At 41.1% G+C, this 71,137-nt stretch overlaps 4 protein-coding genes, 1 long non-coding RNA gene and 1 other non-coding gene across 7 annotated transcripts in view; 2 read left to right on the forward strand and 4 right to left on the reverse strand.

The window, feature by feature from the left end:
• Nucleotides 1-763: 763 nt before the first annotated feature.
• LOC126386117 (proto-oncogene tyrosine-protein kinase Src-like) lies at nt 764-30,679 on the reverse strand. Of its 2 annotated transcripts, XM_050038258.1 has the most exons (13): nt 29,969-30,679; nt 20,019-20,300; nt 17,611-17,710; nt 15,127-15,144; nt 12,467-12,565; nt 12,107-12,210; nt 8,269-8,418; nt 8,039-8,194; nt 7,140-7,319; nt 6,720-6,796; nt 6,474-6,627; nt 6,245-6,376; nt 764-4,915 (listed from the first exon to the last, which is right to left on the reverse strand). In XM_050038258.1, the coding sequence occupies exons 2-13, from the start codon at nt 20,290-20,292 to the stop codon at nt 4,707-4,709; spliced, it is 1,653 nt and encodes a 550-aa protein (XP_049894215.1). In that variant the 5' UTR covers nt 20,293-20,300; nt 29,969-30,679; the 3' UTR covers nt 764-4,706. The 2 variants fall into 2 exon arrangements, with proteins under 2 accessions (XP_049894215.1, XP_049894217.1); XM_050038260.1 differs by lacking the exon at nt 15,127-15,144.
• A 1,531-nt stretch (nt 30,680-32,210) lies between these two features.
• On the reverse strand, nt 32,211-36,464 carry manbal (mannosidase beta like). Its single transcript, XM_050038271.1, has 3 exons — nt 36,286-36,464; nt 35,713-35,901; nt 32,211-32,733 (listed from the first exon to the last, which is right to left on the reverse strand). Exons 2-3 carry the CDS (start codon nt 35,860-35,862, stop codon nt 32,623-32,625), a joined length of 261 nt encoding a protein of 86 aa, XP_049894228.1. The 5' UTR covers nt 35,863-35,901; nt 36,286-36,464; the 3' UTR covers nt 32,211-32,622.
• A 4,927-nt stretch (nt 36,465-41,391) lies between these two features.
• On the reverse strand, nt 41,392-55,198 carry LOC126386116 (nuclear factor of activated T-cells, cytoplasmic 2-like). The gene is made up of 10 exons (XM_050038257.1): nt 54,869-55,198; nt 52,501-53,479; nt 52,199-52,370; nt 51,469-51,671; nt 50,738-50,910; nt 49,982-50,122; nt 47,172-47,227; nt 46,721-46,853; nt 43,177-43,794; nt 41,392-41,757 (listed from the first exon to the last, which is right to left on the reverse strand). The coding sequence occupies exons 1-10, from the start codon at nt 54,993-54,995 to the stop codon at nt 41,711-41,713; spliced, it is 2,649 nt and encodes an 882-aa protein (XP_049894214.1). The 5' UTR covers nt 54,996-55,198; the 3' UTR covers nt 41,392-41,710.
• A 1,570-nt stretch (nt 55,199-56,768) lies between these two features.
• trnat-ugu (transfer RNA threonine (anticodon UGU)) lies at nt 56,769-56,841 on the forward strand. Its single transcript has one exon. It is a non-coding gene; the product is annotated as a tRNA-Thr (tRNA).
• Nucleotides 56,842-60,065: 3,224 nt separating this feature from the next.
• Nucleotides 60,066-68,886, reverse strand: LOC126386119 (1,25-dihydroxyvitamin D(3) 24-hydroxylase, mitochondrial). Its single transcript, XM_050038262.1, has 12 exons — nt 68,502-68,886; nt 68,166-68,356; nt 67,964-68,057; nt 67,786-67,879; nt 66,407-66,498; nt 65,913-66,024; nt 65,073-65,218; nt 64,370-64,536; nt 62,519-62,597; nt 62,024-62,221; nt 61,747-61,858; nt 60,066-60,479 (listed from the first exon to the last, which is right to left on the reverse strand). Exons 1-11 carry the CDS (start codon nt 68,754-68,756, stop codon nt 61,748-61,750), a joined length of 1,539 nt encoding a protein of 512 aa, XP_049894219.1. The 5' UTR covers nt 68,757-68,886; the 3' UTR covers nt 60,066-60,479; nt 61,747.
• A 148-nt stretch (nt 68,887-69,034) lies between these two features.
• LOC126386128 (uncharacterized) overlaps nt 69,035-71,137 on the forward strand; it is a 6,515-nt gene continuing 4,412 nt past the window's right edge. The window contains exons 1-2 of the long non-coding RNA XR_007569466.1: nt 69,035-69,818; nt 71,013-71,121. This is a non-coding gene — a long non-coding RNA (uncharacterized LOC126386128). The remainder of the gene's footprint in view (nt 69,819-71,012; nt 71,122-71,137) is intronic.

The raw sequence follows: 71,137 nt of genomic DNA on the forward strand, positions 1-71,137 counted from the left end.
GACGACATACTACACTATGACTTTTTTATCACATTTTGGACGACATACTATACTATGACTATTTTATCATATTTTTGACATCATACTATACTTTGACTTTTCTGGTGAAATTTTGACCGTATACTATACTATGGCTCTTTTTGTGTCAAATTGTTATGACATATTATACTATGACATTTTTGGGAAAGTTTTGATGACATGCTATGCTATGATTTTGTTCATGAAGTTTAGACGACAAACTATACTATGTCTTTTTGTAGGGGTCAAATTGTCATACTATCTTAGGACATTTTTGTTAATAATTTTAATAATAATAATAATAATAATTTTAAAGAAATTTTCATGACATACTATGAGTTTTCTGGTGAAATGTCATAGTATAGTGTGTCGTCCAAAGCTCACCCAAAAAGTCATAGTAGTCAAAAGTTCACCAAAAAAGTCAAGAGTAGTCAAAATTTCCCCAAAAAAGTCATAGTATAGTATGTCCTCCATATTTCACCAAAAATATCAAAGGAAAATTCTGTTTTTTTTGTTCCACTTCATTGAATTCATTGAAGTATATTTACTCCTCCTACGTGTACCACAAATTCTGACAATGTGACCTGATGCCCCCCACATCACATGCTCACTTCCCTAAACACTTGGCTTGTGGTGCAGCATGCTCATCACTTTGTGGAGAAGTCAGTGAGTCACGCCCAAACAGCATGATATTTATTTATCGGTCAAAGGACAGCACACACACCAGCACACACTCTTATCAAAACACATTTGAAATATAATTTATTGCACATTTAAAGATCAACATAAAGTGGCACGATACCCATTTCAATCCTGTTACATCAGAAACAAAAAAAAGAGAAGTCCTTACAAAATGCTCACACCTTCTGTTTATGATTTTTGACTTTAGAACAAAATGGCCGTGAAGTTGCAGGAATGCCAGACCAAAACTGCATAGATTTATAAAAAAGTAAAACATAAAAAAAAGAGAGACAGAGACACTTCTTCTTTAATATGGCACAGAAAATCCAATCAGACCTTGGCATTACTCATACGTGTCATGAGCCCATCAACTTCCACATTGTCCCAGTGACTTAGAGGCGGCTCAGTGCGTCAGAACAACCTGGGGATTTCCAATTCTTAAAGAGGAAAGCACTGATAGCATGTTCTCGGAAATATATATATCGAGCCCAATTTTAAATTGTCTTATGCAGATGCGATAAATCCAAAATTAAAAACATTCCTCAAGCCCCATTTACAGTAGCATCTTATTATTAAAACATTTTGGGAGCAGGCGTGCGTCACTGTAAAAACCTCGACATGGAGGTGCAATTAAAGAAAAACTATACAAAAACAAATTACATGATAGTCACAGTCATTTGTTTAAGATACTATTTACATCTTTGACCTCATTTTTCATATCACAACCCAAACTCCGTTTTCATCATGGTTTCAGAATCGTCCATATTATTGATTCAATTAGCCGTCAGGATTCATCATCTCTGGATATTTATTATTTCATGGTTTTTAGAAGGAATCTTATTGCTGCATGGCTCATATTTTGAGAACTGATTTCATAGTATTTGTTGGCAACAATCTATAACTTTATATCTACTGTTGCTGCATCGACTACATCATAAACTAAACCACTGTGAAATGTGTGACACCCAACATAAATATCTGCCATTTAAAAGTGGCTTACATGATACAAAACCGACCCTAAGGAGCTACAGTATGTACAGTATGACAGTGAGAGCTGGCAGCAGTGGGTAAGATATAATCAAAGAAATAATTATAGGTTGATGGCACAAATGTTCAGAAGTCTGTTTTCATGATCCCCTCGCCTCCCCCTGAACCTTGAGCAAAGTAAACATACACATGTTGATGTACAGTACAGCATAAATACAAACCCAGCCAATGGTCAAGAGAAGAACAGCACAAAAGCATGCTAACTGGTTTCAAAATCAACTCCTATATTAAGTCATAAACACAGTTTCATTAGGGTTACCTGATTAGAGTTTTACAGTTTCATTAGGGCCGCCTGGTTGCATATTTTTATGGACACAACAGCTGTGAAGTGAATGAAGCCTTAAAGATATACTATGCAGGGTTTTTCTAAAAAACATATAAGACTCACACAGAAGTAATCCCTCTTAAACATCACTTATGAACCACTGGAAGTGTGTGGCGGTGTGTTTTTCTGCAGAGACTCTGCCTTCTGCCTCTATTGTCTTTATTCTTTCTGTGTTCGGGACTTTTACGGGTGTGTACCCCATGGATGTCTAAAGAGAACTGGATACAGCGTTGGCAGCGTACAGGCAGGAGCCCACGCATTCCTATGAAAGTTGCTCAGTGGCACATGTAGCCACAAAAGTTTTATTTCCTCAGTATGAAATTACCTGGAACTTCTGCATCATGGGGCCCATACATGGGCGGATTATAAGACAATGGGCCTCTGGGCACAAATATGCAGAGAGCCCCACCACCTCTCCTACAGAGGAGCAAGACACACAGACTTATGGGTGGTTTTGCGTCTCTTTATGGTCGTTATGCATCTTTTCGTAGGTTTGTGTCTCTCTGTGGCCATGCTGAGTTTCCTCCTGGTCGGTACGTGTTAATTTGACATTTTGCACAAAAAGGCCAAGGTGCCCCTGACACTTTGGACCCCTAGGCCTCTGCCTGGTAGGTCAGTAATCCGTCCATGGGGTCATAGAGCAAGTGCACAAGACTTTCTGTGGCAGAGTGGCTAACTTCTGGTTTAGCAATAAGGTAACTTGATTGGGGATGAAATGATTTGTGTGACTCTTCTTGACTTTTGAAATATTACTGGACCAAATGAATCAAATCCTGATAGTTAGTCATTTCAAAATGGTTGTGACGCTCAAAAAGATGTATCCAGTGATTTAAAAGCGTCCCTTTTACAATGTAAGTCCATGGAAAAGGTCTTTTTGGGGCCCAGTGGCATCACGTGACAGAACAAGACGTTGTAATTCCACATTTGGCCACTATGTAAAATTGGCTTCAAAGCCTGGTGCTGTTCCTGGGGGCTTGGTGTACCCCAACAGCATTCAGGTGAGGTTGGGGATTTCTAAAAAGGTGGCGACCAGATGCAAGACCATAAGCAGCAGGCATCCAAGAGAAAAAATGTTGAAAAACCACAAATATAACGAGGTGAAATTCCGAACAAGAGTAATTCTGGGGTTGGCTTTTAACTTTCTCAAACAGTAGCCGACAATCCTGCATAGTATACCTTCAACAGGTGTATCTGTCCAGTTTACTCACTGACATGGCGTTTACTGGGGAAATGGTGCAGTTTTATTTAAAGTTTAAGAACTAAACCCCCCACGTTAGCCCCTTGATAATAAAACATTATATACATGGACAGCAGTAAAGAAATGTGATTAGTTTGGCACACAACAACGTAGGCTTTTATACTCTGGGTTTTCCCCGTCTTGAGCTGAGTTGAATATTAAACAGTAATATGATTGGTTTGGTAGCCTCTTAGTAGGTCACATAAATGTTTGATGAAAGATAGCCCATTTATGCCTCTGAGGAAATGAGCTGATAACTATTGAAACTGCTCTTTAGTGCCACCGTAACAGTGCTGATTATTTTCAAATCTGACTTTCCAGTTAAATCAAGGTCAATCAGAAAAACAAGCATTCAAACGCTACCTGCATCAAAATCATTTTTAATTGTCGAGGTTGGATCCAGCTGGCCGCTGCGGCCGTTCAGGAGAAACACAGCTTGAACAGAAAAGGAGAGTTTAAACGAGAGAGAGAAAGGCCTCAAATTTGAATTCAACTGACCTAATTTTTAATGTTACAGAACCTGCCTGTTGAGTACATTTACCCTGGCACTACCATGACAGTGGTTCTAACAACCTTGCCTATTGATAATCACAAAAAAAAAAAAAAAAAAAAAAAAATCAAGAGAAATTTTTTTTGTCTGCCACTGAACGAAAACCTTAAACCACAGGACGCATATTGTCCAAGTAAACATAAATAAAGATGCAAAGTAGAGTTCCAGAGCTGAGTTATTTGGAGACACTTTGAAGAAGCAGCACTTGAGAAAAACTGGAGGGAGATACTGAAAGTCTGACAGAAATAGAGAAAAGAGAGGAGAGAGGCAGAAGGGAGATAAAGGACGTTAAGAGAGACAGACTTTCCTTTGGCACCTGAGCCACAGTGGCAGTGCTCTTCTGTGGGCGGAAAAGGTACCAGGTGAGGGTAAAGAGACAAGACAGAAGAGGGAAAGAGGGAGGTTTCGCTAAACAGCTCATGCCCGAAATATCCTCCCTTGACCTTCTCTCTTCGACAGGAGCTTTATTCTTTTCCCGCTCGCTCCGTCTGTAGATCCTGATTCGGTTCCTCCCACATTAGTCGCACCACTCAAAAATCATCAGATCAGAGCCAGAGTCTGTCCACCAGTTCTCCTTCACAGTCTTGCACCTCACTCCTGCAGGAAAACCTTCAGTAAACAGTGAGTGCTCACGGAGAGGAGGTTCTTCAGGTTCTTCTGTAGCAGTTTCTTTATGGCACATGATGGGACTTCTGCAGGTTTCGGTTTCACTTCCACAGAAGAATCTCAAGTTCCTCCCAGATTACTTTCACAGGCTCAGATCCTCCCACAGGTGCTCCTCTGAGGTCGGTTAGTGCAGATCGCTCTGTGTTGAGGTTCTCCCCCAGGTTTCGGTTCAGTGTGTGGTTCTATAGGTTTTCCCCAGGCTGATACTGGGGTTCTGTGGAGGTGAAGTAGTCCTCTAGGAAGCCCTGCAGGTACTCGAACGTAGGCCTCTCTTCGGGGTCCTTCCTCCAGCAGGAGAGCATGAGCTCGTGCAAGGAACTGGGGCACTCTGCGGGGCAGGGCATCCTGTAGCCGCGCTCCACCTGGTCCAGCACCTCGCGGTTTACCATACCTGCCGAGAGGAGACAGGAAGTTAGATTTAGGGAACAGATATGAACAAGTCATTAACACAATCCTTTATTACTTAAATTCCTAAAATATTAAATAATACATCAGATCGTCAATACAGTGTTCCACTTAAACGGAAACAACCCAGCCAACAGTACACGCAGGGGAGGTTAAAACACGTCTCAAAATTTCAGTTTAAATTAATTATGCTGTGTAGTTCGCTCCATCAACAATAAATCCACGTTATGTTGTGAAAAGGATAAAAGGTAGCAGCTCAGGCTTTAGCTCCAAGCTTTAGACCAGACCTATATTGCATCATCGCCAACTCTATATCCCCTTTTTGGGAATGTAAGATGAGGGGTTGTCATCTGTCATCTAGCAGGTGAACCAGGGCTTTCCCAGAGATTTTAGGCACATGATGTACGTGAATATTCACTGTCAGTGTGGTAAATCTCTTAATGACACTGGTGACAGTTACTACTGATGGATATCTAATGTTGGCTTGAGTGGGAGGCTGCTGCAGTACAGTCATACAGCATAGCAGCATCTGACTGTCGTCTCAGCCTAGTTGGCTATTGATAGGTTGCTTATTTACAGACAACTCTCAGCCTAATGATAGCTGGTGATTGAATCAAATATAAATGACCAGATAATCAATATCCGGCCACTGTGTTTGGTCACTGATCCACTTGGACAGATGAAGACTGACAGGACATGATGGATCTCTCTTAATTTAATTAAGGGATCCCAAATGCTCAGGTTCAGGCGAGGTCACAAACAGTTTAATAAAACAAACGTTTGTTTAACAAGAAATAAAAGCATACAGAGATATTAAAATTGTAATCCAAACACATATCAGACTGCGCTGACATCAATATGATCATCGGCTTTTTATCCTCCAAAAGGGGGCGCAGCCTCAACGTTTTGCAAAGCACCTGTATGTGTTGGTGTCATGGAACCACTCTATAGTTTCAGCATTTTTAGGAGGTACAACAAATGATATTCTTCATAACTGATTAATGGGATGATCATTTTTGTGTAGTCTGTATTGTTAAAAGGGGTCAGAAACCCAAAGATTTTCCGTTTACAGTCACATACAACAAGAAAAAGCACCAAATCGTCACATTTGAGAAGATGGATTGAGATATTTTTGCCTAAAAATGGCTTAACCAATTATTCAAGTATCAAAATAGTTCGATTAAATTTCAGTCACTTGATCGTCTAATTGTTTCAGCTCTTATCATCTAGAATGATTATTGCTTGAGGACATATTGTTAAAGAAACACTTGTTTAAAGGGGGAATTGTTCAGGTGATAATTATGCGAGTCTTTACCTGGATAGGGGACTCTGCCTTTAGTTGCCAGCTCTGTGAGCAGCACACCAAAGGACCAGACATCTGACTTGATGGTGAAACGACCGTACAGAGCTGCCTCTGGTGCCGTCCACTTGATTGGGAACTTTGCTCCTGAGGAAACATGACAATTAAAAAAAATAAAAAAGAGTTACGAGTGTGTTAAAAAATCTATACTAACATGTAGTGTAAAAAGTAAGTGTGGACTCACCCTGTCTCGCAGTGTACTCGTTGTCTTCAATGAGTCTTGCCAGGCCAAAGTCGGCCACTTTACACACCAGGTTGTCTCCCACCAGGATGTTGGCAGCGCGCAGGTCTCTGTGGACGTAGTTCATCCTCTCCACATACGCCATGCCTGCTGCAATCTGGAGGAAATGACAGAGAGAGGACGGGGATTTTAAAATAAATACAGCATGTTGTGCAGTTTTTAATGTGGCGGATCTGTAAGTGATTTTACCTGAGCGGCCATGTCTACTAGCTGAGGCAGACGAAGCATCTTTCCTGCGTCCCCTTTAAGGAAGTCCAGTAAGCTACCTGTGAGTGAAAGATAAAACATAATGCATCAAATGAAAGATAACCACCAAATACATAACCAGTTTTCCGTTTTACTGTATGTGTAAACCTTAAAGAGCAAGCTACGATCTAGGTGTCTTTGTAAGCACACCAATATGTGTATTGTTAGAGATGTTACGATACTAATGGCGATACAACACCTGTATTTCAGTGCCAAAACAATCATTTAATCATATCTTATTTTGAGAAATATCAACCAGTATTTGATGGTTAACAGTACTCTACAGAGGCATTTCAGTCAGTGCCAAAAAAAAAGACTGAAGTTTGATACCCAGCACTTGTTACAGTCTGCATCCTGTTTTACCTTGGCTCATGTATTCTGTCACAATGTAGATCGGCTCCTCAGACACAACGGCGTACAGCTGGACCAGCTTCTCGTGCCTCAGCTTCTTCATGACCTGTGCTTCCTGAAGAAAGGCCTCTGGAGACATAGTGCCAGGCTTTAGGGTCTTAATGGCTACCCGTGTTGTACCGTTCCATGTGCCTGTCGGAAAACACAGAAGAATAACATCACTGTAAAACTTTTTGTAGAAAGAACTAAATCTCCTCTTAACATGCAGTAATGTTGACTTTAGGGCTTATCGTCTGTCTTGCTGAGGGCTAGATGAGTAGATCAATGTCACTCTTGTATCCGTCCATTCATAAAATCAGTAGCCTGTTAGCTTAGCTTAGCATAAAGACTGAAAACAGGGAGAGACAGCGAGCCTGGCTTTGTCCAAAGGTAACAGATCCATCTACCAGCACCTGTAAGCTCAGTAATAAGACATTATATCTTGTTAGTTTAATCTGTACAGAAACAGAAGGTTGTTTAATAGAAGGTTATGTGCTGGGTTATGAGCTAAAAGGGTGCTGGTACTATTGGAGCCAGGCTAGCCGTTTCTCCTTTCCAGCATTTGTGCTAAACTAAGCTAACTAGCTGCTAATTGTAGCCTGATATTTCAAAGCAGGACATCGGACTGATATCAGTCTCCTCATCCAACACTGGGAAGCAAATAAGCATATTCCCCAAACGTCAAAATATTCCTTTCAGAATAAATTAATTAGCTATAATAGCTTTTTGAAGGATGCATCCGGTCAGTGCACTTCAAGAAAAGAGAGACTGATCGTCATATTTTGAATATTCAGTGTATAACCTGTCCATCAAGCACAGTGTGAGAGGAATTCAATCAGTTCCACTAAAAAGAAGTGGTGCATATCACTTACCCATCCAGACCTCTCCAAAGCAGCCCTGTCCCAGTTTAAGGTCGAGGCGGAGGGACTCTCTGGGGATCTCCCAGGCATCCCTGGCCAGTCCCTGGGTCTGAGGTTTGGCCACAGGACACACATCTGACAGAGCGTGGCACAGCCCATCAGAGTGCTCTGAAAGAGGGAACGGGCAGGTAAGAGGAGGCAACAGTGTTGTAAAAGGTTAACAGATGTGTGTGAGCACTCACTGCGGTAGTGGAAGACTAGCTGCTGCAGGCTTGTGAACTGGGTGCGGGAGGTGATGTAGAAACCTCCGCTGTCCAGCTTCCTGATCTTGTAATGTTTAACATTCAGCCCTTTGGTGTTATCGTAATCCAGCACTGACAGGCAATATGCCCCTGTGAACAAGACAAAACAGCAGACGCAGACAGGTTAGAACAATACAACCAGTATGTGGAACTGGGTGACAGCTGCTCTGTGGAGTTTCCAAGCAGCTGTGCTGGGCAAGTCCCTCATGGCCCTTTTAAAAGGCCCTGGAAATTCAACTAAGCCTGTCTGTCGTTGTCCACGGCCCACTAGTGAGTAAAGTTTGATCTTGATTAAAACAGTGATTTGATTTGTGCAGACACTTTTCAGTTCAGGCTGGAAGTGTGCAAATATTTAATCTGACCATGTTAATGTCACTTAATATGTGCTTTATGTTAATTGTTGAAACTCTGTGTTGCAGCTATTCTTGGCCAGGTCTCTTTGTAAGGAGATCTTTGAACTCAGTGGGACAAACCTGGTTAATAAAGGTTTACAAATAATAATAATAATAATAATAATAATAATAATGATTAGGTAAAAAAGAAAAAAGAAAATTACAAACCATTACAACAATAGATTATTAGGAGAAAAACAGTCTGGCTGACAGGATGTAGACTGTGGGTATAAACCTGTCATTGGCCGCCTATTTCAGACAGTAAATAGAAAATGGCCCTGCACTTGTAGAGTGCTTTTCTGGTCTTCCAACACCTCAAAGTGCTTCAACATTACATGTCACTTTCATCCATTCATACACAGAGTCACACACTAGTGGTTGAGGCCACGATACATGGCGCCACCTGCTACTCAGTAACCATTCACACCCACTCTCACACCGACGGAACGGCCATCAGGAGCAATTCGGGGTTCAGTATCTTGCCCAAGGATACTTCGAGCTAGGGATTAAACTGTCGATCTTCTGACTAGTGGATGACCTCCCCACGTGCAAATGTTCCACCAAAAACAAAAAGATTGTGAGGGCGTATGTTTTCCCTTAGTGTGGAATTATGATGGGGTCAGTCAGACCTTTTTCCAGTGCTGTCACGGTGCTGGAGAAAACTAGTCTGGCTATGCAAGTATAGCTCAAAAATAATAGAAATGTTTAAAAATAAAGACCTTACAATTGAGACAGGAATCCAGATTGTAAACATGGATTTCAAGAAGTGATTCAAACAGCTCAAGAGACCTAACGACAACCTTTATGGAGAGGTTAGAAATGAAAAATCAATCCTCTTTCATCTGGAGTTTTTCTGACTGATGTTCACTCCTCTTCCCTCAGTCAGAAAGAAAATCTAGTGCAGCAAAGACAAGCTTCCCACAGATTTTGTCTACTCAGTAATGGGACTGACAGTCTATTGACCTGAAGTTCCCTAAAGTTTAACCACTGACCTATCTTAACTTCACTGAAGATCAACCCTGGGTCACACATTACTGGATGTACTGAACAAAGATACAAATACCGGAGCCTGAACTCAATTATTTCCTGTGGTTATATTAATTTTACAGAATATACAGCCTCCATGCAACAACTACTAAATTTAACCTGTTGTATATGAATGTCTCCTCTCATATGTATCAGATCAGAGGCACAAACTCTGCTAACAGAAGCTGAGATGATGATTTTCACCTGCCATGTTTCAGGCTTTGAAGTGCCTTTACGATCAGATGTGTCACGATCACTCTGACATGATTTACATTTGATTCAACATACGAGCGGCATGCTTCTGCTCCTCCGTGTCACACTATGAGCCTCACATGTGACATCTAATACAGAACACACCCAGAGGCCAACACACCTCCTGCCAGAGCTCCTCCTACTCTCCCTGATCCTCCCCCTTTCCTACAAGTCTCCCCCCTTCTTCATGCCTCTCCTCCTCTCTCTCAGTGCGTGTGTGTTGGGAGAACAGAGACTTATAGCCAGGGGGAAATCCAGCACCCTCCTAGGTTGACCTACTTCTGGCAGAGTGATTCACCCCTATCCATTCACAAGGCCCACTCCACTCCACTGTGCTCTTTTTCCTTTTTCCCCCCACTTCCTCCAAATCAACCCCCTGAAGAGCCCGCTGACGTCACAGGGACTCAACCTGACTACAGAGTTTCAGAGGAAGATGCAAAACTCCAGAGAACAAAGAAATAGCAACACAGGCCTGTGTGAAAGTTAATAAATGGCTTAATTACGAGGTCTCTTTTAAATTAAGTCCCTAAAGATCTACTTATTTCAAAGTAAGATCGAGTCTGAGTAAACTCCAGGGACGCAGAGAGAATGTCATCACGTCCTTTTTTCACACATCTTAAAAATAAACAGCTCAGGTTTTATGAGATGTGTTTTATAATCAGTATCTCTGATGATAAGGCATATGTTTTCGATAACGATGGTGCGCTGCCAGGAAACACAACTCAAAGGCGGTAAGAATACAATCTCTAGTCGTATTAAAACGTGTTTGTCTTTCAAAATGACTGTTAAAAGATTTTGATGTAATGCTGTGATCCGCAGTTTTTTCTCATAATATCTGACACTAGACCTCAAACACAAATTTGTAGCTGTATTTTTTTTTTTTTGTCAAGGCATTTGCATTCATCTTGATAAATAGGTAATAAGCAAATAAAAGGACTGCAACTAACGATTATTTTCATTCTTAATTAATTTCACTATTATTTTCACAATCAACTGATGAATTGTTTTGTGTATAAAATGCTTTAAAATGGGTTAAACATGTCCGTCAAATATTCCTGTTTGTTTCGTCAATTAAGAAAGAGCAGCAGAAATTGACAAGAGAATTTGTGATGAACTAACTGATTAGTTAAGGTACTTTCACACCTGCCCTGTTAGGTCTGGTTCAATCTGGAAATCCATCGGTAAAAATTCTGCAATCTACAATGTAGATTAGGTCTGGTTCAACCGAACTCAAGTTCGTTTGCCCCCTAAGTGCGGTTCGTTTGGGCAGGTGTGAACACAGTAAAATCACACTCAGGTGCACACCAGAATAACCAGACCAAGACCTTCTTGAAGAGGTGGTCTCGGTCTGGTGACAAACGAACTCTGGTGCGGTTCGTTTGTGGTGAAAACGTGTTCTGACCTCGATCTGAACCAACTGCAGTCACATGACACATTGTTTGGGTTAAACATGAGCATGTTACAGTCCTGGAGGATTATTAATGTGCACCTCCTCCTGTACTGCCTTAATATGCACATTCAGCACATCCAATGCATCAAAACATTGTTTTCTAGTTGGAGCCGCGCCTCGTTTTCAAACTGTATGGTTTGACTAAAATGAACAATGACAGCAATATAGTCCACGATGAGCAGCGCTAAAATCAACCTGCGTAGTTGTCCCTCCATTGTGACATTAGAAAGTGTCACATTTATCTTGCAAGTGTACTCTTCTTCAACGTTTTGTTTACTTCCTGGATTTTTCCCACATGGAAATTCTGACCAATCAAGAGCAGCTTTCTCGCAAAGGCATTTAACTGGTCTGCCAACTCTAGGAAATTATGCAACTTTATAGCAAAATAAGTCCCTGATTCAGACCGAAGAAAGCAAACTCTCAGTCTGAAAGCACCCTATCATGCTAGCTGTACATTGAGGCCTAAAGGCTTATTCCAGGCTATACAGCCTAAAACAGGTAATGCTTGTACTCATGGTTAAGTTCAGTTGATCTACATTTAAATTTAAAGTTATATCTCTCAAAGTTGCCTTAGAAAGACAGATTTCAGACACTGAGAAAAGAGCTAATTGGACCACCTTGATAACGACTGTAGTCTCTGGAGTGTCTGCTCGCTCACCTTTAGTGGTCTCACTCTCCCTCACCAGGAAGGTTCCTCGTCTGTTCTGTAAGTTCAGAAGGTGCCTCTCGGAGTCGCGCCGAGTGATCTTCCCAAAATACCACCTGCCAAAGTGGGCCACGGAGAATAAGATCAGAAGGAAGCTACAACTGACGGTCTGGAGCAGACAGCAGGCAGACATACTTTCTGACTGGAAATACAGAGGACTGTACTGGATGGTACATTGGAAAGAGATACTCTCTCTATACTCTTTGCATTAGTTTGTAGAAGTAGATACAGCACAGAAAATAAATACAGCTACATTCAGGCTTTGCACTACTAAAATAACTGCAAGAGTGAAACAAGGAGAGGATAATGTACTCTTCTGCTTGGATGGAGTCGGACGGAGCCACATAGTTGCTGGGGATATATCCACTCTCTCCTGTCGTCAGGGAGCGAGCGAGCCACCAGTCCCCTTCTCTGTGACAGAGAGATAAAGACAGAGAAAGAGAGCAAGAGAGTCAGCCATAAACAGAAAACTGACTGAGGCAACCACAACGTTTCTTGGTTTAATGATCTTTTATTTGATGGAGGAAGAAGTCTGCATTTCTCTTATCGTCAACAAACGCTGCTATCAGTGACTCTCAGCCCAAAGCCCACTGGTTCCTACTGAAGACGTACATGTTTAAAAATGGGTCAAAGATATATAGGTTCAATTTAAATGATTTCCTAAAACAGCTGGGCAAACATGAGTACATTATGTAAAGGGACTATTTTCAGCTGTGGATGAATACATTTTATACACCAAAGGGTATTCATGGAAGGAAGGTGAATGTGGGACTGACTCAAAATAAACTACAGTGCCCACTTTCATCTTAATGAAGGAATATATCAACCAGTGCAACAGTGTGACTCATGTGTTTTTATAGTTTTTAGACAACAGTGGAGGTCCGTCACACAGAGGAATACGCTAAATTAGGCGTTGGCTCTGCAGATAATACTTGTTAGCTGGATAGATTTCTCTTTGGTTTTGGAATATTTTGCCAATTAGAAAAATATGGATCACCATCAGACTTATCCATTCAATACAGAGTCTGCAGCACAGGATGCTTCAGATGGTGTCTTATGCCTCATTTCCACTGCATGGTTCGACTCAACTCACTTTGGTACCAGGTCCTTTTCTCTGTAGCCCCTTTCACACATGCACTGCAAACCTCAAATGATGTAGACATCAACTGGAGGAGCTGTATTTGAGGATTCAAGTGTCCGAATCAGCTGGATCGGCCACTGAATGAATTTTACTCTACCAGCTCCCAAGTACGAAGTCTTTGTCCGATTGAGCCCATGTGTGAATAGAGTGAGTAATTGTCTGCAGAATACACAACGAGCAAGTGTGCAGGATGATGATGTTTCTATGATGCGGCTCGTGCAAAACTGGAAGAAAACAAACATCTGACGGTGAAGACAAAAGCCCCTTTTACACTGCCAAATTTTCCGCGAATGTTGGGCCGTTTTGCTGGCAAGCTGCAAGCGTTTAGACACACAGAGCCGGATTGGCGAGTTGATCTGAGATGCCCAAGTTTCCGCCTCGTAGGGTAGACATATTGGCAGACATATATTGGTAGACGTATTTGGTTTAAAAAGACCGAGACGCCCTTCCGCCACGGGAGGGGCTTTTGAAGACTTGTGGGAGGAGCTGTTGATGACGCCGCACGTGCGACCCACTGGCGGTGGATAAACAGGAAACAGCTGAGAGCAGGAATTAGCGAGAAGCTAGTAGCAAGAGGGAAACACAAACCTGACAGACACTGTAAAGATGAGCAACTGGGGAGACAAGGAATTGCGCACCCTCCTTGTCCTCGCAAACGAAGAGGCCATTAACCGTCAAGTGACGGGAATGGTGAAGGACGGGCCGACTTACGAGAGAATCGCAGAAGGACTGACCAGCTGCGGCTTCCCTCCCACGTCACTGTTTACGTCACATGCTGAGCTACATGTTTTGTTACTTGCTCACGCCCCCCCATTCCCCCAAAAAAGGCACATTCTGTATTCCTGCAAATTTGCACAATTCTTATTTAAAAAGGGCTGAATGGTCATTTTCACGAAGACGGCAGTAAAAAATGTCCAACTGGAGAGATGACGAGATTCTGGAACTTTTGTCGGTAAAAGCTGAAGCCAAAATCATTACACTAATTTAAAAAATGAAAAGTATCAGGTGCTATCTGCTACTTTCGCAAATGAAAAACCAAAAACAGCGAGACCTGTTGGGTAGAGCCATGCGGTACCATGCAGTGGAAATGCAGTATTAGTAAAACGGTCTACTTGTGATACATGTTGAAACTTCTACTGTTTGACTGATGCCCCTTGATGTTCTTTGGAAGGCAAAGAGGAAGCTGAGGTTTTAATAAAAAATACACATCTCATCCCACACTTGAGTGCACAGAGTGAAGAAAAGCACATTGTTAAAAGAAGAAATAGACAAATGCAACCTTTTGTTCCAGTTGTAGTCCCTTTGTTTAAATTTAATACTTTAAAGGTCCAGTGTGTAGGATTTAGTGGCATCTAGTGGTGAGGTTGCAGAACTGAGCGTGTAGAACTATGGTGGCTGACACGACAATGCAAGTGGCCCTATCTCGAGCCAGTGATTTGTCTGTTGTGGGCTACTGTAGAACAACATGGCGGACTCAGGGAAAGAGGATCTGTTACACATGCGGATACAAACGGCTCATTCTAAGGTAATAAAAACACAATGATTCTTATTTTCAGGTGATTACACACTAATGAAAACATAGTGATGAATTTTAAAAATAATATCTGCCTGAATCCTTCACACTGGACCTTGAACTGCTGCTCTATATAGAGCAACATACAATATGCTACTTCACAAACAAGTAAGAGCACCAAATAAATCTGCATCTCTAATGCTTACTAATTCACTGATGTTACACTACCGGCTTGATCAGACGAGCCTGTGGAGCAGCAAAGGGACGGTGAACAAAAGGCTGCATGAGACTTTTTTTATTGCATTAAGTATTACTGACCTGAAGCTGTACTTTTTCCTAGGAGAAACCATGAAGCATGAGAGAGAGAAAGAGAGAGGGAGAGATAACAGACACAGCAGACACATCAAAACACAGCGAGGAGACACAGCAAGGCAAGCAGCACAGCACAGACAGATAGCAGAGGAGCTGGATATGCTGTGGGACTACACAGTGGGGTTACACAAGCTGCGCTGCCTTTTAAAGTCTTGGGTTCAACTTTACATTTCAGTGCAGTTCGTAGCATGTTTAATAATTCTACAAGAGAGGAATGCAGAGATAAATCCCATTTACTATCCATAAATGATCACATCCTCGTATCATATTGGATTTCTGGATTCACTTTATACTCTTTTTATTCCGTGTTTGCATTTAAAATGTGAATAAAAAACTCCCGTGCACCGAATGCAGGAACAGTTCCATGGTGCAATATTAATGTTAAGGGGACCTATTATGCTTTTCCTTATTTTCTGTCATATATATGATGTTACACAGTTGGATGTTCACATTAGTCGTGGCCAAAGTTTCAAATAATGAGGTAATCGTGTGTAAGTAATCCCTGTGAGCAAAAACCTCAGGCTTCTGAATACTTGTTTCCTGTTTCGGCTATAAGCTGATGTCAGCTCGTCACAGATATCTCTTGGTCATCTGCTCCAGGGATGCTTTTAGCTGTTTGTATTACATAGCCTACACTGCGACATGTAGCTACCAGAGTTCTCAATAGGCCAAAGAAGTTACAACCCGAACTGAACCGACCCATGTGAGCTGAAGCCTGAACCCGGCCCGTTCTAGATCATCACATAAAATACTGATCCCGAGCACGTCCAAGCATAACAAAAAGCACTAGTCTGCTTCTAATGCCTGCAATACACTGGTTGTGTGGCGGCGCGGGCCAGGCCTGTCTCCAGCGGAAAATGGATCAGCTTGGTGGATCATCAAGTCTCCACACTGCGTTTTCCCACCAGAGAAGCTCCCTGCTGTGGTCGGGAGGAAGGCCAGGGAGCCCAACACGTAGCCTGGCTGCTCCCTCCCATCACAAGAGACTGCCTTATATTCACCTTTGGCTAACTTCGACGTAGTTATTACCACCTCCATCGTCTCTCTGACCTTGATAGTGACGGTGACACTAACAGCAATCTAACCCCACCCCCTCTGTTATTTCAATAGGCCATTCACTGGTCAAAAGCCACCAGAAAAGAAACCAGCCAATAGAAACAGGAGATGATTTCTATGAATCAATTAATAAATCAATCTATAATATCTATAATACATGTTGGATTTACATTTCAAATAAACAATTTAAAAAAAGAAAAGAAGTATATACATTTTTTTGTCCTCACAGCCTGAGCCCTACCCGACCTGGCTAACCAGCACACATTTTTGGCCCAATAATGGGGCTTTCTGGGAACTGTCGGGCTCGGGTTGAAATTGAGAACTCTAGTAGCTACATGCTAACATCAGAAAAGCCTGTCATTTTTTTGTTGCTGATGTTAATTTCTCCTTGATTTTCAGATCAGATTCTTGCTGGAACATGTCCACTTGTGATAAGAAGCTTTTACTGGTGATTTTTCATGGTAGAAAATGCCACCTTTACAGTCATTCTCGGCTACAGTGACGCAAGCGCAAAGACGCCAAGATACAGAAGACCTGGAAACGCTAAACAATCAGAGCAGACTGGGCTTTTTCGGGAGGGGGGCTTAGAGAGACAGGTGTTAAAATGGAGCGTTTCAGACAGAGGGTGAATACAGTATGAGGAAAATAAAGTGGTTTTTGACCTTTAAAGCATGTAAACATGTTCTAGTTGAAACCCAAAACACAAGTATAACCCTGAAAATAAGCATAATAGGTCCTCTTTAATATGTGTTTATCATATATTTCAGCCCTACTATGTAGTGCCAGACTATAGATAAAGAACAGCAGACCAGACTTGTGACAGGAAGTTATGGAAAGAGCTCATAGGAAAAGAAAAACAAAAAAAACATTGTTCTGATTTTAAACACCTGCGTAGGAATTATTCTCTGGGAAACAGCGGCTCTAAAATTCACATATCTTCCTTCACTTCCTGTGACTGAAATCTACATTCCATCTAAATCGCACCTCGATGCAGACGAACTTCAACATGTGTTGGTGTCCGACAGGAAAACACATTTTTTAGGTGTTATGTGTGTGAAGAAAAGGGATGAGTGTCACGATCTCGCTATGTCACACTCTCTATAAAGTGTTTTTAAGACGAGGATGAAGACAGTCGCCCAAAAGGAACAGAATGCATTAGTAAAGTGCCGTTCTGCTGTGTTTCAGTCAACAGATGGAGAGGACCAGACTCGGCTGTCTGCGTCGCTCCACAGTTACCAGCTCGGACTGTGTTCATTCATTTTCACATTTGTGCGCACTCGCGCTCACGCGTGCGTCTACAAATCTGTTCATTTAGATTTTTTTGTGAAGTTGTGGCATCAGAGACAGAGAGAGGGAGAGGCTGTTGATTCTTACGTGTTGTTGACAATCTGCAGCCTGTCGCCTTTTCTAAAGGTCAGATCAGATGCTGTCCGTGACTCATAGTCATACAGCGCCACAAATGTAGTGACACCTCCTGCAAAAAATAACACACACAGAAATACACATTTAGGGAACAGTGTAATTAAAGATAACGGTACTTCCCATTAAGATCTATTCACATTCACTTCCATAATCTAACTTCAATAGTACAGGTCAGGCCCTGGATGTTAATTTGCTCTATGTACTTCAAGGCCATACATCTTCAGTATATTTTCCTCTGCTCCATATCTGTATGAAACAATTTACCAAGGCTTAATGAGAAATATCGACATTCAGACTGCTTGTGGACGATCACCCGTGAAGGACAAAGCCATCATACCAAAAGCTTTCTATATTCTGTGCAGCTTTCTGCCGCTTCCTTTTAATGAACCAGTGATCTAAACCTGGGGACTCTCCAGCCAATCATTGATCGGCTCATTAGATGCACAGGAGGAGGCGGCCAGCACATACACCAGCAGCCCTTCACTCTCTGGATGGAGCAACATTAACCTAACCATCTGGCCAGTCTAGACACATTGCAGCTTAATGTCAAGTAAAAATCTGGACAGCGAGGCACGGCGGGCTTCAAAGTCAAAGAGAGGGTTTTAAGTGTGTTTGACAGCTGATGGTGGGAAAACGGAAATATTTTTCTGAGGACATATGACTCACTGTGAGTCAGTTTTTAGATTTTTTTTTTTTTCAGGACTTTTGTGATTTCAAACTGAAAGCAAGTCAGGGCTGACTGGGCTGACTCATGGAGAAGCCAAAGTTCTCATCAGATCTCATTAAATCTGTTTCTATTCTGCAGTTCCGCTCGGCTTCATAACTTTATTTACACTAATCTCTTTATAGACTGTTTTGTGTGTTCTCTGGTCATTGGGCATGCAAGATTACTTTGGCTTCACTGTGTCACTCACATTTAAAGGGGCTCTGTGCCATATTCAGAGCATATGCGTTGTCAGTTCTCAACATGGAGGTGAATGAGCTGGCAGCTAGCAGCTAACAGTGCCAACTGTATAAACAACGGCAACAGTGCTGACAGAGCTAACAGCTTTAACCAGGGGGGAATCGGAGGGTGGGCACTTCATGTCTATGACATGGATAACAGCAGTAACCTCTGTATGAATGCGCTGCAAAGTGGCGGCCATGAGCTAACCAGTGGGATACACACATGCACTAATGTACGGCCAAACAGAGAAGCTCAGACTACAGCACACTCAGAGGTAGTGTGACTTCACTTTCTGCTCAGGACGCTGTTACCCCACCATATCTTTACATAAGAAACAGTGGTTTACTGCTATATTAGTGCATACAGAACCTTTAAAGCAATAGTTCAATATTTTGGGAAATACAATCATTACACTTCTTTCTGAGAGTCAGATGAGAAGATCGATACCACTCACATATCTGTCTGTTAGATATGATGCTGGAGCCAGGATATCGTTAGCTTAGCATAAAGAGCAGGGCTGGGTATCGCCACTGATTTCCTGAATTGATTCGATTTCGATTCACAAGGTCCCGATTGTTGTCGTCAGCTCAAATTAACTTCACTTCTCTGGCTCCACAGCAGCATCCCTACTTTGTGTTTGTGTGTTTGGGTGCGTAAAAGTGGCGCAGCAGCCCCAACGCACAGACAGCAGGAGGAGCAGCTGCTGCAGCATGCTAATCAATGACACCAAAACATAAAAAAGCTCAATTCTATGGTCATTAAAAATTCAGCGGCACCCGTTAACTACCGACGAGTTTAACAGGGTCAAGGCTTCACGCATCCATGAAAAAAGTGTACATTAAAGCATCGATCTCGGATTTTATAAATCTATATCCGGCCATTCAAATGAAGATCCATCTGAAGTGGATGAATCGATTATTTTAACCCAGCCCTAATAAAGAGAAAATGGGTTAACAACAAAATCTGCCTACCAGCACCTCTAAAAGTCACTATTCATACAGGGGGGTCATGTGCAGGACTAGTTCTTGGCACTTGTCTCAGTGCGGTTGCAAAACGACCAGCAAAAGGGTCCTGGAAGTCGCTTCACCCGGCCAAAAAATAATATGCACTTCAGTTTCGTATAAACTTTAAAAATGAGATATTGTGCTGGTAGGGGGAAACAGCTAGCCTTGTTCTGTCCAAAGGTAACAAATCTGCCTGTTTCCAGTCTTTATTCTAAGCTAAGCTAATCATCTGCTAGCTGTAGCATGTCATGGTGAACATACAAACATAACAGAGGTATTGATCTTCTCATCTGTAAGTGTAACATTCCCTACTTTTTCATTGCTATAAAAAACAAAAGACAGTTTGGGTCACTACCTGAAACATAAAACTCAAGAATAAATCTTATGTCATAGACCTTCGTGTTTCCTACCTGACAGAGGTCCTCTCTGGGGCGAGGTGATGGTGCCTGTGTGGTCCACCCCTCCAAAGAGAGCCAGCTCAGGAGTGTTTGTCGGGGCGAGCTGGTGCTGCCCTTGATGCCCCCGCCTGCCCGTCCCCACCGCAGGGCTCCTGTTGGGAGTTTGGGTCTGCTGGGCAGGGCCCAGGTGGTGGAAGTGCCCGCTGTCCGAGCCTGTGCCGATGGTGCCGTCCAGGCTCATGGAGCGCTGGCCCGGCTCCTTGGGCTTGCTTTTGCCCGCCCCCATGTGCAGACCTGGGAAGAGAGCCAGCGATGAGTAAGAATGCAGCACTGTAAGTCCCAAGAGATTAAAAAAAAAGGCCTCTTCTGGGCAGCCGGAGCTACTTGTTGTAATATGCCAAACAGGATTTAAACAATTAATAAATGAGTCGATCTACGGAAAATGACGTCAAATATCTTAATTATAATTTCTGTTTTCTGTTTCTGTTTTATATCTTTGTAAACTGATTATCTTTGGGGATTGGAGTGCAAGTCAGACAAAACAAGACATTTGAAGACCTCACCTTGAACGGGCATTTTACGCTTTTTTTAACAATTTAATGACTAATCATAAAAACAATGATTAGTCATTAAAACTATAATAAATCCAGATAAAACAATAATGATAAAACAATAATGAAAACAATTATTAGTAATAGTTGCAGCCCTGACAGTCTCGGTGAGTGCCAATATTTCAGGCTGACTGTCTGCGTGAGCCAAGACTTACTCTTTTGTGTGCTGGTCATTTCGACTGTAAACAGATATTTGCATATGAATGCAGATACATTTTATTCAGCGATGCAGTTTTTACCTTTTATTTCTTCAAATAAAATGTGGTTCTAGACTCTGAGAAAACTCTGCTAACCTCTGCCATCACATAAAACTCAGGTCTACTTTCATTCTGGCAGCAGTGACGTGGCGCAGAGGAAGGGCATGTGGATGTCAACTTAATCTTAAAGTCATATTAAAATTGAAATCAAGACATACATCCTGTTCAATAAGGAAACATTAAGTCAAACTAACGAAAAAAAATCTTGAATTAAGCAGCCCTTCATTTACAGACACTTTTACCCCTCTGAAACCAGAGCAAATTGGCTTGATTACTTTCAAACACGTGATGAAAGCAATGAGCAACGAAAGAAGAAATGACCCCAAAAATTTGCAAGAACTTAGGAAAAAGAGAAAATTAAAAACAATAAAGTTAATTTTAAAAAAAGAAAGCTAAAACAAACAAGCAAATAAGAAAATTACCTGGAAAGTGCTTAAATATGTAATAATAATACTTACAAATGTAATTTTCCCTAGCTTCCCTAGCCCATTGCCTTTTCCCCATGTTTTTGAAAGAAATCGCACCACTTTGCTCAGAGTTCAAAGGTTTAAATAGCTGCGAAAGACGTCTGAAAGCAGCACAAGAAAAGTGATGTCGCTCCAGGTTTCAGAGGGTTAATAAACACTGTCCTGTCTGGAGATGAGAACTGGTGACTAAAAACACATCTCCAGTTCATTCAGGAACAGGATCTGACCCCGTTTCACTTTCTATTCATTTACCTTTCTCAAACGAAAATTCCTCTCAGCAGTGTGTGTGCTCTGAGCGTCGCATTCATCTCTGCTCACCACAGAGAATCCTTGGAGCTGTTCCAGGTTCAGTTAAAACCGTTTAGCATGCAAATACTCTGAGATCAGGGCACCTTGAAACAGCCAACACACATACATTCAAGGTCATTCCTATCTGTTGATTCAATCTGTTCTGAATCAATAAGCAACTACAAAAGATAACAAACAAAGGAGCAGTGGGCTCTAATGAAACCGAGCGCTAACGCAGATGAGTTGACAAGGACAGAAACAGTTTCACCTCCTACAGGTAATTATAAGCGCCACTTCTCCTCTCCATCCTGACGCAGAATACATCTATTATGGCCTGATAAATGCAACAAGAGCACGCTGTCATCGTGAGCGCAGACAAAGACAAACATGCTCAGACAGTCAAGTGCACCCAAAGAAAGTTGGAGTGCCGTGTTCACACACCAAGTCCACCCCTCGAGGCATTGCAGAGTGACTCACTGTGAGACCGGCTATTTCAGGCCGGCTGAAACAGAGACAGTCATACACACATGAAACAGCCTTGTTCCTTTGTGAATAGAGGCACTCTCAGTTCCAGACAGAGTGTTTGTGCCGTGTGTGTGTGTGTGTGTGTGCGTGAGCAGCTGTTTCTTGGTCTCTGGGAAACGAGGCTCTATCGCACAGTAACACCCAACCACGGTTGCGTCTCACATCCTTTTTTCCAACACATGCGTCTATCCGCGTGTTTCCAGCACAGTTATGATAGTCTGATAGACAGGACAGAGAGGGTTATTAACAGACAAGGAGGAAGGAACTGGCAGTGGCTGTAAAAAGAACGTGTAGGTGGCTGTTGTGTACTGCATGGACAGCTGAGGCTTAGTGGGTGTTTTAAGTGTAATGTGCGAGCATAACATAATTACACAGGTATGGGGAAAACTCAAAGATATGGAAGGATCTCACTGTGGAGCTGTGTGGGCGTGTAAGCCGCTGAGTGTGTGCACAAGCATGAGCAATTTCAAGCACACACGTACGGTCATGCAAGCTTTGATTCAACTCATGCCAGGATGTAATCTGGCGCGCTGGGGGGTTAACGTATCCCATGGTGCAACACTGAGTCACACAGAGATGGGCCCATGGGCCTGCAGGAGAGAGGTGGACAGGACTGTGTGAATTGTGTGGAGAATAAACTGCTCGATTTAGCCAACTAGTCCAGATATCAGTGACGGACTGCTGCCTCAAAAATCTACCAGAAACACTCAGATGCTTTAAGGACAAAACGTAAGCAGAATGGACGGACGGGACCATGACTGATCATGGTCTTAGATTCTAAAGAATAATGAAGGCACTTATGCAACAGATATATTTAGCAGTCCACGTAGTCTATATATGCAAACAGGCACATACTTGAGGCGCTCGAATCCATGCAAAAGCTACTGTGAGATGATCTGACTGATTGATTGATTGATTTAGTGTTGGAGATATCGGCCATAGAGGTGCCTGCCTTCTCTCAAATATAATGGAACTAGATGGCACTTGGCTTGTGGTGCTCAAAGATAATCCACAGACCTTGTTGTGAGCAGTTTCATGCAGGAACTACTTTCTTTCTACTGAACTACACCTGCCAACCAGATCACCACGCAGAAGGAAGAGTGCATCTACTCATGGCTGAGAGGCTTGCGGCAGTGTGAGATCTAAACATTAATGGCATACTCCTCGGCTGAGCTCAGCGGTGCTAGGTGAGCTCACAGTAGATGCACGCTTCCTTCTGCGCAGTGAAACATTTGGTGGGTGTGGTTTGGCAGAAAGAAAATAGTCCCTACATAAAACTGCTCACAACAAGGCCTGTGGATTATCATGAGTAACTGGGTCATGATTTCCAAAGAGAGACATTGCTGTTGAGTTTTTCAAATGTATTTTTTTGGTGCTTTGAGCACCACAAGCTGAGTGCCATCTAGTTCCATCATATTTAAGAGAAGGCAGACATCTCTACCGCTGTCAGCTGATGTCTCCAACACTCTGAAACACACACCAAAACAATCTAGACTGATAAATCACACTACAGGTAAGAGGAAAAATATGTATTTTTGGTTTTGAAGTGACCAGTCCCTTTAAGCATTAAATCCAAACAACTTCACCTGCTCCTGTTCTACACGTCTCTTAAAATTTAGACACTGGATGTCACATTACTTCAGCTTGACTACAGAAGCAAGGCCTTCCAGAAAGGTTTCTCAGGCTCTAGCTGGAGATCTCAGTCATCAGTTGACTGAAGCTTGAGCACCTGAACTACAGCACAGCCCATAGACGCAGAATGCTTTAAGAGTGGATTAAAGGGCAAAGATGATACAGCAAAAAATAACAGCAGAGTTTGTTCAGTAACTTCTCTCAGATGGGTCTGGGAAATTTCACTGTCAATATCCAAACTCATGGCAGTTCTGCAAAGTTAAACTAAGCAGTGAGAGCTACATACTGTTATTAAAATGACAAAAGTCTAAAGTTGGATGTAGTGCAGTACGAACTTTCAATTAGGAAAAGTGCCTGAACACACACTGATAAGCCGAGGTAATGATCCTCGACCGGCACTGCGAATAATACAGTGATGGCAGCAACCATGTCCTATGGGAGTCACTCTCCCCTGGTTCCTCCAGGACGCTGCAAACACCCTTGAAAGCCTCAGAGCCTGCGTATGTAAACAGCAGAGCTAGCACTGTGGCTGAACCTCACGCCTTTTCCTAATATGGTGCCTTAAAACCAAGAAGTGCCAACATGTGACTACTTCCAACATTATGATGTAAAATGGAGGAGCAAAGAGGATGAAGTGAAGGAAGAACAAAGTGCACTGGACAGATAGAAGTACCAACAGGTAGAAAATAATGTATTGTAATAATGTAAGTCCTACACAGATGGAAAAATAAAAATAAAATATGAAAAAATATGAGGAATGGGAGATGAGATATTTTATTCCCTTGTGAGCTTTTCCATTCAACAGGAGCACAGAGGAATGTGGGAGAACCAGACTGCACCACACTGCTGTGCCTGCCAGAGACTGCAACAAGAACAGGCACCTGAGCAGTAGGAGGGCGGGCTGGGAGGAAGGAAGCAAGGAAGCAAGGAAGCGGGCGGTGGAGGGCGGGAATGCAAATCAAAATCTACTCTTTATTTGCTCTTAATTCAAAGCAGTATGAGCTGCATTTCTGATATGAATGAGTGCAACATGTGGTTTCATAATGCCAGGAAAGTGGAAATAAATGCACAGACATGCTGACTGTGCGAGTAAAGTTTTGCCTGGTTGTGTTGTGGGAAAGAAGATTTGAGGGATTAGATATGAATCATAGCAAATAGAGGCTTCGTTCTCAGGCGGCTCTCTAAGGGGTATTTACCTCCAAACCATGATTGAGTTCAAGAGCGCTTCAATTTCCTCGGCGCATTTATCACTAACCTGCGTCTTTCTCACAGTCGCAGTGTTGACGGAGTCTCACAAAATCTATAAAACTATCTGTACATGGACTGAATAATGTGGGGAAAGTGAAAGAAAGTAAAGGAGGAGAGCTCAGATGTCTTCAAGGAATTTAAGTTGGACAAGCAGACAAGTCCAAACACCTGTGAGGTACTGAGACTGCATCACATCAGCGTCCACACAGCCAGTGTTTTCATTATGAGCGGTTTGCACATGTGCTCCAATCTCTCAAGACTGTCTTAAAATAACACTCACATGCACATATCATGTAGAGTGAAACCGTTTTTGGTTGCTGTAACTATTCCTCCTGTCCATACGGGCCACTGAGAGACTTCCTCTTGAAGGGAAACGTTGGTATGTTTCAACGTGGACCCTATTTTCCCATGTTTCGTGTCTAAGTGACTTATGGAGACAATCTGTTTTTTTAATTGGTAAAGTATTGCAGCAGTGAAACAGGCTTAAATGTAACCGTTTGGGTGCACAATCAAGATTAAAGTTAACTTTATTGTCCCATAGAGTGGGAAATATGTCTAGGGCCCTACATCCATACTGCCACCATAGAAATACAACATTGTACATAGACAAATCAACATTTACCCAACTTAGCAATAGGAAACACAAAAAGATAAATTAATAAATAACATCATATGCTAAAAATGCCTCTACAACAATGCAAATCGTCATAATCCAATGCCAGATCTGGCTTTATCAGCCATTGTTTAAAAGCTTTATGGACAGAAATATGACTGAAATTTTCAGTGTTTTTTCCACTGACAGGCTCAGATTGTAAGTGTTTGACATCATTATGGAGAGGACCCGGAGAAATTAAATGTTTTTCTGTACCTTTCGCTTGATCTGGTCCGTTTGTTATTGTGTGTAACCAAGTCTCGCTCAAGTACAAGTCTTGCTAGCTCTTGAAATCTCCCAAGAAGTGACTTGATGCAGGAAGACAACAATAGAAACATTAGTGAGAAGATGAGCAAGGAGTGCTTGAGTAGGGGAGTTTGTTGTGTTGGAGAACAGAAAGTGGAGCGTAGTGTTATCTACAAGATTTTCAATGTCATGGTGGTTTATTTATCTGATCTCGACAGTGTGGAAAGAGTCCATGAGACGTCTGATGAGATCAGAAGGAGACTTCTCTTTGAGTGAGACTTGGTTACACACAATAACAAACAGATTGGATCAAGCTTAATGTAAAGAAAAAGATTTCACTTCTCAGTAGGGATGCTTTCCATCATGTTGTCAGACACTTTTAATAATCATCAGAGCACGCCAGTGGCAAAACAAGCACTTTTAGAGAACTGATGGTGTCAAATGCTCCTAATGATTACATTACAGCTTGTTTCACTGCTGCCAGCTGCAGCGCTCTCTCACTACTGGACAAACTAAAAAATAGTTGTCACCATTGGTCACTTAGACCTGAAAAACATGGGAAAGTAGGGTCCGCGTTGAAATATACTAAAGTTTAGCATGATTCCAATGTCATAGAGGTCAAAATCCAAACATACTGGATGGACTGCCATGAAATTTTGTACAGATGTTCATGGTTACCAGGTGATGAATCCTACTGGTTTTAGCGATACCCTGACTTTTCCACTATCGCCACCTTGATGCTGACATTTGTGGCTTACACTGAAATTTCTCCACAACTAAATATTGGAGGCGTGGTCATAAAATGTTGTACATTCATGCTCCCCTCAGGATGAATTATAACCCCCTGACTTCTTTATCGAATGCAATCATCAAGTCAAAACGTTAAATCTGGCTGTAGACTCGTAGTCCCTCTTTAACATTCTGTCCCTCCATCACAGCTCAACAAGGAGCCTTTGTTTGAGGACACAATGAGGGTACTAAAATGACTGTGGAGGATACTGACTTCATTAGACGAACTCAGACTGGCTTCAGATCTTAAGACTTAATGTATTTTGCAAAGAACGAGGACTGCGGATTGTCTCTGACATTGGGGTTGTGTCAGTAGCGACCAGAGGGTTGGTTAAAAGAGAGGCTGTTAGTATGGAAACAAAAAATATGAACCTTTCTTTTAAATCCTTGATAAACAGGTGAATATTGTGCAGCTTTACTTCAGGCCTACTAATTACCTGCACATTGTTTTGTGGAGGAAATCAAGTTGCTGGTTTCTAATTTCATTGTAACTGATTAAACAACTAGCCCAGATATTAAAGTTCCCTAAATGCAGCAATTTGATGCACAAGATAATGTTCCATAGTGCTGCATTTAGGTACGACTAACATTTGATTCTGCGCAGGTTCCAATGGCACGCAGAACTGAACTCTTTCTCACATTTCCGCTGCCTAATCAGCATTTGTAATCCTCCATCTGAAGCTGAGCACACAAGCTGTACGTTTCTGGTCAGGCACATAAGCACATTTGGCCATGACAAACCGTACTGAGTCACAACAGACGGTAACAGTTGCCACCGTGCTGCAGAGAGTGAAGGAGCTCGAGCCAATGTTTCAGTCGAATGGGAAAATTACAGTTTGCCCTGGGGAGGAGCAGCGAGCAAGGGAGGGAGGGAGAAAGGGAGGGAGACAATGATGGTTCCTCAAGATCAAAACAAGAGGAAATGTGCACATTAGCGTCACTGTCCAACCCTGCTATATGATAACATGAAACAGCACAGTCCACATATATAATACACAGATTATCTATATATAGCCTGGGCTGGCGAGGGAGAGGGCAGTTGCTTTAAAGACAGCTAAAGAAAAGACAATGCAGTCACGTAACTATCAAGTCTCACCCCATTTTAGCACTGTGGACGCCTCCATCAGACATTCACTGTTATCTTTCCCCCAAATCTTTTCCTGACCCCACTCGCTTCGCAAAGTCTGAGCCTGTGTCTGGCTGTCCCATCTCATCTCCCCTCTTCCTCAGTGAGAAAAACACAGAGGCTAAAAGGAGAAGGAAGAGGAGGAGAGGGGGACTGTGGCACTCAGCTGATAAAACCCACTTCCGTTTTCTGTCCATCTTTAACTGAAGGCTCTGGCGGCAAGTGATCCAGGCTGTGAGGGAATAGCTACGACTCCATAAAGGAGAGCAAAGGGTGGGGAAAAGGACATGACGGCTGTTTCATTAGAGAGCTGCCATACGCTTAGCAAATTATTAACTATACAAATACAGCCTTCATTCTCAACTTAATTTACAGACTGTCTTTATGATTTACGGATGATTTACGGGATATTGACATAAACTCCCACCAATCATGCTGGCCAGTGATACTAAACTTGTGGCCTGTGCTTCAAATCTGGCCTGTGACAGGGCGCCAGTGGCCCACAAACCATTTTCTAATTCACAATGAATATAAACTGATTCACGCTGAGATATTTTTTATACTTTTAATGTAAATACGGTGCCAGAGTGGATTTAAAAAAGCATAAAATTAGGGCTTGTTTATTAAAAAAATTGCCAATTGAGGATCCCTCTGACCCCTGGACAGAGGCTCAGGCTCATTATTTAAATTATTATTATTTTTTTTATTAACTGGCCTTTGCCCCCCTGTCATTGTGCAGAAGTGGCCCCCAAGCTATACGCAAGTGTGGGCTACATACTCTTTTAATGTGCTCTGACAGAACCAGGATCACAACTACAACAAATAGGCGATTAATCCCCAAGTCCATCAGAAGACAAATAATCAGCAACATTTTTGATGAACAATTCATCACATAATAAGTTTTTGAAGGAAGAATAGCAAAATCCAGCTTCTAGATTGCTCATGTTTCGTAGTTTTCTTTGTCTTCGATGGTAGTAAATGAAATATGTTTGGGTTGTTGACTAGCCTGTGAAGATGTAACCTTGGGCTTTGTGAGTATTTTCCAATAACTGCTGATATTTATAGACCAAATATTTGAGAAAATACTTCAACAATGAAAATAATCTTTAGTTAGAGTCCATTGTCTGGCCCTTACTGGCCTATAAAAGGGAACACTGTGTATTGTGACCCCCTCTTTTAGCCTGTAAAACATTAATTGAGATAAATTCAATCACCAATATGAGTATTTTAATGTTATTCCCACTGCTTTGCACCCTCTTGTTCATCAGATGAGACTAGCCTACTACAGCATCCTCTGAGGTTGTCCAGTGTTAAAAACCCAATGTGGAGATTTCCCATGATTCATGTGTCTCATTCTTTTTTAGCAAACCTGATTCCACTGCCTTATGGAAATTAGCTGGAACTTATCCAAATCCCAAAACCGACTGTAAATAGATTAGCCACATAATTAAAATTCTATTTCCACGGGATTAAACACCAGTTGTCAGCAAAGCTGCTTTCAAAGAAACAAGGGGTGGGGTAGTAGCTGCCTACAGGAGTAGCAGCTGTCAGGATGATAACGTCTTTGCTATGGGAGGGAATGAATAAGAAAAAATAAATAAATAAACATAAACAGTCCGTGTTTGCCAAACGGATCCACATTAGGCACGTAAACAGGGATTTGTGAATGGGAGCAGGGATAAAAGGCGACAATGCTGTGGCTGTGGCTCACATACAGCGCATATGCGGCCTGATGAATCAAAACAGGTGCTGTTACAGCTCCATTTTGGATTTCGATGGATTGTTGGCTGTTATTTTGTGTGCGCAGTCGATTTACTGCGTCTTCCTTGGGTATTTCTTGGTCGTGAAATGTGACATGAGCACATACGGTGCGCATTTTGTCTGGGGGTGTAGTAAATCGTCAACAACGGAGCCCTGGCACAGACTGAGTGGCACTGACCAAATGTGCGAGCAGCACTGACTGAATGGCCTCTGCAACAATGAAACACAAGTCAGTGTGAGAGGGGGGGATCAGACGCTGTGTGGAAGACATCAGTGTGGGGACATAAGCAGCAACAAACCAGAAACCTGACTGTAATCTCGATGTAAATCACATTTTCTCACAAGCTCTAATTGACTCACCTTTGTCGCGTCTGGAGATTCAGCCCAAAAATCAGAGACGCGCAGCGAGGAACCGTGTTAAATCCTTGTGGCTGTCCTCATTAGAGAAATAATGGAAGCGGATGGCCAGTTGCTGTGGAAACCTCAGGCCAGCCACGAATCCCATTTAGCGAGTATCGGCAGAATCGCAGAAAGGGGAGGTCATGTCGGGGACTGCCTTCGGGAGCAGAGGGCACAGCTGCCGGCCGGGGCGGCTGCTGCGGTGGGCCGGACAAACACCGACCCTCACGGCGAAAGAGCCTGTTCAGCTGGGAAGAGGCGACGGCGCGGTGAATTCATGCGAGGAAGCTGGAGTGGTGTGGTGTGGAGAAGACATGCCTCGTATGGGGGGAAGGCACGGGATAGTGCATCACTGACGAAACACGAGAGCGCAAATGTGATGAGCCTGGGTTTTACGCTTCGGACGCAGCGGCGGCGGAGTCAAGCGGATTCACGTCGTGTTGCGTAACTCGACGCCGCGGTAGTTGGTTTCTCCGAGGCGTTGGCAGGCACGACGTGACAACACCCCCGGTTAGCTTCTCTTCAATCAGCCAGAGTCACGATTGAGACGCGCTGTTTTGTATTTAAAGTGGTTACAAAAACATGACACATGTAGTAAGCACATAAATCTCACGTATCATGCGGTACTAAATTAGCTTCACTGCTGGCTAGCAGAACCGGTTGCTAAGCGACAGACACTTCACTGTAACTTTGGCCTGGCGCATTGATACTAAAACGTGAAAAAAAGTGTTGTTTTTTTTGTTGTTTTTGTATCAGGTTCAGTCCATACAGTTATCGTAAACAAGAAAATAATTAAATAAATAACATAAATAAATTATTATGCACATTGGACACGGAGCAATTAAAAAAAAAGCTCTATAAACACTTAAATTCATCGATGAATTTAAGGTCGTTATAAATAATGTGGTGACAGAGACGTGCTTCTTTTTCTTGAAAGGCATCTGTGTTTGAATAGTTAATATTTTATTACGGATTTTTGTATTATATGTTGGATTAGCTGCATTTTAAATGTGTTTTGATTGTCAGTGGGACTTCCTGCTTAAATAAAGGTTAAAATTAATAAATAAATATATACATAGGAGTATCAAGTGATTACTTTAAAGAAAAATATTTAAGGCTTTACAAATTTTAATTGTTTTCATTGTTTTACTATTCTTCGGTCCATGTAATGTTGCAATGTAGTGTCTAATAATTATTTTCAATTGTATGTGCGGCATCGTTTTAGTCCATTTTTATTTGTGAATGTAAACTTTTCCATTTAAAATGAAAAGGTTATAATTGTTTATTTTTATAATAAAAAAATGTCTCTTTTTTTTCTAAATTAACAGTTGAACCAGTCAGCGTCTTTAAGAAATATACAAGATCTAGCCAAATAAATTACAAATGGTTTCAATTTCATGATTACAAAACAAACATTTTCCGTCAATATCATCTCTTAATCTTGAGAGCGCCTTGTTTACAGGATAAATCAAATGTATTATCTTAAATGAGACTTGCCTAATTTTTGACTTCCATAATTGGGGGCGTTCCAACGGCTTGGAACGTCAGTCAGCCAATCACAAGCGAGAACCAGAACTACTTCCTGAAAGCAACTAGAGCCAAATTTAAAATGTTTGATGAGGTAGCTAGCTTAAAACATAGCCAAGCTAGCAACATTTTTAAGGAAATACTCAATATTGCTCAAACAACATGCTTTGGGAAAATTTATATATCATTAAATATGAATTTAGTCAATATAACTGACCAGTTGCCCCAAAAAACAATAAGCACAAATCCAATCTTTTCTTTGTTCAGTCTCTTTGAGGCCTATATTGCTATTTGAGTTAAAAAAAAAAAAAATCTTATTTGACAATATATGTCTGCAACAGATACACTTTCAATGAGGGTTCTTAAATTTGATAATTAAATTAAAATACAACCTTTTTATCAGGTTTGATCTTCCCGTATCATTTTTCTTAGTTTATAATCTGTAACCACTGCGAGCATCATCAATGGTGTCTGAATATTATGTAAATGTCAACAAAATATAAAAATAATTTATTTAATAGGTCTTCCATGCAATGAAACAGGCTATTCTGATGCCACAAACCTGTATAAGGAAGTAATGATGTATTCTACCATGTAAAATGATTAATTATAAGGACAGGACATGATGTCATTCTGACTCATTTTAAACAGAAATTTATGATACAAACAGCTGAGGTGAATGACAACACATTGTTTTTATTTGTCTGTTGAAATCCAAATACAATTCAATCAATGATATTCAATTATAAAACAAAGTAAATGCAAAACACACACACGCCTCTCACCCAATGTCAACTGGGATAGGCTCCATCCACCCATGACCCTGTACCAGATAAGCTTTGATGAATGAATGAAATATATCCAATAAAATATGTAGCTGCATAAACAATCATTTAACTCAATGACAATTTGGTCTTTGTAATACTGTGCTGAATGTAAAGGACACACAGTTCAAGGGTGTTCTGAAGTGTTTCATATTAAATGCACGCAATCTTTTATTGTCATATGACCTAGTAACGATGCCAATGTTGACTCACTGATGACCGCACACACGCATTTGCACACACACTGGTAACACACACGGACATCTATCGTTTCTTTTTGCTCTCCTTCTTTGGTTTCTGTCGAATCTGAGGTGGCAGTCCTTTAGGTTTCTTCATCTGTTCAGCGGCCTTGCTATCAGTGGACTCGGTCTCCTCCTGTAGAGCAAACACAGGAAGCATTAAACACCCTGTAATTTCAAAACAAATCCTCTGAGTCATTTTAAGTATGGTGTAAAAGCACAGTTGCTAAGCATTATTAAATAACAGTGTTTTGGAGATGTATTTGGGTGATGCTTTTTGCTGTGTGACACTCACAAATTAAGTATTTGCCAAGGTATTATTTTAGTAAATCTTGAAATGAAGTGCATTGGTGTTAAATAATTAGTGATACTGAGTAAAATACATTTTATTAATGCAGCTTGTATCACTCCAGATAGCTCATACTCTGTGTAAACGTATCTCAATTAAATGGACGGCTGAAGGAAAAGAGATTTGGAGCAAAAATACACACACATGCACACACCAAGCACATTCAATTCAGACGTGTCTCAACACTTTCCCTCTGTCAGCATTGTTTCTGTCTTTGTATGGCACGGCAGAATGACAGCAGCCTGCTGAAAAGGATGAAATGGCGACATACTGTGGAGAGTAATCAGCGCATCTAATGACAGTGTCTGAAATAGAATAATTAGACGGTGGATTTAATTGCTCTTGTCTATAAATAATCTCTCCTGACAGTTGTTAGTGTGGAGATTGTGGGAGTAGCCCTCGGTGGCTCTGTCTTCATGGACATTCAAAAATAAGATATTCTGCACTACACTTTTTATCTGGTGTCACGTTTCTATTTATTTCAGAAAGACTGATTGGTAGTGTTCCGCAAGACTTCTTTTTATAAAATAGAGTTGTTATTGCAGAACCTGTAGATCTGTAGAGCAAAATGGAAAATTAATGAAAGCATTTTTCTAATTATGCTGTTATCAGCAGCTGTGCCACAGTGCACATGTTTCTGATTGTATTATTTTCATTATCAGATGTAGCCACCAAAGAGAGTATTGTTGCACCCATTCTGCAGTGAAAATAATCACATAACAGAACATGCAATCTTTCAGTTTATGTTACTTGCATCTCAAAAGCTTAAGCTTTATTTGTAGACAAATTACCAAGGCATGTTGTATATTAATAAAAACATTATGTGAAATGATAGATACAGGATATAAGATAAAACACCAGTCATTTGCTCTGGCTAAGGACTAGTGGTCTAGTAAGTGAACTTGGCTGTATGGTGTCATTGCACAGTCTCAACAACTGTCACTGTCTTGAGCCAGATATATTTCACTTGTTGTTGGAGTGCTACCAAAAAAAGGTCTTAATAAGGTCAGTGACCCAAGACACAAGTCTGCTACTGCTGAAAATTTGACATTTCATGTAGCCGTCAGGTATTTTTTGAGAAATACTTTTGCAATCATACATTCTCTGTAATCGTTTGTGAAAACTAATACTGATCTACACACCAAAATGTTTTATTTACTGTTATATTGCTTACACTCAACTCAAAGTCATGTCATCATACTGAGAAACCTCCAACAAAATGTTTGAATAAGATTTTGATATCTGTGTGGGAACGTTCCTTGAGCACAAGCAAGCCATTTATTCAAGGGAATGACTGACACTAGCCTGAGTCCAGACTTGTAAACTGCTGCACACATCTAGAATCTGTAAGTCAAATACAACACTAATGTGTTTCAGCCAGATTGACAAGTTAAATTGATATGTGTCCTGATGAAGTGGATTAAAACCAGCAGAATGTAGATGTGACATTTTGGGTTCAACTGCAACATTTGTTACATGTGAATCACCTATCACTCCCCATTATGTCTTGCTAATAAGAAGAAAACATGAGAAAGTACATTTTTCACAACTGTTGCTCCACCGACTTGTGTCTCCCCTCACTTAAACCTGAACCCAAACAAATTCCTAACCCTGATCAGTTGTCTCTATGGCATCTACCTATAACCTAACCTTCACCCTCACCCCAACTGGGGAGGGCAACATCATGGGAAACACTGTTAAAGGTTGAGTGAAACAACCTTGTGAGTGAGGGGGGAACAAAACACTAGACACGAGACCTGCTCCTCTCCCTCCCTTGGTGTCTACCAGTGGTTGACAATAACAAAGTACATTTAGTTAGGTATCGTACTTTAGCACAGTTTTTGAGCATCTGTACTTAACTTAAGTATTTGTTAACTTACTACTTTGACTCCACTACACGTGATGGACAAATATTGTACTTTTGACTCTGCTACATTTCCGTGGAGGCTCTCGTTACTCGTTACGCTTGTTCTGAAGTCAGCTGATGATTTTTTATCATCTCTAAAATGCAAAAGTCTGTTAAGTGTGATCACGCTGTTGTGCGTGTGGTTTGTCTGTCGAAGCAGTGTTCCTGTGCCTCAACTCCCTGCATGTGCTACTGAGATTGGGCAGCTCACTGGTAGAAACAGGTAGAGAGGAGAGGTCATCAGTAGGTGGTTGTATTTGGTTATGTGGTGTTACTATGGCTACGGCAGCAGATAGAGATGAAGATTCCCTGCCAGATCAGCCATGGCCAGACCTCAAGTCAACATTTGAAGTTTTTGTGATGAAGATTAGTTCATATAGTTTCAAATGTTTGCTGGTGACTTCATCATGGCCTGTAAGAATTCACCATCAAACTGAGAAAGCACGTCGAGGTATTTGAAAATTTGCTTCATGCTTAATTCCAGGTTAATCATTTAAAGAAAGTTGTCTGTGCTTGCAGTAGTTGCAGGTTTAGTGCTATGTTTCGTTAAATGACTGCTTATGGATGTTGTACACTGTTAGAAATATTTTTATTCAGCATTTTCACTTCGGCTGGGGATTCACTTAGGACCCAGTATTGTGTGTGTGTGTGTGTGTGTGTGTGTGTGTGTGTGTGTGTGTGTGTGTGAGTGAGTGAGTGAGTGTACAAAAATACATTGAGATTTAAAAAAAAAAAAAAAAAAAAGTATTTGGAATACTTCAGTTGTTTTTAACTCGAGCAATAATTTGACTCTGCAACTTTCACTTGTACTGGAGTGACCAGGAGTATCTGTACTTTGTACACCACTGGTGTCTACTCACTTGTTCATGGCTCTTGGATGTGGGAATGATGATAGCCAGGATGCAGATGAGCTGGAAGATGGCACCCAGGAACAGCCCGTAGCGAAGCAGGCTCTCTAGAAAGGTGGGCTCAGGGACCTCTGGAGGGGACAGGTCCAGTTCTGCAGACATGATGCTGCTGCTTGGTCTGTTACTGTGGAGTGCGCCTATCTGTGCCAACAACAGGACCACAGTTATCAGGAAGATAAAAGAAATAGGTCTGTGATCCCAAACGGTGGTGTATGGGGATTAAATGGGACAAAATGGAAAGGCGTTCATCTGTCTGTTATTGAAGCTAACAATATAAAGTTAGCTTTGAACAAAAGACAAGCGTGGAAATGTGAATTAAACGATATACTGTGCGCTCATAACGTGTTGCTTATAAAAGACAACTTTTACCTTATTGTTGACAGACCCAGCTAAGTCACATTTACAACGCAGCTACGGGTCATTTCACAGCCTAGAACAGCAGTGTGGCTACATTATTACATGCAAAGATTTAAGCTAACGCTAAGCATGAAAACAATAAACGTTAGGTGTGCGGAAGAAACTTACTAGTGGCGGGAATATTTCACCCTTCTTTTGTCGTCACAGGGATATTAACATCAAAATCAGTGCAAAATACTATATATTAGCAAAGCTGTAAAACGCTATCAAGTAAGAAAATGCTAATTTAGCTTACAAAGGGAAAAAAAAAAACATCCGCTCATCGGACGTGACGTCACGAGTCTTAGCTCTACTTCCGCCGTGGTGAATGTTTTGAAAATGTCGCCCTCTAGCGTTATATTCAATCATTATTTTTGGAGGCTTTTCACTCTCAGTACTTCCAGATGAAAGTATTCCATAAAAATACTTCCTTAAAAAACATTATGTATTTATGTACGTGTATTTATGTACTTCAAATTCGGGGTTGTACTCCACTGTCATTTTAGACAATTCTACATTTCAGAGGCAAATACTGTAGGCTACTTTTTACTCGACTACAGTTACTGTACTTTCTGAGATTACAGTTTCAATTTTGAATGTTTCTGATAAACTAAAAGGATGTAGTGTTCCTTTATGTGTTCAGAAAACTTCTTAAACTTCTTAAAATAAACTATTTAAAAATCCTCATGGATCAGCTTGAACATGCACTGTCTTTTCTGACACCATGTAAACCTTTTAGGGATGTTTCTCACAGGGCAGCCATACCAAAACATATGATTATCTCATAGATTGTGATGCATTACTGTAAATTAAACCAATCAAAAGGATATACAGGAGTACAACCTTCAACATCTACCGCAGAAAAATGCAAAGAAATCATTAACGCAGCTGTAATATTAATTAAAAAACATCGTAATAATTGTAAAACACATACAGGGAACACTTTAATGCACAATTAATTATTTCACTTTTTTTTTATTTTTTTTTTTACATCTTTTTATTGATTTTCTTGAGCAACAATACAAATACAGATCAGTAATACACATCTCTACAAGAGACAACCAGTGTGACCTAAGCGTCGAAGAAACAAGAGTAACATGGCAATTGGAACTTCATGTGATACAACAGTATTCGTATAGTGCCGTGGCACGTTTTATATTCAGGGGAGTGTTTGGGTTTTGGGGCAAACCAAAAAGTGCTGTCAGTGGGTCTGAGTTGATAGGTGTATTGAAAATCTCACTGAGAGATTTAAAAATATCCGACCAAAAAGCACTGAGCCGAGGACATGTCCAAAACATATGCAGGTGGTTAGCTGGGGCTTGGTGACATCTGTTACATTCACTATTTTTGTCAGGGAATATTTTGGCAAGTACAGCATTAGTATAATGAGCTCTGAAAAGGATCTTGCATTGCAACAAGCCATGTCTTGCACATATGGATGAGGAGTGAACCAGACGTAGAATTTTGTCCCAACTTTCGTCTGAGATTACAACACCAAGATCCTGTTCCCAAGAGAACTTGAAAGAGGCAGTCGGGGATGAATTCAGGGAGCTGATTCTGTCAAAAATAACAGAAACAACTCGCTTCTGGTTCGGTGACAGTGTAAGGAATTGGTCAATTTCGGCTTCAGGCGGGCGATTGGGAAAATGCGGAAATTGTTTCTGCACAAAATGTCTGATTTGGAAAAAACGAAAAAGGTGAGTGTTGGGCAGGTTGAATTTAGCAGAAAGCGCTGCAAAAGAGGAGAAGGAGTTGTTCTCGTATAAGTCGTTTAAAGTAATAAGACCATTAGCAGCCCAAAAACGAAAAGCAGGATCTGAAAGAGAGGGGGGGAAGATATGATTATTTAAGATTGGAGCACAGGTCGAAGCCCTGTGGAGTCCATAACGTTTACGGAATTGGAGCCAGATCTTAATAGCGTCAGAGACAACAGGATTGTTGGAAATGTTTGACAAATTAACAGGGAGTTGTGAGCATATTACAGAAGAGAGTGAGCTTTTGGATGAAGAGAGCTCTATGTGGACCCAGGGGGGGCAGTCAGCGAGTGAATTACAGTTAAGCCAGAAAAGGAGTTTTGCAATGTTACAGGCCCAGTAGTATTGATGAAAGTTTGGAAGGGCGAGGCCGCCTTCCGATTTTGGTAACTGAAGAATTGTTCTTTTGAGGCGGGCAGGTTTGTTGTTCCAAAGAAAGGAACTCAGGAGACGATCTAGTTTGACAAAAAATGTTTTGTTTATAAAGACTGGAATGTGCTGGAAAAGGTACAAAAGTTTAGGTAAAATAATCATTTTTATCAAGTTAGTACGGCCAGCAACTGATAAAGGGAGGGAGGCCCATCGGGATAAATCAAGTTTACATTTGTCCAGTAATGGCTGAAAATTTTTGCAAAATAAATCCTTGAAAGAGTTTGTTACATGTATCCCCAAGTACCTGAATCCTCCAGAGGCCACCTTAAAGGGAAAAGCAGTCAAAGAGACAGTCTTTGCCAGAGGATTTACCAGAAATAATTCACTCTTTTGGAGATTTAATTTATAGCCGGATAATTTACTGAAGCCAGCGAGTGTATCTAATATTGTGGGGAGCGAAGAAAGCGGGTTAGAGATGTATAATAAGAGGTCATCCGCGTAGAGTGAAAGTTTATGAACTCTACCATGGCGAACAATACCTTCAAATTTGACGTTGCTGCGAAGCCAGATGGCCAGAGGTTCGATGGCTAAATTGAATAATAGGGGAGAGAGGGGGCAGCCTTGACGCGTACCACGCTGAAGAGGAAAAGGTTTTGAAAAGTTACCGTTAGTACGTACCACTGCCGATGGGGATGCATATAAAAGCCGAATCCAGGATATGAACTTTGGATGAAAGCCGTATTTTTCTAGAATGAAAAACAGGTAGCCCCACTCCACCCTATCAAAGGCCTTCTCCGCGTCGAGAGATACCACGACTTCTGGGGTGTTTGATGGGGGAGAGTATATGATGTCGAATAACCTCCTGGTGTTAAAGAATGAATGTCGTCCTGAAGTGAAACCTGTTTGATCAGGAGAAATTATAGATGGTATTACCTGCTGAAGGCGGGTGGACAGGATTTTAGACAGAATTTTAAGGTCGACATTTAATAACGAAATTGGTCTATAACTACCACAAAGGGATGGGTTTTTGTCCTTTTTGAGAAGTAAGGAAATGGAGGCCAGTGAGAGGGTGTCCGGGAGCCTGCCTACAATAAAGGAGTCATTATACATTTTAACCAGTATTGGGATTAGCTGAACAGAAAAAGTTTTATAAAATTCGACGGTAAAGCCATCAGGGCCTGGGGACTTCCTGCTTTGCATTGAGCTGATAGCATCTTGTACTTCTGCAGCTGTAATAGGAGAGCCCAACCTCTCTGACAAAGCTCCATCAATTTTAGGGTACTCCAATGAGGAGAGAGGACTGGAGGATAGCTCGCTAGACGAGCACTCTGGACTGGAGTAGTATTCATAGAAAGCAGAATTGATATCAGATGGATCTGAAATGGTTTCCCCTGAAGATGAGGTAAGTTGAGTAATAAGCCTAGAAGCGTCCATTGCTCTAGCCTGTTGTGCCAGAAGCCTGCCTGCTTTGTCTCCCTGCTCAAAGAAAAACTGTTTAGTTTGTCTCAACTGCCTCTCTGCTGTGTGCGTAGTCAAGAGGTCGTATTCTGAGTGCAGTAGGAGCCGTTTTTTGTATAAGTTAGGAGAAGGAGTGGAAGCATACGCTTCATCGAGATTTTGTAACTCCTTCTCAATTGTTTGCAGCCTCACCCTTTCAGCCCTCCTCGCCTGTGACACGAATGAAATTGTTTTTCCTCGGATAACAGCCTTAAGGGCCTCCCAGAGAGTTCCAATTGTGACATCAGCCGTATCATTAATTTCAAGATAGGAACTAATCTGTTCACTTATGAATTCTTTAAATTTAGTGTCAGCCAAATTTTGTGAGGGAAAGTTCCAAGGTCTTAACGAAATCTTACCAGTCGGGAAGTGAATGTCAGCGGAAGTAGGGGCGTGGTCAGAAACAGCTATGGTATGATAATCACAGGAGCTAACTTGGTGTAGTAGTTTGTTATCAATAAGGAAAAAGTCAATTCTTGAGAAGGTGTGGTGTACATGTGAAAAGAAAGAAAAAGCTTTACTGTTGGGATTTCTGAATCTCCAAGGGTCGGAAATACCTAACTGGGACATGTAATCCAGTACTGTTTTGACTGAATTCGAAGATGGGGAATTGCCAACATGGGATCTGTCTAGGTTAGTATTCAGAACCAAGTTAAAATCTCCACCAATGATTAAATGGTGATCATCTAAATTTGGCAGTTTAATTATTTCACTTTTGCTACTTTGAGTACATTTTTGTTTTTTGAATTCAGGACTTTCACTTGTACTGGAGTATTTTCAGTGTTGTATTGCCACTTTTACAGAATCTGAATACGTCTTTCATCACTGCTCATAACGGATGCACTGTTTTAGTTTGAACTAGTCTTGTTAAGTATTTAAACTTAAAACTGTGCTTACACAGTGTTGCATCATCAATGCAACACTCAAAAAGGATTCTTTAGAGTCAGTCGGCTACTTTTTAAACACGCTTTTATTGTGAATGTAATACACTACGGCAGTGGTTCTCAACCAAGGTTCCTTGAGGAAGAGAGTCTCTATGTGTCAGACCTGTGACAGTCTGGCCACCAGTCTGTCTGTCTAGGGTGTACTCTGCCTCTCACCCTGTGATAGCTGGGATAGGCTCTTGTACCAGAATAAGCAATTACGGAAAATGAATGAATGAAAGAATTCACTTTAGAAGTCAGTGACCAGTGTGAGTAAGGGTCGTAAGAGTGACTATTCTGATCATAGCTTTCCCTTCTTCCATGGTTTTCTCCACAGCTACAGTTGACAACCATATAATTCTGGTCTTACTCATATCTAACAACCAAAATCTTTTCAGATGGAGGTCCCTGAAGTGAAATCTTCTCAAATGGGGGTCAGTGCATTAATGTGTATTAATTCAAGGATCCTTGACATTATATCTCTCAGATATTTTTTATTTTTAATAGTGGCTAAAATATGCCGTCATGCTAGGGAAAAGTCATTTCAAATACAAAGGGAGATCTATCTATCTATCTATCTATCTATCTATCTATCTATCTATCTATCTATCTATCTATCTATCTTTAAATTATATATATTTAAAGTGTGTTAGCTGAGTAAGATTGCCCTTAATAGAAACACACTGATTCATATAAACAGAATTTATTTAATATAAAATATTTTATACATGCTTACAAGGAGCAATTGTACAAATATATGAACAAAGACAAGTCAAATAGGTTAAAATAAAGACACAATAGAGACACAGTATAGGTATGACACCCGTTCTACTATCTTGGCTAGGGTTAAAAAGCTTAAAGTTAAGGTGAGCCTGAAGTGGATCACTGTCTATTTTTTGCCACCAATCCAGTTTTTTTTAAGTTTACAAGTATAAGCTCTCTCCGAGATATTTAACATATCGTGCTTAATCTAATGGACATCAGAGCTGCCGCAGGCCTCCTCCAGGGTCACTCTCCATTGTGGCCTTTCATGTCTCTTTTGATGATGTCATTCACTGGAAAACATCACAAACAAGGGTAAATGAGTTAAATATTCACAACTATCCTGTAATAAAGAAAGACATTATGCTTATTATATATAATATTTTGAAGGAATTCTTGTATTTTTAATGTGCTTTTTCTTTAACCTCATTCGTCCTCAAGTCATTCATCTGATCTGTTGGAGTGTGGGGAGGTTGTGCAGTCTACATTTTTTAAATTCTACCAGCAGATGTCGCCAAAGTTAAATTATTGGGTAATTTCATAGTTTCATTATAGAGTCAACAATAAAGGGAAGTCAGGAAATGAAGGTGAAGAGAGAGTAACAAAAGCCCCCCAGCTTGACTTGAACCTGAGACGTTGTGGTTTGTGGTTAAAGCCACCACGGGGTCCCCAGAAATGATCTAATTTCATACATCCATCTGTCCAGTGATGACTTGCAGCCTCTTTGGTGATAATGTAAAGTATTCTCCACTAGATGTCTCTATTTTATTGAACACAGAATTATGTACCAATAAATAGAATAAGCACATTTGTTGTTGCACATGACAGAAAGAATAATTATAATCTCAACAAACAAAACAATAATAGGAACACTAACATAAATACAGCATGTAATTTGGTTAGATTGTTGTAGTTACTTTAACTTTCACTATTACCTCCTCAAACGCCAGAACAAAGGACATGCTTCTCTAACCACAGGTGTGTCTGCATATATTTGCCTATAAGGTACACTTCCTGTTTCTATCTCCCATCATAGAAGCGTAAAGAGAAAATTTGCCCCACAGCAAACAAGGTCAAGGTACATCACTTGTTCTCTCACTTCATGGCCCCATTACTTCTTTCCCCTTCATCAGCCTCAGATAAATCAGGAATCGTGAGCATGTTGTATTTTCTTTCAAATGAGACTGAGCACGCGCATCAAGCTTCTACAAGTGTAGTGAGTGTTTTCAGTTGTGTGAGTGAGAGTGAGACTGAAAGAGACAGGAAAGTGGATAGAAAGGCCCAACAGAAAACCACAAGGCGGGATTTGCAAGCGTACAGTTGCAATGCGCTTGTATGCATATGCAGATTGGACCACAATTACTCATCCCTCAGGCAAGTTTGCACGTATTTTGCAAAGTATATTCCCCCATTTAATCTTTCTTTGTAAAGCAATAAATAAAGTATCTTCTACAACTCAGCCTATCAATGATCTGTTGTCAAGGAAAACCAAAACAGCCGAAGTACAGATAGTGTTGTGCTTATCGCTGAAATGTGAAGAACGGCAGAATTCAGCGTGTGACGAAGGAAAAAACAAGGGCTTAAGAGAGAAGTTTATACCCTGCAAAGATATGAGGGATGAGGGGGGCAGACGCTGTTCAACAATCCCACCAGCACTTCATTTGAAGCATATTGACCCCTTTAAGAACAAAGTATGTAACAGAAGTACTCACCGTCCTCCAAGTAAGCATAGCGGAGGTTCTCTTGTTTGACCATGACCCTCTCTGGAGCTCGTTCCTCATGGTTTCCTCTTCCAGAGCCGATCTGGGTCATTGGCTCCACTCGGCCTACGACCTTCCCTTGAGCTTGACCCTGGATGTATCTTGAAGGTGGTGACTTTCCCAGTGGCAGCGCTGTCTGCACAAAACCCTGATGTCTTGACACCAAACAGGCCTCGTATGAATCACCAACCTGAGGACTTTCGCCCAGTTTGCCCACAGGGGTTCTGGCACTGACGCACTGGCTGGGGGTGGAGGCAGCGTGGGATCCACCGAGGAGGTTGGTGTAACACGGGTTTGCAGCGTGGTACAGCACGGGGTTGTTGATCATAGTGCCGGCTCTGGACTGGTAATAGACTGGTTGGTCGTCCAGTGGATCAGGGATTAACATGTGGGCTCTGGGGTCTACAGTGGTTAGATGGTACATTGTTGGAGAAACATTCAAGGCTTGAAGGTTGCTCTCCTGCTCCAGGTGATGGTAGAGTGACTTCATTGAGAGGCCCGACAGAGACTGATTGTCTGAGTAGATGTGCGAATTCAACTGGTAGTCGTCCAGTGGTTCTGCTTTGATGGCTAGAAAATAAAAGGTGAGAGAAATCAGTGTAGGTCATTAGCTCACTAATGATCATGATAATATCGTATCGTGGATTCTCTGGTGATTCCCACACCTACTGCATACCACCTATTAAATCAACAATTAAGTATGCCATTACCAACAGACTGTTCACACTGATGTATACGGCCACCCAACAGCTCTCACATCTCTGAAAACATCGCAGCAAATTTCCAAACAAGCATTATTTGGATAAACTGACCACAAATCGGGAATCTCAATAGTTATTTTCTCGTCTGAAAAAATGTTAAAATAATAAAATAACATATTAACAGGTTTTTTAATAGCTTTAAATCTCTGCTATTGCCAGCTGTTGCGCAGTCTGAAGAGATGCGATGAGCGTGTCTAGTAAGCTCAGTTCGCACACTCACAAATCCACATACTATGCAGTGTGAACGCACCACACACTCAATTTTACTTGACACTTAATAATATGTCAGTGGGATTTGGAACACATCGTGAGAGTCTACAGCCACAAGTAGTGGTACAGTGGTGCTTCAAGCTAAATGCTAACATCAGCATGCTAACATCCTCACAATGACATTGCTAACATGGTGATGTTTAGCTGGTGTTAATTACTGAATTTTGACCTGTTGGTGCGAGAGAGAAAAAACAAGGGGATCAACAAAGCTGGTAGGATTCGTTATCTGGGGACCATGGGTGTCTGTACAAAATTTCATGGTAATCCATCCAATAGTTGTTGAGATATTTCAGTCTGGACCAAAGTAGTGGGGCGACTGACCAACAGTGACTATGTTTACATACAATAAATACTGCGGTTCTTGCCTATTCTATTCCTACCAAGCTGTTAACATAAAAATACCATTAATATTCCTGTGCACATGCAGCTGTGCATATTCTGATTACATGCCCTTAAGTGTTGTTTATCATTTCAAAATGGAAAGTGCAGCAGTTGAAGACTTTTGTGCCATTTTTGCATCTTTGCGTCAAAATAAAAAGTTTCCTATTTCAAAGTTTCCTACCGGTGGCACAGCCTCTCTCTTTTGCTCTTTCAACCAGCCTCTTAGAAAGGTCAGTGTTGTGATATGTTTCACATATCCGAACAGCAAAGTTTCATTTATCAAATTTCCGTCACATCAGAAACTCACTGTCAACAAAAGCAGCGGTACTGTATTTTAATGCTATTATCATGTCACACCTGTCATACTGTTTGACTAGCTGGGCACAAGCCTCTTGTACAACACTAAAATCTGTACAAGTAGTCTATCATCAGGCTGTGAAAGTACTGGACAAGAAGTCAAATGCTCATCATCATTGTCACAGTATTACTAATTACAATTTACTGAGCTGGGACAACTTCGTTAAATTCAAAGATGCCTGTCTCACTTATAAGATCCTGCATGGCTTGGCTCCTCCCCCCCTTGGTGCTTTTATAACACAGAAAACATCCACTGACAGGCATACCAGGTCTATCAGCAGAGGGGACTGTGTAATTCCAAAAAGAAGGACTGCCTTTGGTCAGGCAGCCTTCTCGGTGAGAGCTATTCACACCTGGAATATTCTTCCAGCGCAGCTCAGGGAGTATGACACTTATCTTTCTTTTAAAAGAAATTTAAATCTATGGTTGAGAGACGGTCAAGTATGTGACCATCTGCTCTGAAACTGTAATGTTTTTGTATTTTATTGTATGCACTGTAATATATTGTATTGTAATATATTGTATACCATGTATTTTATAAGTAGGTACTGTTTTATTTTTTTTTTATTGTAGTGCTCAAGTCACCTGCCCCAGAGACTACGGTTGAAAATTAGCCAACTTGGCTAAACCGGCATGTTTACAGAAATGTTTATTAATGTGCATTGTCTCTGTATATTTAAACCAATAAACTAAACTAAACTAAATCCAAAGCTTTCATAATGTTTAAAAATAGGTGTGTTTTTTTTCTTTCCAACCAGAAATGTGGGGTTTTCTTTTGGGCATGCATCTTTACCCCACAGCCTTGCAAACTGTTGGTTAGTTAGTTTGGGTACAGCGTGTTCATGACAACACACAGCGCCAACCATAAAGAAGCAAGAGGTTGTGGTTGCGGTAAAAACCCCAAATGAATTGCAAAGTCTGAAGCACTGTATACATGTCCAAAGAATGCTCCTATAATCCGAATAAGTTCAGCAGAACCCACGTCTTGATCGGAAAATGTTACACCCGTAAAAACACAGTCCATGTAAACATAGTCAGTGACATTTTTTAGCTGTGCTGGCTCTATGAGGCCTGAGATGTTACAGGGATCCGGTAATTTAGGAAAACACACCAATGCATTTCATGATAAGGTATTATAATTAACATTTCTTTCATGTACCCACTCAACCCGCCTCATCCATTTATACTCAAGTTTCCTAAAACAATATGTGTGAAAGTGTGTGTCTGCATTTCAGCTGTAGATGTTTCATGTGGGTGGAGAGAGCGTTAGTGAAAACAATAGTGGAGTATTTTTCCATTTCAGAGCAAGTGAGAGTCGTAGCCCTACGCCTGCAGTTCGCTGGTAACAGCTACGGACTGATTTCTTGTGACTGGAAGTGATTTCTTGTAGATCATCAGCGTAAAGTGAGGATAACAGAAAGAAGCTAGTGGCTGCTTTTAATTGTGTTAAAGTGTCCTCGGGTTTAAATGTTCCTTTAATTATGTAGCAGTTAGATCTAATCTGATTAAAGTGTTGCCGGTTCCTGTATCCTCAAGGTTTGACTTAATCAAGGGATGAGTGGCTTGTTGTTGAGGTTTGTGCTGACAGAGGTGAGAACAACTGACTCTCCCTGCTAACCCTCGGCTTGACACTGAAGACCTTTCAGTCACCTTCCCGTCTCTCAAACATTTGAGCCCCCCCTCTTCCTCCTGTAACATCAGAGCAGACATGGCTGACAGATAAATACCTATCATAGGAGTGTAGATGAAGTGCTGAGGCTGACTGCGTTTCTTCTTCCCGTTGATGACATAGAAGTTGACTTTGGCCGGGTGGGAAATGTTCTGCTTTCGATACGGAGGGACCTCGACAAAAAGCATGTTCTAGATGGGGATTGCGACACAAAAGAAAAACAAGATCACTCTTGAGATTAAATGTCATGTTGAAACAGAGAGGCGTAGGCTGCCCCAAATCTTTCGCTTGTGTGTTTCAGAATCAAAATCAGTATCAGAAATAAAAGTCCCAGAATGTGATATATACATAGCAGCGTGCTGTGTGCGGTCATGGGTTTGTGTTTTGCTTTCTGTTTATTTGAATTTGTAAGAGTCTACTTTGATCCAATGCCTATCTACAAAAGTAAATCCTTGGTTATATAAAATGATGCTACATGTGTCAGTGCAGATAAGTGGAAGTCAACTCACAGCCTGTGTTTTGTCTCTGTCCACAGTGGCCTCCACCTCCCAGAGTTGCTTCCCATCTGAAAGCAGAGCAAGTAAAGTGTACATGCATTAAAGCAGAGTAAGTTTAAAGCAGTAGTTTCACATTTTGGGAATACGCTTATTTGCTTTCTTGAGGAAAGTTAGATGAAAAGATTTATACTGCTCTCATGTCTGTACAAGAAACATGTGGCCTGAAACAGCAGCCAGTTAGCGTTAGCTTAGCACAAATAATGGAAACCACAGACTGTAAAAATCATAGATGTGGCGACCCTGACGTCACCCATTAGTTTTTCACGACTCCCATTTTGACACATCGAGTTCAGCATTACAGCTGTCGCCATACTGTTGTTGTTTTTTTGAGCCATTAGTGACCATATTTGGTTGAGAGGCTGGCGCTGTAAAGGAGCGAGGGGTGGATCTGACTGAAAGCCCAGGACAATATTAGCAGACAGCCTGTCACTCAAAGCAGTCCAGCCTTAAATATGCGTAACTTCAAGCCTCAATAAAATATAAATAGGTGAGTTACATAAAAATTCACCCCGTACAGTTGTCATGAAGGGAGAAATTAGTTTTCTCGATACGATACGATACGATACGATACGATACGATACGATACTGGCTATAACCTTATATTTGTCAGACAGACGTGTGCGTGGTAATGATTTTCTCATCGTACTTGTCTGGAAGAAAGCAAATAAATCAATTCCACACAATGTCCAACTGTTACTCGAGCTGCAACAAAATAAGTCGATCAAATGAAAATTAATCAACAGCTATTTTGATAATTGATTAATTGTTTTAATCATTTTTAAGCAAAAATATCGAACACCGGTTCCAGCTTCTTAAATGTGTTAATTTGCTGCTTTTCTTTGTCATTTATGATTGTAAAGAAAGAGTCTTTGAGTTTTGGACTGTTGGTTGGTGAAAGGAAGCAATCTTAAGACATCACTTTGGGCTCTGGGAATTTGTGATGAGCATTTTTTTTTTTATATACACTAAACGTTTCATTATTATTAGTCATAAAAATAATCAGCAGATGAATTGATAAGGAAAGTAATTGTTAGTCATAGCCCTGACGGTTACTAATACTACTATACCGTCTATAAATATACAAATGTGTAAGAAATCAGATGATGTCAATCCTTTCTTTAATTTACATAACATTATGTGAACATATTTATACTCAGACAGTGGAGAACAGCCTTCTCTTATATGTCTGGTTTAGTGTTTCATTCCCACCTCAGTTTTTACCTGCTGTCTCTGTTTTCTACCCACGCTTTAAGAAAAAAAACAAAAAAAAACAACACAAAGCCTCTGCTCTGGGTCTGAATCTTTATCAGTCTCTCTAACCACATCCTGTTGCATAAAAACCCCACACCAAGCAACAGGGAGGCTTTACATGCAGTCAACTGTACCCATCCTGCTCTCACACCATGTCACCCAGTGTAAAATGTTGTGTGGGCAGGGGGAGCAGTAGCGAGGTGAGAATTTTCCATGTAGAAATAAATAAAAGTCGTCGCCTCCAGTAAAGCAGTAAAAGTTGAAACTAATGGCTCATTTAGTGAGAGATAAAAGTGGGGGCTGACGGAAGGTGTGCGTCACTGATGTTGCCCGGGCAATATGCAAATACTCTGAAAATACAAATACTATATGAGTAGGTTGATGCGCTCGGGCAGGATATTGAGAGGCCACAGATGTATCTGGGTATTGCATTAAGTGATGGTCTATTTTAATCATAGAAACCTGGTTGGAGTCCAAATATACACACATAACAATCACAGGTCAACATAACACACAAATCAAGAGTGTTTATAAAACCTAGAAACACAGCATAATGTATTAAAGGAATGGTTCAACATAGGTTATATGCTTAAACTGAGCCTTTCTCACATCTACTCACTTAAATCTCAGCAAAAATGTTAATTAGCCTATTTCCCAAAATGTTTCACTATTCTTTTTAAAGGGACAGTTCACCCTAAAGTCAAAATCACATATTTTCCCTCTTACCTGTTGCTGAGTGTTGGAGAGATCGACCAGAGAGATGATTGCTTTCTGTTGTATATAATGGAACTTATGGCACTCGGCTTGTGGTGCTCAAAAAAATGAGAAAAAAAGAAAAAGAAAAAAAAAAGAAGAAGTCTTTCCAGAAATCATGAGCCAGTTACTCAAGCTAATCCACAGACTTTTTTGTGAGCAGTTTCATGTGGGAAGTATTTTCTTTCTATCAAACTACACCTGCTGACTGTTTTATGGCGCAGAAGGAAGTGTGCATCTACTCATGGAAGAGAGACTTGTGTTCAAAACAGTGCAAGAAGTAAAAGTGAAGGCCGTCCTCCTTGGCTGAGCAGTAACGTTAGCTAGCCCAGGTGAGCTAGCAGTATTGAACTATTAGTTAGAATATAGTTGCTGTCACGAGCACAAACGTCTCGTCCATGAGTAGATGCACGCTTCCTTCTGCGTGGTGATCTGGTTTTCAGGTGTAGTTTTTGTAGAAAGAAAGTAGTTCCTACATGGTCACAACAAGGTCTGTGGATTATCTTGAGTAACTGGGTCAAGATTTCTGAGTAAAGACACTGATGTCTAGTTTTTCAAATCCACTTTTTGACACTTTGAGCACCACAAGCTGAGTGCTCATCAAAACAATCTAGACTGATAAATAGCACTACAGGTAAGGCTGAACTGCCCTTCATTTTCAGCACCAACTGAAACATGAATTTGAGGTACATGAAGAGTTGAAATAATCTAACAACATATGATTACTGGTAAAGATAAAAAAAATAAGTCTTCCTCACCTTGTGCCTTCTCTGAAAATATTACTTTGGAGTCGGATGTGAAATTCTGTCCAGTGAGGACCATTTGTTTGCCGCCAAGTACCGACCATCGGTCCAGATCCTGCCTCTCAACTGCGGGGAACTCCTGAGCTGAGCGCTGGGCTGAGGAAACAGGAAGACACAGCTGCATGAAAGACCACACAGAGGACAGTATGTATCTATGTAACTTTTGGCCACAAGTTACAATTAAGAGTATTGTATCAAACTCTGGAGAAAGATAGTTGATTGTTGAGTCTCATTACAGGTCGTCATATACCGACGCTTTGGGCTGATGGTTGGACCGAGCCACCAAGCCTGGGAATGAGACTGAACAATCAACCATCTTTCTCCAGAATTACATACAACACTTTGAAATCAAAACGTTGAATAATAAAATGTATTGTAACAGTTCCATAAGTAAAGAACAATCGTAAAGTTAATAAGCTTGCCAGCAACCAACAATAGCTATCTAACATTAATCACCATAGACTATGGATCATACCAGCTCAAGTATGACTACAGTATACCGAATTAATCAAAGATTTGAATTCAAGTTTTCATTTGTAAGAGGAGGATATATTCACATTTTAAGTAGTTTAAAGAGGCATTAAGTTTACACATAATGAGATATACATGAGTGTAAAAAATAAAGATAAACCCGCAAGTTCGGCAATGACAGATGTCATCATCCAGTGGCAGGAAGCAAATTCAGCTTATCGGGAATTAAACGCTCCTTACAGCATTCAATAGGATGAGAGGCAGCTTGAAGAGACACGATCTGGCCTCCAGGCTGAGGGATGTGGACACGAAACACCAAACGCACGCGTGTGTTCTTCCGTCCAATGTCCGTCTCACCGTTCCTCAGCTCGATGTCGGCATTCCTCAACTTCAAGATTCCTACACAGTCAATCCTGTGAATGTAAGAAAACAGATGAGATTAAATAAAAGTGTACTGAATTAGGCCGAAGTGCTGCGTTAGAAACCTCGTTTTTATTCACAATCCGCTGCAAGACAGTTTCTGTTTACATGCAGTGAAACTGTAATCTGCATCGGTTTTAATTTCTCAGTTAAAACCCAGTTTTGTTCTGTGACATTTCGATTAACTTTTTTTGGCATTGTTTTTCTGTGATTCATCATACGTCAAGTTCATGAAAGTGTGTCTTTTCTTGCTGCTGCGTCTGGTAGGCCTTTCTTGGAAAAACTCTCTGGCACACAGGAAGTGATGCAGTCTATGTTTCCGTCAGCGGCGACTTGTTGGAAGTGAAAAAGACAAAACCCTTGCAGCTGGTGTGAGCAGCCATAGTCACCATGTGTGAGGATAAAAAGAAAAGAGCACTTAGCAAAAAAACTCCTGTCGACTCTAATGTATCTCTGCATCTGTAACTCTGAGAGAGGAAACCAAAAGCACCACAGAAGTGACTGCAGATTGCCTAATAACATGTATCCCACAGCGTCTCTCTGCTACTCACACTACTCTCATATGGTTCTTTGGCTCAAGAGGGATCTCCAACACTTTGGTCCCGTTTATCATCCTCTCCATGCTGGGCGTGGTGACGGTCTTCCCGGTGATGCGGTGGACCTGGTAGAAGGCGTGGGGCTTCAGGATCCTCTCGTCAGCTGTTCCTATGAAGACCTGCAACCCCAGTGGAGCTGTGCCTTGGTACCCACAGAGCTATTAGGGGCAACAAAGGCGATTAAATGCATGCTTCACACTGAATTAAACTAACTATGATACTGACAACAAATCCACAAAGCACAATAAATCTCTTTTCCCTGTGGGGATGATTTCACAGCAGGTCACTGTCTAACTAGCATAACAAGAACACTGATTTGCATAGTCCGTTTGTGCATCAGTGCCAGGAACACCAACAGTAACGGCTCTCTCTCTCTCACCAGAGCAGTAAATAAAGCAGAACCATGAACCAATTCTTGCAGTATGTGTCAGTACACCTGATCTGTGACTCTATGTGTGTCTTTTGGCAGTTTAAAACAATGCATGTCTTAATAATTTGTCCTTGTAGGGGTGAGGATCTTTGATTCATTTGCACGGCTGTCATTATCCAGGAAATGACACCCCATGTTTACGATCTCTGCTACCTCATTTCTCTTTTACAGAACTGGAAGTGACACAGATAATATGTGAGAGTGATTTCCCTTTCTTGTTTCCATCTTTGCACACCCCACACCCAAAAAAAGCACCTGAATTTCTGGATGTCCTCCGTTAGGTGTCTTTACAGCTCCTCGGCTGCCCTCGGTCTCATAATGAGCTCTGTGGTGAGATCTGGGCTCTTGCTGGATAAGAAGCTCGTACTGACCGGACTGACTGGGCAACGGCCACTCTAAAGACGGAAGTGGAGCCACTGAGAGACCACTGGAGAAAAGACAGAGAGAAATACTCATCTCATACTTGTCAATTAAATGGTGCACATCAACACTGGTCATTTGAGCTCATTAAAAAGATCTGAATTTTTAAAAGTTAGAATGAAGGACAGGCAACACACCTGAATGCCCCGTGGTGGACTGGATGAGGAGGAGGCCACACAGCTGGGAGCATATAGAAGGTTTCAGACTTGACTTCAGCTCCTGCCCTGCCCATTCTCTCCTGCTCAATGGACCAGTCGTACCCCTCTCCATACACACAGTCCTGCCTCTGAGTCTGCACCACCGCAGGAGGCATCGCTCTGGGAAGACTGGAGCTGAGGCTGCTCAGCATCTCCTCCAGGCCTGAGGAGGTGGTCTGAGCTTGGGGCTGGAACTCAGCTGGAGCCTGGTATTGGTGAAGGTAGTAGGACCCCTGCTGCTCATGAGGTGAAGGGATGGGACTGGGGCTCCGGGAGCGCTGCTTGACAGGAGTGCCCCCCTGACAGGACTGGGTCTTGTCATAGGAGCGCTTTCCGTGCGGCGAGGCAGAGCGGGAGCGCTGGTGGGGGAGCGATGAGGCGGGGCGTTGATGCTGGGGCAGGAGATAGGTCTCATCTGTGACGCTGTTGTGAGGCGAGGCTCCTGGAGAGGAGTGGGCAGAAGAAGTGTGGATGCCCTGGATGCCCGGGCAGAGGTCTAAGCCGGACAACCCTACACCGCAGCTGCCTCCGTTAGAAGGTGAGACGCACGGTGAAGCCACAGGAGAGTACGCGTCTGCAGGCCAGCCTGTGGAGGAGTTACTGCTGGCAGGACTCACACACTCCCTGTACGGCCCCAGAGCTTTGGTGCCAGGGCTCGGATCAAGGGTCTGAGAGCTGAGAGAGTCACCCGACACCCGAGTGATCTCAATCCTGGGGCTGGGAGCTGGGATGGTGCCTTGTCTTGATGCCAGCCCCAGGGATTCAAACACTGCCCCTGGCATGTTGTCAGTGGTGGGGCTGTGAGTGGAGGGGTCCTGACTGGAGGCTGGCTGGTTGGAGCTGGAGATGTACGCAGCGTGATGGTCCACCACCAGCATTGGAGGCTGGCTGTCATTCTGTAGGAGAGCATCTGATTCATCTGTCAGAAGTGAAAGTGGGGATTAACATGTGCACACATGTACAAAGACTACTACCCCGTGATAACTTCAGGATTCCCTACAGCCAGGTTTTAAAGAGCCCATGGTGTAAAAAGACAAATTTCCATGTTTTTTTATAGTACAAAGCAGATGAAAAGTCAAAACACTCAATCCACAGAGATGCACACAGCGACTACGCCTTTAAACATATCGTCAGGACTTCCATGAAGTTGTGATGTCACAACTACACTGTACAGACCATTTCAAACTTAAATATAAACTAAATCATGGTTGTCTGAAGGGACCTGAATACAGCATTGGAGGCGGGGCCATGTTTATTCCTATGTAAGCTCCTCAGTGGTGCCTGAAGCCAAAAAAATATCAACTGCTGCATTTAAACGATACTTGACACTGCTTGGACCCAATCTGTTGCCTAGCAATGCAATTCAAGTGTTAACACAGTGTTAACAATGTTACTGATACTATTCTTTCTCACACCTTCAACTCAAACCATTGTGTTGCCCCGCCCAAAGTAGGCCTATATCATTTAATGATTAAATTAATATCGTAAACATGCGGGCGACTAGTCGACTAATGGCCCTAAATGATGACTATTGGTCGACTAGGAAGCCCTACTAGCACTATATGATGCACGATTTTCTACCCAGAAGTTTTTGTAAACAAACATTGTGATTTGCTCTATAAAGATAAAAAGTGACACCGCAGTAGGCTAATTCCCCTCGCTGCAGTCATGGTGCAGAGATATTAAGAGTGGAGATATGGAGGATACGCAAACGCTCATCAATAACAAAAGACTGAGCTTCTTTTGGAGGGGGGAGCTTAGACAGACAGGCGCTGAAACGGAGCGTTTCAGACAGAAGGTGAAAGCAGGTATGTTCAGACGGACAGTATGAGGAAAATAATGTGGTTTTTGAACCTTAAAGCAAATAAAAATGTTCTAGTAGAAACCCAAAACACAAGTATGAACCTGAAAATTAGAATAATATGGGACCTTTAAGACATGTCAAAATACTCCTAACACTTTGCAAAAAAACTACCGCATTAAACATTCTAAAAATGAAACCTTCTTGAGTGAATTTTAACTCTGTTAAACTGTGATAAAGACAATTTATGCTTGTTTTCCTACAGAGAGAATAGCGTAGTTAGTTTCTCCCCTTCTTAATGACAGTGAAAGAGGAGTGTAACATCAGTCCCTGACAGCAGAGTACTCACTGATGGATATCCCAGAGCCACTTCACTTTACTTCACTGTTACAGACTCAACAAAAGCCATCATCTTTGTATTCTAATAACAAAAATACTAAGAAAAAATGATGTAATTGGATGGGAGATGCTATGTTAAGTCTCTGTAAAAACATATTTCAAACACACCTTTATCACAGCCGACAGGAAAGTCCTCTCCAGGTGGATTATACAGGAACAGGTCAGAGAAGTCCAGCTCCTCCTGGCTGATGTCCTGACCCAGGCCCTCGGTGAAGCCCAAACCTCCAGAAGTCATCTCTCCAGCTCTCAATATGTAAATCTGCTTCCGACAACTTATCTTCTGTGATAACTTTCAAACTCAGCCAACTAAGTAGAGCTCTGCGCATGAGATAAATAAATAATAAACCGACAGTGTTACCTTTTGTTTGTTGGATTTAAAACATTTGGCAGCTGCTCAAATAAAACATCCAACACCGCGATGTGACAAAACGAGCGGTGACAGACGCTTCCTGTCACTGCTGATGATGACAAGCAGACAGGAGGCGCGGGCCCGTGTGTGTGTGTGTGTGTGTGTGTGTGTGTGTGTGTGTGTGCGCTGACAGAGTGCAGCACAGGCCCCATTTCCTTTGTGTGAGTCACGTAGAGTCACAGTATGACATACAAAGACAGCATAAACATACAGCAGTCTGCTCTCTATAGTAAAATTATAATGACGTCACATGTAAATGTCATGTTGTAATTATTTCCAGTTATAGTTTTATAAACTTATAGCTTCCATTGTTTTTATGTAATTAACAGTGGGGTTTTTTACCCTTTGGTCTTCTACTGAATCTATTGTGTGTCTTTATTTGTTGACTACTGCCATGCTTTTTACAGAAACACATGATAATATAAATTAATCCCGTATAGAGCTACTAAAAATAAGTACACGAATTAAAAAATAATTTGAAAAAATAAATAGATAAATACAAATAAACAACAAAACACAGAGAAAGCAAGTAAAAAAATATATATAATAGATAATTATAGAATTAATAAATAATAATACAATTTTAAAAATGAAGTTTAAATTACAAAACAAGAGTGACATAATGATCTGATTAGAAGCAGTAAAGCCTGCAGTTATGAATAAATGAATAATTTTTGTTTCTGTTACATACATCTGGAGACACAGAGATTATTTCATACGAAATTTTCTCACAGTTGATGACCGAAGGAATAGGCTATGCTATATATATATATCCTATATTAACCAAAGGAAACCCAGAATATCAGCTATACCAAAGAAAGGAAATAAATAAATAAATGAATAATTAAATAGTACGTAAACAGTGTACACAATAATATATGATTAGATAATACTGTGTTTTTCTGTATTATTACAGAAATATAGTAAAAGACATTATAGTTTAAAATGCAATAAAACAGTATATCATTTGAATATAATATAATATAATATAATATAATCATCCAAAGCAAGTTAAGCAACATATATCTCTTGATTTATGTCTTAAGAAAATCTATTAAAAGATGAATAACACCTTAAAAACATTACTCATGAAACTTGTTGTCATTCGCATACATAAATAAATTAAAATGTGAAATAAAGCGTTTCAAAACAGTAAAACATTAACAGACTCAGTGAGAGCAGGTTTGGGCCACTGGGTGGCAGTGTTGTCCCATTTCCATCAAGTTCCTGTTCCTGTTCCTTCAAGTGTCAGGTCAGTCATCAAACTTTTAAAACACACAATTATTAATTATGTGTTCATTCTCACTCGCCTCATGTGGTTTGTAGCCATGCAGAGACTGTAGTTTTGGTTTTAATAAATCAGTCACTGAGATCTCGACTCCATGTTGTGATTTAGGATTCACTTTCAATACTTTAAACGTTATTATAAAACAATATTTGAGCCATCAAATCTCCTCAATATACATCACTCTGCATGTGCAGCGTTTAAACAATGCTATCTATGCCGTTGTCATTAAACATATTACATCTGGATATGACACCCAGCTGTCAGTGGCCACACTGATGACACGAGACACGGACAGCGCTGGAAACAGCTGCGGCTCTATAGCTCAGTGGTTAGAGCACTGGTCTTGTAAACCAGGGGTCGTGAGTTCGATCCTCACTAGGGCCTGCAATTCATTTATGCTGTTCCCATGGTGTTTACCATGTTACAGATAAATTGAATCACTGTAATAAAAACTAGGACAGCTTCGTTAAAAAAATTAAAGCGTTGTAACGTGTTTCCATTCACGACGTGTCACTCAACCTGAATAACAACACTCACAGTGCACAATATCCACATATTCTTTGGTAGGAAGTAATTTTAATGAAAAAAAAAAACTCAATTGAAACTCAAACTATGAAATATTCTTTGTAAGCTGAATGCAGTTACTGTAATTTGCTTTAGACAAAAGTGTTTGTAATGTAATGTACCTATCTGTGTGGCTTTACCACTGGACATGTGTGAGTAAGATATCTCCTTTGGTAATTTAGTTGAACTGACCCTTTAAATAATTACCAATCTTTAGAACAGTGGTTCCCAACTAGTGGATCGCAGTCCAAAAGTGGGTCGTGGGTCCATTCTGAACGGTCCACAAGTGACTCGGGAACGTGTAAACTTTATTTTGAAGTACAGTAAATTTCCAGCACAGAGCTTTTATGTTGAAGTGCAGTTTCCTGCTGTAGAGTGAGCAACTAAAGGACAGGTAATTGACAGAGACAGCAGCTTGATGACATGGACAAATGCAAGTATGATGCTGAATATATTAAAATGTGTGGACCTTGAACTAGTGACTGAGGAGATATCTGGACCCTGTGGCTGAACCAGTTGGGAACCACTGGTTTAGAATTTGCCCCGACAGAAAAGTTATCCCCAGTCATATCTGCACTCTTGATCGGTTTCTACACATGGTAACATTTTAGTTTTATTTAGGATATTTCAACAAATCATTGATGAAAATATAGACTCATGAAAACGTCTCTCCTGAGAGGTGAATCCACTCGGAGGCATTTAACTTCTGCTGCCTGGTTCACGTGTTGATGTCACCTGAGGTCACATGTGAGTCTATAGGCCTCACGGCAGTCATATGAGTCACACAAATTAAGGTGTGAAGCTGCGTAAAATTGCCAGGGAGGGGATCTGAGGACAATGAAGCTCATAAATGTTGTTGCTCGCCTTCAGGCTGTCCTCAAAGGAGCTTTGCTTGTCCTTAAGACTGAGGTAAACTGAGCAATGGTGGAGGAAGCACTCCGATCCTGTGCTTATGTAAAAGTACCAAGGCCACAATATACATTTAGTCCATTACAAGAAAAAATCCTGCTGGTTTAGATACAGAGGTGTTACTGTATCAGCAAAATCTAGTAAGTGTTAGGTTAAGAGGAAAATATCTTGGGAAACTGCTAACAAGTAGTTGTTTGTGAGGAGTTTTTTTTATACACAATGTTAAAGAGCAAAGGAAAAAGTATTTGAAAGCTTCCACACCCCCTCTCTGTTTCTATTTTTGTCATTATTTAGTTAATTAATTTGGTCTCATTCTAAATACAGTAACATGACGTGCTCTATAAGCTCCTCACCTCATAACTCACTTTCGTAACATAACCAGCTGCTAACAGTAGACAATGATTATTGTGTAACATGATTTTAAGATTGTAGGATTAGGTCAGTGGGCTATAGTAAGTCACACACTGTATTAACACTGACCCTCACTGATTATGAACCTTAGATAACGTTTAAAACAAATTCAGACTGATGTATACATGTTGTATCGTTGGTTGTTGCACATATTATAACATTTTAAATATTATATCAAGTATGTGTCTGTGGTTAATTATTGGTTTGTTCACCGTCTATAAAGATTATTTCGATGGCTATTATTTCTTAAGTTGCAATAATAAATGTTATGTTGCAACAATAAACTGTTAAAATACCACAAATTATATCATTACTAATAATTATATACAATATTATTTATCATAATTTCATTGTTAACAATCTGACATGGGCATTTCAAAGGTTTTATTGATGACCTATGATATGTAAACAACTGCTGGTTTACCTATATGACCTATCCTTTGAAAGCCACTCTCCTTGCAGTTCAGCTGATGCAGACCGTTTCAAGATACAGATACCACAGCAGGTTTTAATAAATGTTTCTTTCAGACAAACAACAAACCAACAGTTATAACTCGCCTTTTATGCATACTGGTAATTCACAGATTTATTATACGGCAACAAAAATGGTGCTCATGCAGTCCTAAAGGTCCAAATGATCTAAATCCAGTGAAATATTTAGTCCAAACACATTAGATATTCATCCATAGATATCTACAACTGCTGTTGCATTGTTTCAAATGATCATACTACTCATCATTATACTCCATATATTATCCATAATTTATCCAGTTTGCATGCAAATAAGTCGACCCCTCCTTTTCAAAATGGTGGCAAACTCCAGGGGTGTCGGTGGCTTAGTGGATGGAGCAGACGCCCCATGTACAAGGCTGTTGCTGCAGCGGCCCGGGTTCGGCTCCGGCCTGTGGCCCTTTGCTGCATGTCATTCCCCCTCTCTCTCTCCCCCTTCACACTTAAGCTGTCCTATCAATTGGAGGCAAAAATGCCCCAAAAAATATCTCTAAAAAAAATGGTGGCAAATTCCTGACCTTTTGATTGACACGTTTCCTTGAGCCAATGGGAGCTTCCATACTGACAGTCTAGGCTTAAATAACCAACGAGGGCCTGCCTTACTAACTTCAGGCTCAGAGCCAATCAATAGTCAGCAATGACCCGATAGCTTATGGGTTTTGTAGTCAATGACACTCCTCACTTTTAGAGTAATTTTGAACTCTTTCCTCGCACCGCAGACTGTTATAAATATACAGAAATGATAAGCAAATGGCTCCTTGGTCTTAAGGGTTTGAGTTTTCTATGTTTTTATAAACAGTAAGCTCCTAAATAGACATTTCTCTTGTTTTTGACTTGTTTTTCATTCATAATCCCACATTCAGTACAATGTTTTACCCTCTTTTTTTGGAAAAAAAAAAGTGCCTGGGCCAAAAAAAAATTAACATGACTGAAACGTTTATTTTCTGTGATATTGTTATCTACTTTGAATTTGGACTGGGTGAGGCTTTATGCTACGGGCCCCTAGTGTTTTCCAGCTAATAAATTCCAGTTCTAGTCATCTGCAGCATCTTTTTTCAAGAAAATAATCAGGTGAAGATTGTTCTTAACCATTCACAAGACACTTAAAAACATCAACAACAGCACACATTTTGAATATCTACTGTTAATCAAGCTGTAAAGACTTCAAATCACACAAATACTTATGAAAGACACAGGCTCGGCTTTGATATATTTATGTATGTATTTATTTATTTCAGTGAATAAAATATGACTCTACATAAAACAATGTACAATATTACAACATCATAATAACACTGTATATACACAATGAAAAATAAACATGACCTATTCATATATATATAAGTTATTTAACAAGGAAAAGAAAAAGACATTTACATACACAGGTGCCTTGGTACAACATTCAGTTTGTACATAACCACTGGTATTTTGGTCAGTCATCATCAGTCATAAGCAATAGTTTTAAATAAGTTTGAGGTATTTATGGCATGATTACATGTGTCATAATTTCTGTGTCTTTTTTTTTATATTTACAGAGCAGCAATACAGGGAGTCACTGGACCATCAGCGCCATGGCAACAGAGGTATCGTCTTTCTGCCACTACGTCCACAAGAGTTGAATATGGAGCCTGAGAGTGGAAGGAAAGGAAAAATAATTCATTAATTAGTGTGAAAGCCACAGTGTTTACTGTGTGCCATTTTGTTGTTACAGTGTATGAGAAAACAGGATTAAAAAAATATCAGACTTAAAGTGAGAGTTTGGCATTTTGGGTGGTATGCTTATTTACTTTCTTGTGGAGAGTAAGAACCTGCACACAAGTTGCATTTTTTGCACCCTCAAATCCATTGTTTTCAATGTTAGATGCACAGAAGGTGTGCTCAAAAGTGGGCGCCGTGCAAGCCTTCCACATGGTGCACGGCGCACCACATGTCAAATGTTGAGAAACAACCAATCACAGCCAGCAGATATTGTTCCCTTTTTCCATAAATATCAGTTTATGATAAATATGGAGGAGAAGTTGATCATCTTACTGCAGGGCTATCCAGAGCTTTGCATCTGTCCCACAGACAATATTTTAGGCCCAATACACACCCAGATGCAACCTGCCTGCACGCTCTTGAAAGCTGGCACACAGTAGGCACAAGAGTAGAACCCGGTGCCCAACCTTGCTTTCCCAGGCGGTTAAAGACCCGACATGTGTCCCGCCCCTAAAGTAAGAACATCAAGTTGGTGTGTCTCCCTTTGTTACTTTTGTCCCGCACATTTTGCATACTGTTAATTGTTTTTTGTTAACTATCACATAGTTTTTATATGCGAAAAACACAATTAACTTGGTATCATTTTTTCAACTGGCGCTCAGTAATGTAACATTAGCTCTTTATGGTTTTCTCCTGCAACTTGATTGGATGCTGTCGGATTCAAACAAAGTGGATTGTCTGGAGAAGTGTCGACTTGCTGAGAATGAATAGCATCAAAGTCAGCTGACTTAGGAATTGAAGGGAAATTAATTGATTCATGGCACACTTTTTAAATAATTAACTTTTTAATCTTTGGGTTTTTGGGAAGGTATCAAGTATTTTCAAGTTATAAGGCTAAAGTCCAGGTGAAGTCACGAGTCACTGGTGTTCGAGTCTAAAGTCATCAAATTTGAGTCCACACCTCTGTTAACTAGTGAGCTTTAGAGGTGCTGCATACGACAGATCTAGGCTAAACCTTTCCCGGTTTCAGGTCTTTGTGCTAAGCTAAGCTAACAGGCTTCAGTTTCATATTTAACTGATAGAGATGAGAGTGGTATCAATTGTCATCTAACTCTTGGACAGAAAGGGCATAAGTATATTTCCCAAAATGTCAAACTATTATAAAAACTGGAGATCCAAGTAGAGAGATTGGCTCACCTCATCTCTTGATGAAGGCAACAGGAAGTTCTCTGTTGGGAACCAAAAGTCCTGAATGGACGACGTCGAGTGGCTTGTTATCTGTTGCTACGATCTCATAGTCTCTGACCAACTGTAAGAAAGACAAGCAGAGTTCGATATCGTCAGTCAGTGAAAGTTTTAAGAGAGTGACATGACAGAAAACTCAAAAAGAATCAGTTGGTATCTTATTGAACTACCCAACTCTGCAGTGCTTTAAAGTAACTGATAGCGAGTCTGTAAGCTGAACAGATCTTACCCAGCACATGGCCAGCTGTAGCTGCAGCTCTGCCAGCCGTCGGCCGATGCACATCCTCTTTCCGATGCCGAAGGGAACGTGGGCGAACGGGTTGATGGTGCTGTTCTCCCGCAGCCAGCGCTCGGGTTTGAACTGCTTCCCATTGTCAAAGTACTCCTCATTGGAGCCCAGTGCGTGGCTGTTTATCATCAGCACTGTCTGTAAATGAATGACAATAACAATTAAAGCTACATGTTTGCTGTTATACAGATCTAAAATCCTCAGTACTTGCTATAAAGAAATAATAGATAGTACAGTAGATTACAGTAAAGTAAAGTCCGATAAAGACCTTGTTACTGTAAATCTGATCCTAAGTTGCACATGAGAGTTGCTCCATTTAGACTTTGTACAGTATTTGAGCAGGTTTTTGTAACAGTCAGACAGACAAATGTAAATGAATACAAGAATGTAATCTGCTCGTGTCAGGTGTATGTTAACGAGATCTAAGCCACTTACTCCTTTGGGAATGGCATAATCTCCCAACACAGTGTCTTTGTCCAGGGTCCTGCTGGTGAACGGGACTGATGGCGATAACCTGTAAGAATTTAAAGAAAGAAAAAAAAAGCACATGAGAATACGGCCTCAGCGAAGCTGTAGTATAGCATGACACACATATCTAAGCTGTTTAACTAAACTAATCTTACTCTCAATGTTTTTCACGGTACAAGATGAGGGGAGATATAATCTCCAGTCGGGGATCATATACATTCCCTGCGTGATGTGGTTATGGCATTAGAACTTAAATAACATGTTAGACAACTTGTGACTGCACGAGAGTGATTTCAAGTGATCTGAACGTGACCACATGGATTTAAGCTGGGACCACATCTCATGTTTTTGAGTCAGTCATGTGTGTGAGTTTTGCCTCTTTAATCTCCGTGGTACCGAGTGAGATCGTGATGGAGTCAGTGAGACTGACTGGAAAACGGAGGATCTAATTTATCAGCGGATGTTATGTCATGTCATGTGGTGGAAGAAGTACTCGGATACATAAAGGGGACCTTTTCTTTATTTTCTGTGATTTTACAATGTCGGATGTTCATATGAAATGTGGCCAAACTTTCACAAAATGACGTATACATATGGAAAGACCCTGTGGGCAAACACCTCTGGCTTCAGACTGCTCTGAATACTTGGTTTCGTACGCTTTATTCCCCTGTATAATTATTCAGATTGAGACTATATAGTCATCTACTCCAGGCAGGCTATTACACGTGTTTATTTTACGCAGCCTACACTGCTACATGTAGCAACAAGCTAACCTCAGGGAAACATGTAATCCTGGCTGCAGATGTTATTAATTTCTCTTTAATTTTATGTCATATTCCGTCTGGAAGTTTGTCTAAAAGCTTTAATAGGAGATTTTTCCAGCAACATACCCTTCTGCAAACCACAAATACGTTTCATTTGCTTGCTTCATTTGTATCAACGTTTCTAAAGACATAGTATAAGAGCTGACTTTGGCATTGAGAGCTGGAAGGAATGGTGGATGGCATGTGATCTAAGCTAGACTACTGCCAAGATGCAGACCACTACAGACCTCTGTTCGAGACAAACAACAAAACCGGTTGTGTTCTAGTGAGTTATTGCTGTTTCTAGGCTCCAAAAATGGGTGTTTTTAGCAAAAAGAGGTTGATTTCTTCTTTTCCTGCCAGGATTGTGCCGCCAAACGGCGCGTTTTAAGCCAAAACATGGTCTTTTCCAAACCATAACCAAGTGGTTTTTGTGCCTAAATGTAACCACACATTGACCACAGCATTGTTGAAACAGTGTCAATGTATCTGCTACATAATAACGTGTAAATATATCGTATCCATGGTTTGCAGAAACGCTCAGTGCCAATGGATTTTTATGGCAAATAGTTTGGATTTTTCATGGTAGAAAGTTTCGCTAAACTCTGTTATAGTCATTCCCTGGCCACAATGGTGGTGCAGAGACATTGACATACAAATGACCCTGTAACGTTGACCAATCAGAGCAGACTGAGCTTTTTCGTGAGGGGAGCTTAAAGAGACAGGCGCTAAAACGGAGCGTTTCAGACAGAGGTTCCAGCACAGACAGTATGAGGACAATAATGTGCTTTACAAGTAAAAGTCCTGAATTGTTATATAAGTGAAAATACAGAAGTATTATCAGCAAAATATACTTAACTTGACTGAGCTGTAATAATTGAACGTACGCGGCCTTTAGAAGTCACTGTACTTTATCGCCTGCTAATTATTTCTCACATTGTAACTGTAGTAGCAGCCGAGAGCTTCATGTAGCTGTTCTATTTTCTGAGCACCATGACCCCCTGTTGTACTGTACCTCATAGACTCCTTGAGGCAGGCCTTGAGGTAGGGCATGCTCTTGATGTGCTCTCCACACGGGTCCTGGTCCGGAGCCACCACCTCTCTAATCTCCTCCAGCAACTTCCTCTGGGCGTCGGGGTTACGTGACAGGTTGAAAATAGCCCACAGCATACTGTTGGCGGCCTGAGAAACATAAACACAGCGAGAAGGAGAGAGAGAGAGAGAGAGAGAGAGAGAGAGGGAGGCAGAGAGGAGATGTCACTTAGTGAGGCTGCTACTCAAAGTGCATTCCTCAGTGGGGTCCTGAAGGGAGCTAAGGAATGTTTGCGGTCCCTCAAAGACTCCTCAGTTACATCCACACCACATTCATTTTACACTTCTGAGGCAATGTAACCGCAGCACCTGTTTGTTTTAGAGGGTTTTTTTTCCTTCCTTACTCAGAGGAAAATAGGCGAAAGGTAAAAGATTTAAGAGGTTAACCTGCGATCATAGCTATGTGGTGCTGTGCCTGCAGCTGTGTGATGATCTAACATAAGAGCATCAACTGTTAATAAACAAAAGAAGCTGGAATAGGCAGACATAGCTTTAAAGCAACACTTTGAACATTTGGGGAAATCTTCTCATCTACTCTCAAAAGACAGCAATTCATATTTCCCAAAAAATATCAAACTATTCCTGTAAATGAAACGTGTTTCTTTGTGGTGCAAAATGTCGCTCACCGTCTCAACTCCTCCGATCTGCAGCTCTGTGATGGCTGCGTACAGCTCCTTCTTGGAGAGACGGCTCTGGTGTAAGATGTCACCGATTAAGTCATCAGGAGCTCTGACGGAGTTCCTCTTCAGCTTCTTGTCTATGTAGACTTTGGCTGAGGAAACACAGAGCAGCAAAGATGTTATCACACTGAATTAAATCTCATGTCAGAATTAAATTCCTTTTCTTTGGGCTGTCGGTATGATCGAGTTGCAACATGTGTGAAGTGTGAGATCTAAATCATATAGACGTGATGTGTCTCTGTTTTCTGTATATGTTTGATCCCTGACTAATCATGTGAGTCATAAGCTTGTAAAAGCTGAATATCGTTTAAAAATCACTCTGACAGTTGCTGCTACTAAGTACTGCATCACTCCCTCTCACGCAGCCTACAAGTGCTTTTTGCTTGTGAAGTTTCCCACGAAATGTTGGAAAATTGTGTTTATGTGTGTTTGTGAGTAAGAGGTTGTAACGAGCTCCAGCACAACCAGCATCATCTTCCTCCTGCCTCTCTGCCCGCCCTCCCGCCGCCTGCTACTACAAATATTTGGCAGATTGCTCCCTCTTAGGTCATGCAGTTTACTACAACTCCAGCTGTCGTTTACCCAGAGTGCCAAGTACACAAAAAACACAGAGGCACTCAGTTCAAACCCCCTCCCTCTGTTCCTCTCTATCTGTCCTCTGACTGGAAATGAGCTCAAACTGGTTTGTACATCACGGACGAGTGAAGACAAAGTGTACTACAGCTTTGTGAAATGAGAGTTATCTGTTTTGTGGTGTAGTATTCGTTTGTGTGTGTGTGTTTGTACCAGTGCTGAAGATGCGGTCCCATGCAGCTGTGTGGTTCCGCCACGATTTGGTGTTGAATTTCTTGTGGAGCTCCACTGGTGTGACCATCATCATGCCAAATGTGCTCATCATCTATAGAGAAAGACAAAGAGGGCAGAGTGTTAAATCCAATCAGCGTCTACTCACACAGAAAGTCTTTGATTCAATCTTTATCACAGCCTTCTGTTGTTTTTTGCACCCTCTGACCTGTGAGACCTTTGTAAGCCTCCACTTATCATCTCCTGACTGTGGGTGATATTGGTTTGCCCCAGTAAAATCCCACTAAAATCTCAGCAAATACAGCGAGAGTGTCAGTCAGAGTCAGACGCTGAACTGCTGCATCACCGACTGACCTCGGGCCGAGGTGAACCTGATGAACTTGTACAGGCTCAGCGTATCACAGATCATCCCAGGTGTCCTCTGTGCCACGGCACACACTGCTGCTACGAGTGGAACAAACAACAGGAGTACTCACTGTTTTCACGGCGGTGATGAAGTTCATGGCTTCCTCGTTGACTTTCTCCTGCAGAAGGCCGAATCTCTTGTCGTAGAGGACCAGGCAGATGGCTGAATGAAAAAGAAAGGCAAAGAGTGAGATTCAGAGCCAGAGCTGGACATATATGCAGACTCAAAAAGACTTTTTAATTCAACGTACTTGTAGATATATCAGACATTATCTACTTATACTTTTTTTTAAAGAGTTAAAGGTCACAAATACAACATACGTATAAACACTGTTAGTATAGATACATCCAAAGGCTTTGGACAAACCAAATAATGAACTGCAAAGCTGATTAACTGATTGACAAACAATTAATTTGCAGCTATTTTTGGTAATCCATTAATCGTTTAAGCTATAGGCACAGATTTCGGGGGGATTCAGGGGACACGTCACATTAAATATTTAGAGCATGTGCATTCATCCTCCCCAAAAATAACATGAAAGTAGCAGAGAACTTTTTTTTGACAAAAATAAAGACATTTACACCTTAACTTAAATTCACAAATTGGTGCATAAAAATTCATCAGAAATTAGGAAATTAAGTGTTTGATGCTCAAAATTGTCTGGCGGATGACCCGCTTCATAGTCTATGTGTCCCCAAGTCAAGTCATTTTTTCAGTATAGCACATTTTAAAACAACAGGAGCTGAACCAAAGTGCTTTCCAGTTGAGGCAGGTTTACAGGTTTACATGATTAAAGAAGTAAAAGGTGCATAAAAGGTGGTAAAATATAATGTAATAAATGCAATAAAATAATATTAGAGAAAATGCAAGACTAAAATGGAAAAGCTAAAAAGACTCACATGATAAACGCAGAAGCAAAGTAAAGAAAGAATTTAAATCTTTTTTTCCCCGTTAAAGGGTTTCTTACTTATACGCTGTGAACATTGAATTGAACTGAATTTTAAAAAGTAGGACGTCAGAAAGTACCCTTAAGCCTTATGTAAAAGCAAACTAAGTAAAGCAAACTGACACTCTCATCCCTTTTTTAAAGCATTTTTATAGACCAACGTGTAAGGTTGAAAGGTTGATCTACAGGAGAATAAATATTTGAAAGCAATAAAAAATGCCCATGAGCCTCACTGTGTTATATTCCATTATATTTTTCTATGTTAATTTGCCTGCCACCTAAATCTAAAGTTTTTCTGCACACACATAAATACATTTCCACCATAAATGGAGGATTACAAATTCACCAGCATGCAGGAAATCAAGTACCCCCCCTAACTGGGCCCCCTAATGTTGAAACAAAACCTACGCCCCTGGTCACAAGCTAAAGAACACAATTAATGAGGACAATAATCATATCTTGCAGCCCGAATGAACAAGTGGACAAAAACAAGTTGAACTTACTCTCAAACGACCATTTATTCAGCTCGAAGTACAGGTCAGAAATCTTTCCATCCACGTTTATTTTTCCAATTCTGCTAACGAAGTCCACCAACACCTGCGTTTACAGACCAGCCGTCAGTCACCGATCGCGTATAAACACATATTAAAACACCAACTCTGACATTTATGAGTATTTTACCTCGTTTATTTTGCCGTCAAGCTTCACCACCTCTGTCGGCTTCATGAGTTTCTGCTGGAAGGCGCTCCTCACCCTCTGCCAGTCTTTCCCCTCCCTGCAAACACAGACACGCTTTAAAACATTTGTGCCTTCACTTGCAGTCAAACTGAATCCTGATGGATACTTTAAATGTGAATGTAGGAGAAATTTGAAGAAGACTTACAGGATGAGGAGTCCGTACGCTTCGTCTCTCATGTCTCTGTATGCAGTCCAGGGTTTGATCTCCAGTCTCTGGGGGTAGTTTCCCTCCTTCCTATAGAGCGCCTCCACCAAGCAAGGTGAGCCAATGTGCACCGACTCAAAGGAGCCCAGCCTCATCCGGAAAATCTTACCGAATTTCTTATGATAGTCAACCTAGGAAAGATTTAAAGAGAAATGTAATTTACATTGAACATGTTTTTTATTCTTTAGAAATTTTGCGGCATGACTCAATAAACCAGGCTGTGTTTCTTGTAAAAATAGCCAACTGTAGAATAAGATATTATTAATTCTACTGTACCAGTGCCTCGTGTTGTCTCATCAGACCCCCTTTCCACAGCAGCTGAGCCAGACTGCCAATGAGCGGCCAGTTGGTGGGTCCGGGGATCGCGTCCAGGCTGTGCGCTCTGGAGGCAGCGTGAGGGCACCGCGCAGCCTCCACAGCATCCTTCTCCAGGACGCACACTGAGGATGTTGGTTTGAAGTGCTGCAGCCCGACAGACTTCTTCTTCAGCAGCTCGACAATCTGAGGAACTTTTTGGATCTGCGTCCTCATCCTCAAATCTTTACTTTTGTTATTTAAAGAAAAAAAAAGCGGAATACTGTTTAAGTTCAGCAGCAGCTCTCCTTTGTTATCTTGGTGTTTCTCATTTCTTGGAAGTGTCACACCTTGCTGCAATATATATACCCTGAGAGTGTTTATTCCTGCCGTGCACTGAACCAATCAGGGACCGGTGTGGCCGTCGAGCCCACTATTCATTTATCCACGTTGGGAGGGTCGTATGACCCCAGATAGACCGAGGAAATGCCCTCAGCCCCCCCTCGCTTTATAAATAAATACACAGGCCACATCGGAGGTGACGCGGTTCGCTTGAACCGTGTTTCAGAGCGATTGGGAGAACCGAAACTTTGGCAGAGCAAATACTACTGCCACACTTCTGTACCGTGGGCAAATATTTAACAGATTGCAGGTTGTGTGTGTGTGTTTGCTTTGTTTGTGTTTTGGAGTGTGTGTTCTTTGTGGAGGGGTGAAGGGGGGTAACTGGGCATTTTGGGTGCAATTCTCTTTTTGAATGTGTATTATAATTGTAGATTATATTAAAAGCTGTTATTGAAACTAGTATAGAGTACAAATTAGTTTGAGTTTGCGTCATCTTCACAGAAACATTATGAGTTCTCTCTCAAACATGGTATCATGTCATTCACTGAAAGGTTTCCAGATCTTTCCATGTGGTGTCTTATAATAAAATCTATTTTCCAGACTGTTCCCCAAATTTTCTAATAAGTGCATGCAACACAAAGTAAGCAGGAATGTAATATAAACAGACTTCATGTAACACATTTTATTAATCAGCTTTTTGATTTCAACTCTGTATGTAGATGAGCTGATTGGTTTACCTGCAGTGAGACCACCTCTATGTCCCTGCTCTACACACACACACACACACACACACACACATACACACACACACACACACACACCGCCCCCTCCGAGCTGGCATGACTTAAATAACATGTGCAGAGGCCCCGTGTTGTTACCCTGTTAAAGTGCTCATTCACAGACTCTCAGGGGGCATCAGAACAACCTTGAACCTCGACTGAATGAGAGCCTCCCCAGGTGTAACACACACACACACGCACATACACACACACACACATCAATAACCACCTCAAAAAAAAAAAAAAAAAAAAAGGAAAAAACACCACCCACACATCTAAAAACATGTATCCTCTCTCGGTCTCTCATAATCAGAGCTAGATGTCAGGCGGCTTTGGCAATTTGTATTTATTGTCGTTATGTTTCATTTGTTTAATCCGGACAGTGACTTCCGCCAGTTTGTGTACAGATTAAACAAATAAGATATTAAGTATTGATTAGCGAGTTTTACGGCCCAGATACAGCAAACCGACATCAAACGACTTGTAGCAACGAAGGCCAACTGTTGTGTTGCCTCATGTTGCCTGTGTCTCCGCCAAAAAGTTGCGCTTGAACCGGGCTGCTCTCGTAAATTCTTCGTACACTTTTCTACGAAAGGTACAATTCGTAAACATCCTGCATACATGAGCAAGTAATTCAAGCATAACCTACATATTTTGGAAGGCTGCGATCACGCGAACAATACGCTGACAGGAGTAAACAAGGAAGTGGTACCGAGTGGTTGTGTAAGGAGGCAGGACGGGGTAGTGGATGTGTCACAAAACCAAAGACTTTCCCCTGGGACTTTCCTCCGGAGATGTGTGTTCAACACGTTATGAACGTCGGAACGTTCATAACGTGTAGGAACGTCCCTACAATGTTTCTTTTAGCCTAACCACAGTAATTTAACGATGATTATGTAACTTTATATTAAGGACATAACGTCATTCGTGGGGCACTAATTTGTAGGAAATACAAACTGCTGTATGTGGATCTCATACGAACCGTTCTGTGAGGATACAGTGCTTGAACACACCGCAAAGACTACAGCCAATGGCCAACTAGTACAAGTGTAACTCTCCTAATTAGCAGGCGGCAGTAGACTGTATTTGTTACACAAAAGGGAAACTGGAAGACTGACAGGATGGATTCAAGATGCTAGTTAGCCAGTTAGCACATTAACAACTCAACACAATGTTGAAAGAATAAAGGATATTTACAGTGTGCTAGCGAACACTAAAACAAACAACAATACAAACAATACAAAACGTTTCTGCTAAAGAGCTCAATAGCAAAAAATCTCACCTAATATAACAAGTTTGTTTTTATCTTGCTCTCTTGACTTTAATAATTTGTTTGCTTTCCTTACTTTTGCTTTTCTCTTCGCACGCTAAGCCGAACTGCCAGTCACGACATGCTCCGCTGCCAGTTCAACACATCGAATCAGCGGAAAAGCCACCAACAAGGACCAACCATTGCCAAGAGTGTGGAACACTGCAGCTTGGTCAGTAGCTCTACAC

This window comes from Epinephelus moara, chromosome 24 (assembly GCF_006386435.1).
Source record: "Epinephelus moara isolate mb chromosome 24, YSFRI_EMoa_1.0, whole genome shotgun sequence".
In the NCBI taxonomy this organism is placed as follows: domain Eukaryota; kingdom Metazoa; phylum Chordata; class Actinopteri; order Perciformes; family Serranidae; genus Epinephelus; species Epinephelus moara.

Excerpts from the sequence above, each read along its gene's own strand:
- LOC126386117 (XM_050038258.1), bottom strand. The coding sequence starts at position 20,292 with ATGGGGGCGGGCAAAAGCAAGCCCAAGGAGCCGGGCCAGCGCTCCATG. Across the intron at positions 12,211-12,466 it reads GACTCCATCCAAGCAGAAGA|GTGGTATTTTGGGAAGATCA; the intron begins GTACATTATCCT and ends CCACTTTGGCAG. Across the intron at positions 6,377-6,473 it reads CGAGTACACTGCGAGACAGG|GAGCAAAGTTCCCAATCAAG; the intron begins GTGAGTCCACAC and ends ATGTTTCCTCAG.
- manbal (XM_050038271.1), bottom strand. The coding sequence starts at position 35,862 with ATGTCTGCAGAACTGGACCTGTCCCCTCCAGAGGTCCCTGAGCCCACC. Across the intron at positions 32,734-35,712 it reads CATCCAAGAGCCATGAACAA|GAGGAGACCGAGTCCACTGA; the intron begins GTGAGTAGACAC and ends TTTGCTCTACAG.
- LOC126386116 (XM_050038257.1), bottom strand. The coding sequence starts at position 54,995 with ATGACTTCTGGAGGTTTGGGCTTCACCGAGGGCCTGGGTCAGGACATC. Across the intron at positions 50,123-50,737 it reads CTCTCATCCTATTGAATGCT|CCCAGCGCTCAGCTCAGGAG; the intron begins GTAAGGAGCGTT and ends CTGTTTCCTCAG. Across the intron at positions 47,228-49,981 it reads ATTTTCAGAGAAGGCACAAG|ATGGGAAGCAACTCTGGGAG; the intron begins GTGAGGAAGACT and ends CTCTGCTTTCAG.
- LOC126386119 (XM_050038262.1), bottom strand. The coding sequence starts at position 68,756 with ATGAGGACGCAGATCCAAAAAGTTCCTCAGATTGTCGAGCTGCTGAAG. Across the intron at positions 66,025-66,406 it reads TCATCACCGCCGTGAAAACA|ATGATGAGCACATTTGGCAT; the intron begins GTGAGTACTCCT and ends CTTTCTCTATAG. Across the intron at positions 62,222-62,518 it reads ATTATGCCATTCCCAAAGGA|ACAGTGCTGATGATAAACAG; the intron begins GTAAGTGGCTTA and ends ATTCATTTACAG.